Below are 72,089 nucleotides of genomic sequence, written 5' to 3' on the forward strand. Positions count from 1 at the left end.
AACAAAATGTGTCATGCGAGTTTGTAGTGGTGAGATTTTGCTCAGTCACAGGACTCTTGCATGTACTATTTCTTTACCTGCAGGGAAGATGTCTGTTTTCTTCACTGTTATATCCTCAGTCAAAACTTTAAAAACTAGCTCAAGACTCTAGATTCTAGTTTGATTCTACTCGATGTGAGGAACAGGGGGAATAAACACCAGTTAGCTGGCTTAAAACTCAACTTTCAAAAAACTAAGATCATGGCATCTGGTCCCATCACTTTATGACAAATAGATGGGGAAAAAATGGAAATAGTGACAGACCATTTTCTTGGGCTCCAAAATCACTGTAGATGATGACTGCAGTCATGAAATTAAAAGACACTTGCTCATTGGACGAAAAGCTATGACAATCCTAGACAGCATATTAAAAAGCAGAGACATCACTTTGCCAACAAAGATTCATATAGGCAAAGTGATGGTTTTACCAGTAGTCATGTATGGATGTGAGAGTTGGATCATAAAGAAGGCTGAGCATCGAAGAATCGATACTTTGGAACTGTGGTTGTGGAGAAGATTTTTGAGAGTCCCTTGGACAGCAAGGAAATCAAACGAGTCAATCCTAAAAGAAATCAACCCTGAATATTCATTGGAAGGACTGATGCTGAAGCTGAAGCTCCAATACTTTGGCTACCTGATGCAAAGAGCCAACTCATTGGAAAAGACCCTGATGCTGGGAGAGATTGAGGACATGAGAAGGGGGTGACAGAGGATGAGATGGTTGGATGGCATCACTGACTCAATGGACATGAGTTTGAGCAACCTTCAGGAAACAGTGAAGAACAGGGAAGCCTGGCATGCTGCAGTCCATGGGGTCACAAAGAGTTGGACATGACTGAGCAACTGAATAACAACAACAACAAGCAATATTATGCAAATATAAATGGCTAAGAGTAAGACTGCCCATATCTAACCAGTTAGTGGTAAGCATCTTGGAAAAGAATTACTATTATTAAACCCAAAATCAAAATAAAACTTTATCAGGGGGCCAGTGGCGCAATGGATAACACGTCTGACTACGGGTCAGAAGAATGCAAAATAAAACTTTATCAAAGAAGAAATGATTTCATCAAAACTGCAGGTACTCCAAGTCAAACGTTAGAGACAAATGAACCAGACTTCCAATCAAACAAAGTAATTGGATTGGTTTGTGTTTAAGACTTGCGTAAGAGGCATCCCTTTCTTCTAGGACTCAATGAACCTTGCACAGTTAAACATCTCTAGTACATACACTCCAGACTTTGCTGTTTTATAGTTTGACACATTTTATCATGTCAAAAGAGCACAGTTGCCTAGATGGTAAGTTTCAGTTGGTTTTAGTAACTGCTGTTATCTACATGTTGAAGAATAAAAATGGTAGAGACCAGATACATTTTGCCTGTTGTGTGATATAGACATATTTTTTCTAGTTAGATTAAGGAATGGTGTTTGGGAGGATATTTTTGTTTAGCTTTTGTAGAACTTCTTGGCTATAATCAATACCTGGTTAGGTCTTCTGCCTATAGTTACTAGACATTAGACAGAGAGCTAAAGGTGAACAGCTATGTGGAACATATAGAACACACAAGACAGATTTAGCAGAATGGAGTTTTACTATTTTTAAAACTCATAATGCTCTGCTTCTTGTTTAGTTGAACTATTTTTTACATGTACATTTTCTAATGAAAAAGTGTTAGAAAATACTCTGATGAGGAAAAAAATTTGCATTATAATTTCTGAGCAGAAATCATTGATTTCAACGGTATTCACTTTAATTTTACCATTTTAGACAGAGCAAGGTAAAAAGAGTAGAAAAAATTCTTGACAACTCAATTATTGATCTTGTGAAACTGGAGAAGGAATTATGATGTTTAAAATGTTTTTTTTGTTTGTTTTTTACTGAAGTCAGCTTCATTATTCCCCATCCCTTCAGTGTGATGCTTTTGAAATAAATGAAAAAAGAAAAACCCACAATTTAAAAATTCCTAAATAAAAAACAAACACAATATATAAAATATCTTTAAATTTCAGGTTAGTGTACATCTGGAAACTTAACATTAGGGCACAAATTCCCTCTTTTTTGTACAGCAGTTATTTACTACCTTTTTTTTAAGCTGGAAAAGTCCTTAGAGACTTTTTATTAGCAGATCAGGAAATTTGGGTTTGGAGAGCTTAATAAACAAGTTAAAGGTCAAAAAGCTAGGTATAGGCAGACTCTGGATTTGAACCCACGTCTCTTCACTCTCACTTTTGCCTCTTTCAGTAAAGATTCTGTAACAAGAAAGAGTAATAGGTACATATATGTTCTCAAAATATGTAATATGTATTTTTTCTGATTATAAAAGTGATCATAGTAAAAATATTCAAGCAGCAGCCAAGTTCAGAAAGTAGAGTGAATTCTGACCTTCTAATCCAAAGTCCAGGTATTTCATATAGATCTAAAGGAAGATAAATTACCTTACTATAGCTTAGAGTTTAAAGCAGGGAAAAGTCTAATTTTTTGAACTTTTGCTTCTTTCTCATACCATAGGAAGGCATTCATTCAAAGTCTGTCATTACTGCAGACCCAAATTTAGAAAGTTATGGCTGTGATATTGCTACTCTTGTAGGAAGACATCACACAGAGCAGTTTTGCAAAATGTTGTGAAATTGAGTGCTATGGAAACAGGACACCACCCGATTCCCCTTTGGAACACATGAGGTAATCATTTGAATTATACCTTTGCAAAGGCATGTTAGAATGCATTTTTAGATCGCTGTTTGAAACAGTGATTAACATGACCCTTTTTTAGGGAAGCTTGATCTGCTTGTCAGCTGCCTGGAAACACAACAGGCTCTAAGAAAGGGTTTATTATACAAGTAATACAACCCAAAAGGCAAGGTGTATGCAGAAAGGAAAAAGAGATTTTGTTCTGTCCTGGTGTGGTCTCAGATATTTATTAATCGAGATGGCATTTGCAGTGGCAAATCCCATTTCCCTTTTCACACCCCCTCTGGCTGGCATATGATGATAGCATTAGAGCTGATGCCACTTGGCTGATCATGCATTGCTGATCACCAGTCAAGGCAACAGGAAGAGACAAAAGAGAAGCCCAAGCAGTCCCCAGAGCACAAATGTGGGGGCGAAATTGCTCATTTGAAATGTTTAAAAATTTCATCCCATTTCTAAACAATACCAAAATGTATTAGTTTCCTTTATTCTTATATGTTATTAGATGGCATGCAGTCCATTATTCATGAACCACTTGCAAGGCTGCTCCTCCCATCTCTCCATCCCCTCCCACCTCTCTCTTCCAGTCCCCATCCTAAGTACTGCGCTGTCTTATTTAGTAATCTTCCCTTTGTTCTACCCTATGCTTCTAGTTTACATATGTTAGGGTTCTATGAGATTGGTCATGTTAGTGTATCAGGTGCCAGAAAAAAGAGAAAAGAGCTAAAATCCTTATTTATAAATAATATTTGCATTCTGTGGGTTTCTCATAGTTTGACTAAACATTCATTGCTTCATGTTTAGAATTCATTTGACTTCATTTAGAATTCATTTAGGATTCACTGCTTGACATAATAAGGCGCTATATAAAAGAAACGATTAGACATTTTTCCTAATTACCAGTTTTACTCTTTAAAGAGACAGATAAAATATTTATAGGCAAAAGCGTGAGTTTATAGACAGTCAGGTTCTAGACCCACTTCCTAACTGACTGGAGTTTCTGCTAAAGGGTGGTAAAAGTACTAAGTCTCAAGAAAGTTCTGCAAAGATCTCTATAACTGCTATGAGGAATCAAGAAGTTCATGAGAAGAGAAAATCTCTAGTATATAGTACCATCTTGGATACCCTGCTAGTTTTTATGCAACAATTACATTATGGCCTCTTTTCAACATTGAATTAAATCATAATAAGAAGTAAATCTAAATATAAAAACTGGGACTCAGAAAATACCACCTGCTTTTCTCTTCCTAAAAGCTAGGCATTGTTCTAGGCAATGCAGCAGCAAACAAACTGGACAAAAACCTCTGCTCTCAGGCAGCTTGCATTCCAGTGAAAGAATGTTAATTGAATGGACTAAATAGCGTAAATATAGGTATGTGACTGGTATTTCTGATATAATGATGAGAAAACTGGAGGCTGCCTCCATACTAGAACAGTTTACATATAATCCTCTAAAGACATTTGACTCATCACTCTCATGTAGATTGGACAGCTGATATAAATGATTTGGGATAAGTTTTTGACAAAGCTTGCACATCAGGTTACATAATTCAGATGAGAAAGATGTGGGAGGAATAATTCAGTTGCAAATAGTACGCATTGATACCAGTTTATTTCCTTCCTGTGAATTTTCTCCAATGGCTGACTGCTCTTGAGCAAATGGGATCTGGCTAAAGAATTGGGATTTTCTGGATATGTTAAAGATCAAGTTACACAGTCAAATAATTTGTTTCTAAATCTCTTCCCTTATTTACAGGCTTGAAGAAAAAAAAATTGTATCTTTTGCAGTAAAAGATAGATTACTAGAAAAAAGATAGTTTTAATAATCAGGAGATGGAGGTTCTGACTAGAGCCAGTGGTACTTTTCACAAACTGAGTAACTTCATGCTGTTTGTCTTTTCTGTGCCACAATTTTTCCATCTGTAAAATGAGGAGTTTGGCTGATCATCCCTAATAGCCCTTCCAACTGATACATTCCATGCTTCTATGACTTGATGAGTTAGAGTCATATAGATGATCCTTCCCAGACTACAGAGTTTAATTTCTTCCTTTAAATTATATTCTTTCTTGGAATCAATTTAAACACTTACTTTAAAGTTAAAAGATGTATAAGCAATCCAGAAGAGCTATTTTATTGGATTCTCAAAGTTCCAAGTAAAATAGAAATAATCTTTAAAAATAACAATCAAGGGTTTTATGTATAAAGATGGAGTTCATTTCTGATCACTGTTCCAATCTTATAAATTCTTACATATTTTAACATAGAAGATGTCTTTTGAATGTAATAGAAATAAGTCAGTGATCCAGGGTGCTCAGAATAGTCATATGCTTCCATATCAAATAATTTTGTGAATATTAATACTGAATAATAATCACATTCATAATACCCATCACCTACTGAGTGACATCAGTATCTCTGGCAATGTGCTAAGCTCCTCACGTACCTCAAGTCTATATACCTCCTACTTTAAGTTGGTATAACACTGATATTTATTTATTTTTTCTGTGCTAGGTCTTTGTTGCTACATGCAGGCTTTCTCTAGTTGCAGGAAGCAGGGGCTACTCTCTAGTTCTGGTGCATGGGCTTCTCACTGCAGTGACTTCTCTTGTTGCAGAGCATGGGCTCTAGGTGCTCAGGCTTTAGTACTTGTAGCATGTGAGCTCTAGAGCACAGGCTCAGTAGTTGTGGAGCATGAGCTTAGTTGCCCTGCAGCATGTGGAATCTTCCCAACCCAGGGGTTGAACCATGTCCCCTGCATTGGCAGGTGGATTCTTTACCACTGAGCCATCAGGGAAGTCCAACACTAAGATTTAGATATCATTGTACCATTATTTGCAAATGAGGAAACAGATATAAAAAAGCTAAGTAATTTGATAAAAGTAATATACCTACTAGGTCTTCCCAGGTGGCTCAGATGGTAAGTGTCTGCCTGTAATGCAGGAGTCCTGGTTTCGATCCCTGGGTCGGGAAGATCCCCTGGAGAAGGAAATGGAAACCCACTCTAGTACCCTTGCCTGGAAAATCCAATGGACAGAGGAGCCCTGTAGGCTACAGTCCATGGGGTCGCAGAGGGTCGGACACAACTGAGTGACTTCAATTTTCAATATACCTACTAAGTGGCGGCGCCTGGATTCAAACCTAGGACTCTGTGATTATAAAAGTCTAATGCTTTGATGCATATGCTATACTACCTCATTTGATCCCCACAAGAATAATGTGACATAGGTAAGGCATGATAAGCCTTACTTTGTAGATGAGAAAACCAAGTCTAAGAGTTTAAATGATTTGCCTCAAATTACGAAACTACTAAGGAGTGGAGCAAGGTCCACAACCTGATGTCAAGTATACAATCATATGTAAGCTTCCATTTTGTTCTTTTACATTAGGCCAACAAACATTTGTGAGAAAAATTAAAATATTGTGCCTAGTCATAGTATCAACTATGAGAGTGTTTTAGGTTTTGGAGCAGTGTTGAAAATTGATTTAGGTCATAAAATTAATTTACAGAGGATATTGTGTGTTACAATTATTCTATCAATCAAGACATTTTGAGGGCATCTCTGTGTCCAGCATTCTTCTGGCATCCATGGGAGTACAGAGTAAGGTATAACATGGTGTCTACTTGTCTACTTCGAGGAGTTCATAATTTAGGTAGTATCTTACTCTGCTTGGGCTGCTATAACAAAATACCATAGACTGGGTGGCTTTTGAACTGTGGTGTTGGAGAATACTCTTGAGAGTCCCTTGGACTGCAAGGAGATCCAATCAGTCAATCCTAAAGGAAATCAGTCCTGAATATTCATTGGAAGGACTGATGCTGAGGCTGAAACTCCAATACTTTGGCCACCTGATGTGAAGAGCTGACTCACTGGAAAAAACCCTGATGCTGGGCAAGATTGAAGGCAGGAGGAGAAGGGGACAACAGAAGATGAGATGGTTGGATGGTATCACTGACTCAATGGACATGAGTTTGAACAAGCTCTGGAAGTTGGTGATGGACAGGGAAGCCTGGCATGCTGCAGTCCATGGGGACGCAAAGAGTCAGACACGACTGAGCGACTGAACTGGGTGGCTTAAACAACAGAAATTTATTATTTCTCATGGTTCTCTAGGCTGGGAAGTCTAAGATCAAGGTGCTGGCAGATTCGGCATCTGATGAGGGCCTCTCACTGTGTGCTCAAATTGCCTTTATCTGGTGGGTGTTCCTGAAGCGAGAATTGTCTCTCTTCCTCTTCTTAAAAGGGTCTGACTCCCAGGACCTAATCTAAATCTAATTACCTACCAACCGACCCACTTCTAAATATCATCAAATTGGGAGCTAAGGCTTAAACATGAATTTCGGGGGGGTAGGCACAAACATGTAGCCCAAACCATTCTGTCCCTCCCTCCCAAATTCATGTCCTTCCTACATGTAAAATATGTTCATTTCATCTCAACAGTCCCCAGAATTTTAACTCATTCCAGCATAAACCCTAACATCAAAAGTCCAAAATCTCACCTAAATATCCTTCTGGTTAGATTCACCCAGAGACAAAATTCTTCTCCAGTTATGAAACTGTGAAAGAAGACAAGTTACATGCTTCTAAAACACAGTGATGGGACAGGCACAGATAGACATTCACATTCCAAAAGGAAGGAAAAAAGGGATGCTAGGTCCCAAGCAAGTCCCAAACCTTGTAAGGGAAATTCTATGAGACCTTAACATTTGTAAATTATTTCCTTTAGTCTAACGCTCTGCCCTCTAAGACCTCTAGGGTGGCCATGTCACCCCCATGGCTCAACACTGCCCATACTGAAGGTCCCTGCAGGGACCTTGCTGCTGAGGTACTTGGGAAGGGTGACTATAGCCTGCCAGTCTGGAGAGGTGGCCCCACCCTTTGAAACCTAGGAGGAACTGGCCTTGTTCCCCAGCCTCTGGTGGGAATGGCAGCCCTGGTGATATCTGGATCACCTTCAGGGTCATTCTTCCCTTTTCATAAAGGGAACAGGCTCCAGAAGGAGCTGGGGCTGTCTTGGATTATATCCTTCCTTCCCATCTCCACAGCTATGGCCTTAGCCCAGAACTGAGTCACCTCCCTCCCAGACTCACACCTGTGCTGTCAGCTAGAATGGTTTTCCCTCCAGGCCATCCTGTAGGCCACAGAAAGACTCTGCTCCCCAAAGACCAATCTCAGATACCTGTTCAAGGACCTACAGTGGCTCCCTAGGCACTTCACAATTTATCGTTCCTTGAAGTCCAACTCCCCCTTTCCTCTGTTAAAATGGTGTATAATTCCCAGTGTCCAGCCACTTCTTTGAGTCTCATTTTTTCTCTGTGAATGCCCATACATGTAAAATATTAGTAAAAACTGTATGCCATTTCTCTTGTTAATTTGCCTTTTCTTAGTTTAATTCATAGACCCCCAAGGAGTTAGCTTAAGAGACTATAGGAAAACTCCTTCCACCTTGACATTGTCTTGTCTTCTTAGTCTCCAATCTGGGACAGACAAATTAACTTCTGAGTTAACTAAGGTAATGCAACTTGGGGCTTAGAGGTAATTATAGATAAAACCCTAGAGTGCAGGTAAGAGGAAAGAATTCACATTAATAGCCTATAGAATTTGGCACAGTCTACGTGAGTAAAAACTAGTTAAATTTGATACTAATATTGACTTTTTGGACATCTGTAGTACGTTTTAAGATGACTTGTGTATGTAAATTGGGAATTGAATTCAACACTAATAAAATCAGATTTTTTTCTTGAAATAATCATTTGAATGTGTATGTAAATTGGGAATTGAATTCAACACTAATAAAATCAGATTTTTTTCTTGAAATAATAATTTGAAATACTTGAGAGTAATGACCAGATTTATGGTTACAAATAACATTTTCTCCTCCTTTTCTCTCTTTCCTGCTTTTGCATTTTCTTCATTTTTCTTGCCTGCTGAATCCTCATTCTTTCTTCTTTATGTTGACTGTTTGGCCACTTGTTCAAATTTTACTGAGCATCTCCTATTTAGTTTCTACTTTGTCCTTTAGGGGCTTCCCAGGTGGCTCAGTGGTAAAGAATACACCTGCCAGTGCAGGAGATGCTGGTTCGATCCCTGGGTCGGGAAGATGCTCTGGAGGAGGGCATGGCAACCTACTCCAGTATTCTTGCCTGGGAAATCCCATGGACAGAGGAGCCTAATGGGCTGTGGTCCATGTGGTTGCAGAGTCGAACAAAACTGAGTGACTGAGCACTGAACTTGTCCTTTAGAAATAAATATCTTAATTCTCCCATTATATTCTTAGGGAAATAATTACTAGGAAATTAAATCAACATTATGGATATTTGGTTTGGGCAAGCTCACAAAAGGTGTTGCTGTCGTTTTGATTTTCTATTGTATCACAAACATTTATAGAAAATACTGTTCAGATTCTGGAATACCCATATCTATCTTCCTGAATTATACATATCTGCGGGTGTATTAAAATACCTCAAGCACTAGAATGAATTTAAATGGCAGGTCCTAATTGACAGGAATGATTTAGTGAAATTTCTTTAAACTGCCATTTTTTTTCAGGGGAAAAAGCTTGACTTTACTCTGAACTTTACCCTTGTCTCTTTGAAAAAAAGTTTAGTGAGAAAGACTTGGTGTCAGTTAACAAAAAATGACTGAAGATTTGCATACTTTTACCAATGGAATAAATGAACAAAGTTTGCAATTGAAAAGGCAGTTTACACCTTTTGTTGTTTTGGCCTGTAGAAATCCTATTATACTTCAAGCACCGCTCTAAGGAATGTGCAAACAAGTATTAATTAGATCAATGACATGTCTTTGTAGTTTCTTTTATCAGGATATTTAAAACTGAATATTTGAGCTTTCATTCATATCACACACTCATCTCACCAGTATATTTATACCCTAGTATGTTTAATTGCTCAAGCTTGTTTTCCAGGTGAAAGTCCTAAACGCATTGAAACCTAGGCTACAGAGTCAGCAGTGTCCTCCAAGGTGTTTGCGATTTAAGGGGCCACTGACTTTAAGCCCTTTAGTATTTGAAATCATTGTATGTTATCTACCACAAATGGTGACTGCATTCAAAGGAATTCATGGAAAGATACTCCACAAAAGCAGTTGATTTTAGTCAGCAGAGTGAAGATGCACAAAAGAGCTTCATAAAATGGGATCAGACCTTGTAAAAATGTAACAGTTGGGTTTCCAAAAACATCCACAATCTAAATGGGGGTTTTTCATAGGCGTTGGCAACATATACCTACTTTCTGTCTAACTTGTGTTAGTCTTTTTGATCCAGAGGAAATGTCCTGCATATGTATTGACAGTTCAGCCCTGATCATTTTAAATTGTATTTTTACAGGCAAAGCTGAGACAATCAATCTGGTTACACGCTTGATCCCAGTTCATACAGATAAGGCATTTTAGGCAAAACTACAGAATATTTTAGTAAGAACTATATGACAAATTATATACTTCAGGGAAATTAATCTCTACCTATCCATCTACCATTCTAATTTTTCCTACTTCATAGGCTTCTTGACAACAAATACAAGTTTTTTCTAGTATGAAACTGTATGCATTATGCATGAAATAGACCAAAGTTGGGTATTTCTCATGTTTTAGTAGTGCTTTTGGATTTCAAATTAACACTTTCCTTTCTGAAGTAGAAAGGAAAATTGTAAGAACTTTTCTAATGGTGATTTCTATTTTTCTCTTCTGTAAAAATCTAGAGTAATAAACCCTACCAATAACTGTAGCATATTTTCTTGTGCAAAATGAAATGGAAAACTGTGATGTAAAAAAGTAAAGCAACAGAGAACGTATTACATCTTTGAAAGAATTTAAAGATAGATCTCACTGGTTAATATCGCATGCTTAAATGTTACATTGAAAAGCTTTCTCAGGAGTAAATACCAAAATAAAATATTGTGCTGCTTGATGAATAAGCTGAACTGAAAAAAAAAGGAAAGATAAAGCATACAAATATATATGTTCAAGTATTGCCTATAGGGTTATTTTCATTAGAATGATTATACACATTCAGTCTGAAATAATAAAATTATATTGCAACACAATTACATTGAACCGCTTTATAGTTTTTTTTTTTTTTAACTCTGGGAAAGAAACTGCATTCCCAGCTGTTTCTCAACTCCTGTTATTTAAAGAAGTAAACCTTTTGTTCTTAAAACTTACTTAGTTCCTTCTAATTCTGTTGATGGACATCCATTTCTACTGCCTTATTTTATGTTAATATCTAACAAAGGAATGCTGTTAGCCTCCTGCCAGTAAAGGCCCCGCCTCCTTTGTTGGGAGGGTGGAGAGGAGGGGGGTTTCTTTTTTAGCCTTTTACTTTACAGAAGACGTTAAACTTCCTCTCTCCACATCTAGTCAAGAAGAGAATTTCTGCATGAGCTAAAAATTCCTAGGAAAAGGCTATAGCCCCCAAGTGTGGAAGGTGGTTCTTAGCTGTCAATTCCCTTTTGTTATTCGCTCAAATGGAATTATGAAATGTTCATGGCTTTGTGGGGCAGAACGCATTTCTCCCGAGCAAATGCAAATGCATTAGGTGTGCCCAGGTAATTTGAAATGCTCATGCTGGCAGCTTTTCTGCTTGAGTAAAGCTGTTTAATTAATGCATTTTCCCCTTCCTTCTGATTAGTTGATTCTGATTTTCTTTGAATAAATTAAACTCTCTGTAATATGCTTCCTATAGCTTCTTGGGCTACCCAAGGCCTGATACCTCCCACCAGGAGGGCAGATGCAAAGAAATGAAATGATTCCTCTGCATATTTCTCACAGAGATTTCTCTCCTATACAAAAGACTCTGATTTTCCTTGTACCATGGCTCGGATGAGTGATGTGTTCAAAGAGGATCTCAGGGTTTCTGTTGATGTTGCTCATTGATACTAGTCCTTCCCACTTGAATCCCGGAAATGGGTGGTGGTTCCGTTTAGTTTTGTTTTATTGAGATTTGGGGAGTAAACATTCAGTGAGGTAGGAAAGAAGTGGCCTAAACACTTTCCCTAATAACAGTGCTCATGTTAACTGTCACTGCTTAGTACTCATGCCAGCTCTATACTTGGCGTGGGGTTAAAATTTTTTCGCAAGTGTCACAGGTTTCTAAAGGAAACCTTTGATTTGTAAAAAATAATTTATTTGCATCAGAAAGGCAGAGTAGCCATAGAAAGAAGGCTAGGCCTGGATTGGGAAGGACTGTGTTTAAAACCCTAACAGCCACTAACCAGTTTTGGTCAAATCAAGGTCTTGTAAAGGCCCTAATCTCTTAAACGGGAACCTCCCAGCCCCTGTATCCTCAATATCCTTACAGGATACACATATCAGGTGTCTTACTAAGAGTTAATATAAGGTCCCAAACTGCTCTCCCATCTTAGGTTTTTGCTTCTATAATCACAAGAGAAGCCCCTTAAGAGAATGTTCTTGTTTTTCTTGCCCCACTTCATTTGGCCACACTTCAGAGGTAATGCAATCATGTTCTTGAGAATATTATTAATAAGTGTAATGACAATATTTTGTAGCTCTTTTCTCCTAGATACTTGAGACTTGTCGGCAGTCTTTTTTAAATCAGTTTTTGTGTATTTATGTCTTTAACAGATCCCTTGACTTCATTTTTAACACTTTTGTCAAGGAACATTGAAAGTGAATGCCAAAGAGACCCAGGTTTGACCCCAGACTCGGGAAGATCCGTTGGAGGAGGGTATGGCAATCCACTCCAGTATTCTTGGCTGAAGAATCCCATGGACAGAGTAACCATTGGGTCGAAAAGATTGGACACAACTGAATTGACTTAGCACGCATGTACTGTTACAATCAGATTCTCAATTTTTTATTAATGCTTTTTACCCACCTCCATTGTTCACTTAATAAATCCAGTAACTCTAGCTCAGGGCTAATTGACATACTTTGCAGAAACAGTTATGGCTCACTTTACACTCCAGAAGTGTTGGAGAAGTTCTGTATGATTAAGAATAGGTCAAGAGGGCAACAATATTTTTATACTGACCCTTGTAATTATGTTAAGATCCTTTATGTTATGAATGGCTTTCCTTAAGGTCTCTTATGACTCAAAGTAGTTAATGAATTAAAAGTAGTAGTGTTTAAAGTAGACTAGTTTGATTAAGTAGACAACCCACTCCTTTATGTAATACTTTGAAATGTGTATCCAGCTGTTTTTTTTCTTAAATTTTTATTGTGAAATAATTCCAAACTTACAGGCAAGTTGCAAGTATAGTACCAACAGCTCCATATACTTTTCATTTAGATTCCCTAATTATTTAAATCATTTTATCATTCTCCATTTGTTATTATTACTATTTTTTTGGTTGCACCATGAGCTTACAGGATCTTAGTTCCCCTGACCAGGGATTGAACCTGCATGCATGGCAGTGAAAGCGCTGGGTCCTAACCATTGGATAGCCAGGGAACTCCCTCATTCTCTCTTTTAAAAAAATATGTTTTATTACTTTTTTCCTAACTAATCTTAAGCAAGTTGCAAATATGATATGCCCATTGCTCCCAAACAGTTCAGTGTGTCTTTCATAAAAAAGACATAGATACTTTCCTAATAACACTTTCCTATAAAACCAGAAAATTGACATTTAAAAAATACTTCCATCTAACCCACAGACTCTATTTGTTTTTTGAGTGTTTTTTTTTTTTTTTTTTTTGGTGATTTTGTTTTGTTTTTGTTGGAGTATAGTTGCTTTACAAAGCTGTGTTAGTTTCAGGTGTACCACAAACTCCATTTGAATTTCACCAGTGGTACAATAATGTCTTTTATAGCAATCAGTTAGTTAATAAAATATATTTTTTCTTCTGGTCCAGGATCCTGCTCAATCTAGAACATTTTCTCAGTTTTTCCTTGTCTTTCATGGCCTAGACATTTTAATTTTTTTATTTTTTTTTTATTTTTGGCCTAGACATTTTTAGAGTACAGTTCATTTATTTTGTAGACTGTCCCTCAATTTGGGCTGTCTGATGTTTCCTTATGAGTAGATCCACTTATGAATTTTTGGGCAAAAATATAACAGAAGTAATGTCATGTTTTTCTCAGTTTATCATATCAGGAGGTTCATTAAATTGTCCTATTACTAGTGATGTTACCTTTAATCACTGGTTAAGGTGATAGCTATCAGATTTCTTTACTAAAAAGTTACTATTTTCCCTTTGTTATAAATGAATATTTTGTGGGGAGATACTTTGAGACTATGTAAATATTCTATTCCAATGATGATTTTCTAATTCTACCATTTATTAGTTAGCATTCTACTATAAGGAACAGCTTTCTTTTCTTTCCTATTTATTTAGAAAAATATGGTATAAAAATATGAATTTCTATTTTACAAACAGTTATATGTTGCATCATTATTTTGATGTTCAAATTATCTCAGATTTGGTCAATGAGAACCACTTCAGGGTGGTTCCTATGTCCTTTTGACATGCCCTCGTCATTTTGGGGACACTTTCTTACTTTCTGGCATAATAAGATATCCCAGACTCATCTTGTCTTTTTCCCTTTCCTGGGTCTACAATCAGCCATTTCACTCCATTTATTGGAGAATAATATTTAAAGCACCAAGATCTTGGAACTAGGTATATTCATTGATGCTGAGATGTTAATGTTGCTAGGCTTCCACAGTGGACAGAGATAGGAAATTTTATATATACAATAAGTAGTAGCAGATTTACCATAAAGCAAATTAGAAATAAACACCAGGGCCCATCATATACATGGTCCCCCCCCCAAGGCTATGTGTTCATATGGTCATATACTTTTGCAAAATTTGAAAATAATTAAGACACTGTCTCTCCATTTTGACTTCTCCATCATACCTGCATTTTTGTAGAGTGGCATTTGAGTGGCTCCCTCAATTCTGGGGGTTGAGCTAAGGGGGAGTTACAGTGGGAATGTATTTTTTAAAAGCATTTTACTGAGGTCTGACTTTACTGACACACAAAAAGCTATCCATATTTAATGTGTACAACTAAATGAGTTTACAGGTAAGTATACATCCATGAAACCATGACCACAATCTGTGTCTTAAACATATTCATCACCTCCAAAAGTTCCCTCCTCCTTTCTTTTTTGTTTATGATGATGATGATGACCATAAAAACACCTAATATAAGATCTACCTTAACAAGTTTTTTAGTATACAGTATGGTATTTTTAGCTATAGACACTATGCTGAAGTAGTAGGTATCTAGGACGTACTCATTTTATATGACTGCAACTTTGTGGAAGTGAGGCTACTTTTAGTTGGGGTTAATGTAATATGTTTATGCTGTTTGCAGTCACCTGGGATTATAACTACCTAGAAGGCATAGGAATAGTTTGCATTACTACTCACTATGCCATCTCACCTGGCACCATGGTATGAAAGCGCAGGCTCAGAAGTCATATCATGATTTGAATGTGTAACCCATGATATGAATGATCACTTGGAAGTATGTGATTCATACAGGAGAAATAAGGTTGAAATCTACCCAACTAGAAGCTAATCTGTAGAAAATTCTCCCAGATCTTACAGGTCATGTATGAGAGAAACTTGACAGAATTTTTTTCCTATTTTCATTTTAAAAAACTGTAAATTTACAGTTACATGATATTAATAATGAATATTTGTGTTGATGAACAAAACTTTTCAAAATTATCAATAATAATAAAAACAAAATTTGAACACTCATGCTAGACAGAGGAAAGATTAAATTATCTTTCTATTTTCTTCATGGACATTTATATTATCAATACAAAATCTTTGTCATGTGAAAAGATGGTCAAAGAGTATGCAGCTTTAAAAGTGGGAAATTGTAGCTATGTCATGCAGTTAATATAAACAGCATGTTATTTTTATGGATTTTGTAATGTTAGTGCTATTTTAGCTTTTACAAATTTATGATTTGTTGTGATTTCTAAATTCTAAGTAAATATTTAATTACTCAGTTTTGTATTGACGTTTTTTGGTATTTTTTGTACTGACATTTTTTTTCTTAAAGATAACCCTGCAAGTGCAAGTAAGTGCAAGTGTTAGTTGTTCAGTCATGTCTGACTCTTTGCAAACCCGTGGAATGTAGCCCACCAGGCTCCTTTGTCCATGGGATTCTCCAGGTAAGAATACTGGAGTGGGTTGCCATGCTCTCCTCCAGGGGATCTTCCTGACCCAGGGATCAAACCCAGGTCTCCTGCATTGCAGGCGGATTCTTTACCCTCTGAGCCACCAGGGAACCCCCCAAAATAGCCCTACAAATTGTGTAAACTGTAAGACTCAGGAAACCTAGATGGACATCTGATCACATGGCAGGAGGTAGATATTCAATAGCTATTTCTTGAGGGAGTGAAGGAGTGAATAAAGCATATTTTTAGGCAATCTTCCTGGGTACAGAAGGCATTGAAGGAAATGCCAATCAGTTTGCAGCTGGGTCAGGGTGGTGGCAACTAAAGGGAAAGGGAGTCTTAGCTTGAGATCTCTGGTGGATGGGGAACTGTGCCCATGTAGAAGTTATTGCCTCCTTACCACCTTATTAAGAGGCTGAGGAGATATCTGAATTAGGTGAGAAGTGGGGAATGATTTTGCAGGGGTACACAGTAGGGGGGAATCCATACTCTGGATCCATTCTCTCCTCCTGGCTATTATCTCTACCTTCGGTAATGAGGTTTCTGCCAGGAAAATATGTGTCTGACTCATAGTTTCTTTGTTAATAGGGACATTACCATATGATTTTTTCCAAATAGTGAATTACAATAAAAGGACATCCATTTCTAGTTATTTGCAGTTTCAGTAGAGAAAAATAAAGGCCCCAAATTTTACACTATTCTGAGCTCACAGAGGCAGGAAAGAAACTAGCGATAATATGGAAAATGGACTCATAAATCATTATCTTTTTTTATTTGCAATTAAACCACACCTCTGATAATACTGAGAACAAATAATTTGATTTGGGTTTTGATCTTTTCAAAGTCAGTCATGTTTGCCTCTATTGTTTTCAGGTGGATTGTTTGGAGTATTTAAAGTCCTCCAGGGGAAAACAACAAAAAACTAGGTAAAAGCCTCACATCTTCATTATCAAATCACTTAATTTATTTTTCAAGTATCCATAGATACGAAGTAGTCCACAAACAATCAGCCTTTATCCAGACACAGTGAAGACAAAGAAAATGTTGTTTCCCATAGAAGGTAAAATGGAAGGTTGCAAAGGATGACATGTTTCACTAATTATAATTTTTGGATAAAACGAATCATGAAATCATCATATATGTATTACTTAGCACTAGGTTATCAATCTGGAGAAGGCAATGGCGATCCACTCCAGTACTCTTGCCTGGAAAATCCCATGGACTGTGCCTGGTGGGCTGCAGTCAGTGGGGTCGCTAAGAGTCGGACATGACTGAGTGACTTCACTTTCACTTTTCACTTTCATGCACTGGAGAAGGAAATGGCAACCCACTCCAGTGTTCTTGCCTAGAGAATCTCAGGGACAGGGGAGCCTGCCGTCTATGGGGTTGCACAGAGTCGGACACAACTGAAGCGACTTAGCAGCAGCAGCAGCAGGTTATCAATCACTGTGCATTTTTAAATTATAAAAATGCTTCATTGGGACAATTGGAATAAACACAAGGAACACAGATATCTCCCTTTTACATTTGAAATATGTGTCAATGAAAAGGTGATATAAAAATATCTAGGAGAGTGCTCGCTTCGGCAGCACATATACTAAAATTGGAACAATACAGAGAACATTAGCATGGCCCCTGTGCAAGGATGATACGCAAATTTGTGAAGCGTTCCATATTAAAAAAAAAAGTCTCGGAGAATTTTGATAAAAAAAAAAACCCATCCATAATCCCTGTGACCTATAAGTAATATTTTAATTTTTGTCTATTATTTTTGAAAACTTTTTATTCATATGCATCAGTTTCTAGATCATTGCAATATTATTTTATAGTTTGAAGTTTTCACTTGGTATTCTGTGTTAAATATACATGCTACCATGTTTCCACAGTCTTCAAAATGATCCTATTAATGACTGTGTAACCTCCCAGTGAGTAAATGTATCCTTCTTTATTAAGTCATTCTCCTGTTGTGGTGAGTGGTAGGTAATGTGAGCTCTCAGAATGGTGTGTCCCCTTCTCCTGTGGAAGGAAGAGAGGAGGGTGGGGTAGGAAAAATTAAACATAGTGAGAAAATTATTATATTATGACTCAAATTGATTTATCCCTATTATAAAAGTAATACATGCTAATTATGGAAAAAGTAAGAAATCCCAGTGTATATTAATAGGAAAATAAAAATCACCTATAATGTGGCTGCTTGGTGGTCGTCCTAATTCCAACAGAAAGAATGGCCAAATCTTGATTATTCAGGAGTGGCTACATTTCAGACCATCACTTTTTCAATAAGCCACAGGAGGGAACAAAAACTAATCTTGTCATTTTTTAGACATATTTCATTTACACCCCAAACAGTGCTCCCCACCCTCACCTCCTGGTGTTTGGGATAGGGTTTGAATATTTTCAGAAATTACAACTACTCCCAAAGCATGAATATTTATTAGCCATTAAGATGAATGAAAAAGGAAAGTAGAAAAAAAAAAAAGAAAAGAAAAAGGAAACTAGAAAGCCTTAATAATTCTTGGGAGAGAGGGGCATTAATTCTGAAAAACACTGATTTTTTTAAAAAAGGTTAAAACTACTGGATTTATATTTGGAATAAGAGTGCAACTTCCTAAAGGAACTTCATTGAAGGGAACAATCCTCTTTTATTTAAAAAAAATTTTTTTATTGAAGTATAACTGATTTTAAATGTGTTGGTTTCAGGTGTACAGCAAAGTAATTCAGTTAAATATATATATTTCATATATATAATGCATATATATTCTTTTTTCAGATTCTTTTCCCATACAGGTTATTATATAATATTGAGTAGAGTTCCTTGTGGCATACAGTAGAACCTTGTTGTTTATCTATTTTATATGTAGTAGCATGTATATGTTATTCTCAAATTCCTAACTTATCCCTCCCCCCTCCAAATGCCCACTAGCCCCTTTATATAAATAAGGTAATCATAACTTTATTTTCTATGTCTGTGAGTCTGTTTTATAAAAATGTTCATTTTTATCATCTTTTTTAGATTTCACATGAGTGATATCATATGATATTTGTCTCTCTCTCTGACTTATTTAATATAATAGTCTCTAGGTCCATCCATGTTGCTGGAAATGGCATTATTTAATTCTTTGTTTATGGGTGAATAATACTCCATTGTATATACATATGCCACACCATTTTTTATACATTCCTCTGTCAATAGACAGATACGTTGTTTCTGTGTCTTGGCTATTGTAAATAGTGCTGCAATGAACATTGGGGTGCATGTATATTTTCAAATTATGATTTTCTCTGAATATATACCAAGGAGTGGGATTGCAGGATCATATGGTAGCTCTATATTTAGTTTTTTTTTTGTTTGTTTTTTTATATTTAGTTTTTTGAGGAGCCTCCATACTGTTCTCCATAGTGGTTATACCAATTCTCATTCCTACCAAAAGTGTAGAAGGGTTCCCTCTTCTCCACACCCTCTCCTAATGATGATCATTCTGACTGGTGTGAGGTGATACCTCATTGTGGTTTTAATCTGTATTTCTCTAATAATTAGCAATGTTGAGCATCTTTTCATGTGCCTGTTGTCCACCTGTATTTCTTCTTTGGAGAAAGATTTAGAGCTTCTGCCCATTTTTTGATTGGGGGACAACTCTCTTTAAATGGCTGAGTTGCATATACCTTATGAGCAAAACTTACCTTTCAACTTTTCAGTGCAAGTCTCTCCTTGAGGCTGGGCAGAGAATTCTTAAGAACTGTTGGCATTTGGGTGGAACACTGTAAGCTGCTTACTGCAAGGCATTTAGCACTGGCTTCTATTTATTAAAGCTAGAAGTGTCCCTTGTTCTGACAAAAATGCCCTCTCTCCATTTCTACAGGTCCCCTCAGGATTGGTGGGGTCAACTTTGGTTGCAGGCTACAGCTTTGGTTTTTAAAATACTAGACAAGGTTCACATATCTTGATGGGTAGCTCTAAATTGAGCAAGTTCTAATCTTTCCAACAAATAATCTTGTCTACAGTAGAGAGATCATAGCAAACCACAATCTGATCATGAGCTAAAAATCTAGCATGGATTGGAAAATGTGCAGAGCAAAAACAGATAAATCCATCACTGTGTGAACAAGAAGTGGAAATTTGAAGCTTAATTTAGTGCTGGAAAGACCTGTACCTTACAGTAATACCTTACTATTAACAGTGCTTCGTGCAGAAAGTCCTTCCAACTCTGTTATTTGTTTCAATTCGGGATGCATCCCTGTAAATTAAAGACATTTATTATATCAATTTTGTGGATAGGAAACTGAGCCTCAGAAACCCCAAGGTCATACAGGCAGGAAGAGATAAAGCTGGGACTAGAACCCAGGTCCTCAAATTTCTAGACTGTGCCTGATTTATCACATGACTCTTCATCATACTGGTTCTGGGAAATATGGAGAGAGGGCAGTGGATTGGGCACAATTGCTTCATAAAAGCTATAATATATGGCCAGGAGGATGAGGACTGTTAAGCCAAGACAAGAACAATTTAGGGAGTAAATTCTTTAGGAGCTTTAGCAATGAGAAGTGAATGTTAAGTGAATCTTTCTCATTTTGACTAATGGGGTACTCAATAGCAATGAAACAGAACTGCAAAAATAAAACATATGGCCAAGTTTGATATTCACAAAGTAGTTCCGGATAGGGAAGAATGTTCAACACTGGGTAAGGTATCAAAAGAAATTGGGGAAACTTCTTTAGGTTTCTTCCTTAGGCTTCTTACTGAAACCCAGTTGGATGCGTGTAGCTCAAGATCTCATGTCTCCCATCAGTGAGAGAGGTGTCTATTGAGGTTTTCAGTGTCTCTCACAGAACTGCAGCATATGGGAAGTATGAGTCTCACCTACTGAATTTGACTACTCTTTCCAGTCCTGTGATGAGTAAAGAGCCTGCAAGTGGCAGTGTGCTGCTACAGCCCCAGCTCAACACTAGAGTCCAGAGAGTAGATCTGTGGGGCCGCCATGACACCCTTGGTAAAGAAGGACTTCTAGGCACCTCCACAGAAGTTGGCCTGGGAAGGGAGAAATTGACCCTTTCTCCTGTATTCTCCCCTCCCATCTCACTGTGAGGGAAACTCAACTGGAAAGTGCTGGAAGCTCAGTTTTTTCATTGTATACCTGCCAAGAGAGGCTTCGCCTCAAAATGATGGGAAGAAGCTCATAGCCTATGAATTGCTGTAACCGTGGAGCCAGGTGGAACATTCTTTCCTCTTGCCTCATTGTGTAAATCTTAACCTGCAAAGTGGTGTGTGCATTCTTCTACTGTGAGGCATCAGAAGCTTTGATCAGTTTCTCAAAGAGGTCTCAGACTCAAAAAATGTATTTTCAAAAGCACTTAAAGGTTTGTATATCTAACCACTAAAGAAAAGTAAATAAGAAGTGAGAAAAATAGCAAACACAGGGAAACTACAAAATGGCAGAAATCTCTGGAAGTCCCCACACCTGCTCTTGCCTTTCTTGCAGGATAACCAGAAAGGCTTAAGCCTCTGTCTGTTCACATGCCTTCCCTAGCGCTCCACATTTCTCTAGCAAATTTAGCCTGTCATGTTTAAATTTCATGTTTTTATTTCAAGTTTTGCTGGGGGGTTTCAATATTTTTGCACGAACTTACTCATTAGGTTCTGAAAATGCTATTGTAATTATGAAGCATTTCAAACATTCAAACTATATATAATATACCAGACACTTATGTACTCCCCAGGACAAAATAGACATTAACATTTAAAGACTATGACATTTTGTAAAGAAACAGAATGGCATAAATACATATTTCCCATTCTTGTAACCACCAATTGGGAAATTGGTGAGCATCATTCTCATGTATGTTTCCTGTTATATGCATGTGTCTCCACAAAATAGTAGAGTTCCAAACTGTTTTCCACAGTGGCCACACCAATTTACATTTCTACCAACAGTGTATAAGGGAGAACAGAAAATCTTTTTTTTTAAAAAAAGAGGGATAAAAATGTTTTAATTGTTGAGATACACCGGTAAATTGAATGATTTACATTGCAGTACTAAATAGATACACAAGGCAATTATCAAACACTAACCGTCAATGACAAGTCCTTGAAAATAGTGTAGAATTAGTGTGATGAGATGCTCTGATCACACACAGAACAGGAGACTTGATAGCTGTGAAGTATTTGTAGTTATTAATCCATAAGCCTTTGGCTTATGTATTAATGTATAAAAGAAAACAGGAAGTTAATAAAAATGTACACAAGGCATGCAAACCTCAGCAGCTGAAGTATTGCCGTGTAATACGTTGTTCCCAATAAATAAACTTCTCTGACATTTAAATAAAGCTGAGTGCTCACTTCGGCAGCACATATGCTAAAATTGGAACGATACAGAGAAGATTAGCATGGCCCCTGCGCAAGGATGGCACGCAAATTCATGAAGCATTCCATATTTTTATCTGGGAGACTGCGAGTCTCTGTCTGTGCAGGGTATTAATGTGTCAGAGCTGCCTATTTCAGGATTTCTCTAGAGGCTGGCAAGAGTCCTGAAACAGTTGTCATTTCTGTCTTGGCCGGTCTTAAATGGGGCTGGGAAGGTCCAAGCCTTAGGACCTGCTTTCCTTTCTTACTGAAGATTTCCCACCAGAACACCGTGGGCTGTTACTTGCCTTGAGTTGGAAACAGTTTGCATTCACACCTGTAAATTTATTCATCCTTTTAATTTATGTAAGGTTTTTGTACACAATTCTCAATTCTTTTAAGAGATGACAACAGACTTTGATTTTCTACTGTCATGTGAGAACATTAGGCCCCAGCAACGCGTCATTGTGAGGAAATAAAAAGTGCTGCAGTAAAAAATAAATAAACAAATAAATAAAGCTGAAAGCCAAATAGTAAAAAAGGGAAAGAGACAGTAATATGGGCTTCCCTGATAACTCAGCTGGTAAAGGATCCACCTGCAATGCAGGAGACACCGGTTCAGTTCCTAGGTTGGGAAGATCTGCTGGAGAAGGGATAGGCTACCCACTCTGTTATTGTTGGGCTTCCCCGTGACTCAGCTGATGGGGTCGCAAAGTGTCGGACATGACTGAGTGACTTTCACTTTCAAGAATCAGTTTAACAATCTTACAGCTAAAAATTAACATGAAGTAGAAATAATGAAAGATAACAGACAGATATATTACTTTGGGTAATTCATTAATAGTGCCTTATTATTTTAAATTATATTAAATTATAAATTATTTAAATTATATTGTTATAAATAGACAAAGAATTTTGCTATATAAAAGCTATCAAAAAAGTATCAGTGAAAAGACATGATCTTCATGAGCTCTGGGGATGGTCAGGTGGGGCACAGCATCCAGCTGGGCAAGAACCCTTCATAAGCTTGTCTTCCACAGAAAGTTCCATATATGAGCGTGTTGTTTAGCCAATTCCTTTCTAGAACCACAACATTCAATATGTACCCATGGTTTTAACTATAAACTAAGAATTTGCGGGAGAGGGGGCGGTGACTATTTAGAATTTTGTTGGAAATATCTGTTCTCATTACAAAATCCCACGAAGGAAAAATTCCATCCAGATTTTCATGAGCAGGCTCTTGATGAATATCAGTCAAGATATTATTTTCTTTTATTTTTTTCACACAATCTTTGTTTGATTGGACACCATATTGACAGCTTCAGATGGCAGACCAACATACACCCACCATAGTTTCTCCTCTTGTCCTCTTCTGTTATTGATTCTTCTGTTACATCTTTAGCTGCTCCTGCAGGGCCTTGGCCCTTGCCCACGCTGGTGGCAGTGGAGTTCCTGCAGCCACCAGAAAGTCTTTATCATGAAGATTTTACTGCTGCTTCTGCTGTCTCTTTAACACCCATGAAGCTGATGACTCAGCAGAATGGAATTTCTCAGTCATTATTGTTTCAAGTATTTCTTCTGTTTCTTTCTTTTTTTCTATCATGTGTGTATTACATTTTTTCTTGTATATCTTGTTGTCCCACAGTCCTTGTATATCTTATTCCTTTTTTAAATTTTCAGTGTTTGTTCTGTTTGCTTTTCAGTTTTGGAGGTTTCTACCAAGATACCCTTAAGCTCAGAGAGTCTTTCCTTGGCTGTGTCCAGTCTGTGATTAAACACATCTGAGGTACTCCATTTCCTCTAGTGTTTTTGATTCTTTGAATTTCTTCTTGGTTCTCTCTCTTTTTTTTCCTCTTTTTTAAAATATATATATTTTATTGAAGTATAGTTGACTTACAATGTTTCAGATACACAGCTAGGTGATTCAGTTCCTTGGTTCTCTCTTATGATTTCTATCTCTCTGCTTGCATTCTCTACCTATTCTTGCATGCTGTCTACATTATCCATTGGTGCTCTTAGCATGCTAATCATGTACTTAGTCGCTCAGTTGTGTCTGACTCTTTGTGACTCCATGGACTGTAGCCCGCCAGGCTCCTCTGTCCATGGGGATTCTCCAGGCAAGAATACTGGAGTGAGTTTCCATGCCTTCCTCCAAGGGATCTTCCCAACCCAGGGATCAAACCCAGGTCTCCTGCATTGCAGGTGGATTCTTTACTATCTGAGCCACCAGGGAAGCCTGTTTTAAATTCTTGGTCTGATAATTCCAGCATCCCTGCTGTGTTAGGTTCTTGTGCTTCCTTTGTTTTTTCAAATTGTGTTTTTTGCCTTTTGGTGTGCCTTGTGATTTTTTCTTGATTGCCAAAGAGCTGATATAAACAGACCTTTGGTAATGTGGTGCTAAGGTGTGGGGGAAAAGAGAACCATTCTTTTGTCCTATGATTAGGCCTCAGTCTTTCAGTGAGTCTATGCCTCTGCACTGTGAATTTCACAAGAGATTCTCATATTTTTCTGTCATCTTAGGTGGAACAGAATGGCTAGCATGGGCTAGAGTTGGGTATTTCCCTTCTCCCACCTGGAAGGCTAGAGCCAGCTAGAATGTCTCTTCCCCAGGTCAGTTAGGCTCTGATAATAGCCCACCAGATTAGGTTCTCATTAACTAGCTTCTTTTGACAACAGGCCTTATTAAGAATAGATTACTGTGGAAGCAACTCAAATGCCCATTGAATGATGAATGGATAAATGAAATGTCTATTCTATGGAGTATTATACAGTAATAAAAAGTTATGAAGTACTGATTCATACTACAATATGGACAATTATACTAAGTGAAAGAAAGCAGTCATAGGAGGTCACAGATTGAATAAATCCAATAATAAAAATATTCTGTCCAGAATAAGCAAATTCACAGAAAAGAAAGGAGATTAATGTCAGCCCATTCCTAGGGAATTGCGGGGGGAAATGGGGAGTGACTGTTCATTAGTACTGTGTTTCATTTTAGGGTGATGAATATGTTCTAGACTTGATTGAATTTGATTGCACAACTTTATGAATATTCAACAAAACATTAGATTATAAACTTTAAATATATGAATTATATGGTATGTGAACTATATCTCAGTAAAACTGTTTCCAAAAGTGCAAAATATAAATTGTGATTTTTGGGGATTACTTTGTGACCAGCGTTTTGAGCTGTGGTAAAACCAGACCACTGATGCAATTTGGCCAATTGCATGGACTTCCCTGGTGGCTCAGATGGTAAAGAATATTTCTGCAATGTGGGAGACCTGGATTTGATCCTTGGGTTGGGAAGATCCACTGGAGAAGGGGATGGCTACCCACTCCAGTATTCTTGCCTGGAGAATCCCATGGACAGAGGAACCTGGCAGACTATAGTCCATGGGGTCACAAAGAGTCAGACACTAATGAGCAACTAATGCTTTCACTTTTTTTTTCTCTCTTTCTTTAAATTAAAAAAATTATTTATTTATTTAACTTTACAATATTGTATTGGTTTTACCCTACATTGACTTGAATCCTCCATGGGTGTACATGTGTTCCCCATCCTGAACCCCCCTCCTACCTCCCTCTCCATCCCATCACTCTGGGTCATCCCAGTGCACCAGCCCCAAGCATCCTGTCTCATGCATCAAACCTGGACTGGCGATTCGTTTCACATGTGACAATATACATGTTTCAATGCCATTCTCCCATATCATCCCACCCTTGCCCTCTCCTACAGAGTCCAAAAGACCGTTCAATACATCTGTGTTTCTTTTGCTGTCTTGCATACAGGGTTATCATTTCTAAATTCCTCTTTCTAAATTCCACATATATGCATTAGTATACTGTATTGGTGTTTTCCTTTCTGGCTTACTTCACTCTGTATAATAGGCTCCAGTTTCATCCACCTCATTAGAACTGATTCAAATGTATTCTTTTTAATGGCTGAGTAATATTCCATTGTATATATGTACCACAGCTTTCTTATCCATTCATCTGCTGATGGACATCTAGGTTGCTTCCATGTCCTGGCTATTATAAACAGTGCTGCGATGAACATTGGGGTACACGTGTCTCTTTCAGATCTGGTTTCCTCAGTAACACTTTCACTTTTAACTTCACTTCTTGGCCTTTAAATTAGTTTGGGCATATAAAAGAGTTGGAGAAATACTGGATTTGGTGACCACTCCAGAATTTTGATGTAGAAGAGGCTCTGGGAAGGGATCTTATTGGAAGGGGCTAGGACATTGATTTTGAGGCAATGTTTACATGGCATGCAAATTTTTTCATAAATTTTCTTTTTCTTGTGGTGGCACTGAAGGGATGCTGGCTTTTAGAGATTATATGAAGATTAGACCTCTCTCTGCTCCCGGCTGCTGTTTGATTTCACCATCACCTGACCTCTAACCTGGGAGTTGGAATGTAAACTTTGTCTGACTAGTTCACCACTATATCTCTTGTACTTGCCATGTTAACAGGTTCACAATAAATGCTTATTGAATGAATAAATGATGCTATCATTTCTTAGAAGTGATATGAAATGAATGATGGAGTTGTAGGGGCTCCAATAAATTGTTCATCCTATTTTTGAAAAAAAATTGAGCAAAAAATGAAGCGCCAGTTAAAGACTCTAATGTCACCTTTATTACTGTTAACTAACGGCTGTTAGAGGACATGGCTTGTATCTGAAGGTATGTAGAACTATGAATGCTGAACCACAGAACTAGATATACTTACTGTGCTAGATTGTTGTAGTTATGGCCCCAATTTGTTCATACCTTCCTAAGCTGTCCCTTCTTGCACTTACTCCAGGCTCAACTATGTGACTTTCTTTGGTCAATAGAACATTAGAAAATATGACACAGGCAGATACTTAGAAAAAATTCTTGCATATTGAAGCTTTCCCCTTGTACTTCTGGGAAACCTATCAACATGAGACAATCTCATGTTAGACTCCTGAAGGGTGAGAGTGGACAGAGGCCCCAGCTGTACCAGTTATCTCAGCTGTAGCAGATGAGACCCACACATGCGAATGAAGCTATAGTAGACCAGTTAGCCCCAACTGAGCCAACCTAGGTCAGAAGATCCTGTCCAGCTAACCAATAGAATCATGAAGAATAATCTTTATGGTTTTAAGTACTAGTGTGGGTTGAACTGTGTTTCCTAAAAAGATATATTGAAGTCCAAACTCCTGGTGACCTTATTTGGAAGTAAGATATTGCAAATATAATTAAGATGTAAGATATAATGAGGTCATACTGGACTAGGATGGGCTCTTAGTACAATATGACTGGTGTCTTTATAAGAAGAGAAGAAACACAGAGATAGACACAAACAGAGAATGCGTGTGACTATGGAGACAGAAATTGGAGTGATGTTTCTACAAGACAAAGAATGCTAAGTATTGCTGATTGTCACCAGAAGCTAGGCATGTGACAGATTCTCCCCTAGAGCCTTCAAGACAATGTGTGCTGACACTTGATTTTAGACTTCTAACCACCAGGCCTGTGAGAGGATAAATTTCTGTTGTTTTAAGCTACCCAGTTTGTGATACTGTATTACAACAGCCCTAGAAAACTAGTATAGCCACTAAATTTGGGGTTAGTTTGTTACATGGTAAAAGTTAACAGATACACTTACCTGATCATTTATGGCTGCAAAGGACCAGATCCAATGTTCCTGCCCAAAGAAAGTTTACAGTATAAAAGAGCATTCTGTTAGAAAGTTTGATCTAAAAAAGAAAGAAGAGGCTTCTGGGCCTAGCATACCTTATTTATTCTCCCCAGATTCATTAAAGAGATGTCACTCCATCTATCCTGTAGTTTGGTTTGTGAAGAGGTGGAAGAGTCTAGGAATGCCTCACTAATTGAACCTTTGAAAGGAAACATCAGAAACTGGGAAGAAACATCCCCCTTAGCAGTTATCTTACACTGAACAGATGAAAAACTAGATTTGGTACTTTTAAAACTTATAAAGAAAACCAAGATTTATCTAGGAAAATTGTGATAATGGGTGAATATCATACTTACAGCTTGATATATAATGTTCTACTCAAAATGGCTACAACATTTTACTTTTCCATCAGCTAGTATGGATACACCAAGTATGAGGTCATGAATATTTACCCTCATGTTTTTTCTGAGAGACTTACTTTTAGGTTTCTAATTCAATTTGAGTTAATTTTTGTACATGGTGTGAGGTGGGAGTCTGACTTGATTCTTTTGTATTCATCATCCATAGGGGGGGAAACCCACATAGAGTTCATCATTTGGGTTCTGGTAGAACACTGAAGTGTATAAATTGGGTTATTTCCTATAATTCCTGAATATGTTTTAAAATGGCTGAGGACACATAATATTCTCTATAAAATTCACCTGTTAGGCCAAATCCCCAAATAAACTGTTGCTATTGAAAGTGACTTGAGAGTGTGGGAATCTTAACCAGCCATTTGCACAAATTTGTAAGTAATAAAAAACAATAGAATGCTATAGCTTTTGTGCAAGTTGGAAATGAATTTGCATTATATATTATAGATCTCACTGTAACCTGTTGGAAGATGATTTTTTAAACCCCATGATTAGGGTTTTATTTACCTTAGATCATAGGTCACATCCCCTTTATTTACTACTAAGGGTTCTATGTGGGAGCTCCCAGAAAGACAGGCTCTGTGAGTAGAAGACTAAGGATTTCTGTGGAGATAAATAAATGTCATAATTAATCCAACAGACCTTTCATGGGTATTTACTATATTTGAATCACTGTGCTGGATTCAGGGACATGCAAAGACAGTGGGAAATTATTTTTATATTCAAGGAGCTGGTAGCCTGATTCAAAATGTGAAATGTGTTTATAATACAATGCATATGTGCATGCTCAGTCGCTTCAGTCATGTCCAACTCTGTGACCTCGTGGACAGAGCCCGCCAGGCTTCTCTGTCCATGGGATTATACTGGCAAGATTATGGGAGTTGGTTGCCATTTCCTCCTTCAGAAGATCTTCCCAACCCGGGGATCAAACTCATGTCTCCTGAAGTTTCTGCATTGCAGGCAAATTCTTTACCACTGAGTCACCAGAAAAGCCCATAAACTACTACAGTACTAAGATAAAAGTAGTTAAGTGATGTAGGAGAGTTACAAAAAAATTGAAGCCATCTACATATGTTCAATATGTACAATATGAGTATGTTGCATCCACATTTTCTCTGAAAAATTCAAATTAACACCTATTTCACCTGTATAATAGTGCTCTTTTCTCTTTAGAAAATGTCATTGTTGGTATAATAAGTATATAGTCATAAAAATTGATGAAAAGACAAATGAATTAGAGTGCTGAACAACCACAATATGATTCCCTGGTGAAGTAAATAAAGTAGCAACAAAATGCAATTGTACAATTTTTTTTTTTGCATTTCTATACACTAATAATGACCAATTCAGAAAGGAAATTAAGAAAATAATTTCATTTATAATAGTATCAAAAAGCATAAAATTCTGAGGAATAAATTTAACCAAAGAAAAGACTTGTACACTGTAAACTACAAAACACTGCTGCAAATAACTCAAGAAGACCAAAATAAAGGGAAAGCTACTTCGTATTCTCAGACTGGAAGACATTATTAGGATGGCAGTACTACCCAATGTGATCTACAGATTGCATATAATCCCTACCAAAATTCCAATAGTTTTTTGCAGAAAAAAAAAATCCTAAAATTCTTATGGATTTTCAAGGGACCCTGAATAGCCAGGGTCAAAGAGGAAAAAAACTGGAAAACTAGTACTTTTTGATTTAAAACTTCCTACAAAGCAATAGCAAGCAAAACAGTGTGGAACTGGCATAAGGACAGATATATAGACCAGTGGACTAGAATATAGAGACTAGAAATTAGCCCTCTATGGTCAATAGAATTTTGACAAGAGTACCAAGGCCTTCAATGGGGAAAGGACAGTCTTTTCAACAAATGGTGCTGGGAAAACTGGATAGCCACATGCAAAAGAATTTGTACCCTTACCTTACACCATATACAAAAATTAACTCAAAGTGGATCAAAGACCTAAATATGAGAGCTAACACTGTAAAACACTTAGAAGAAAACTTAGGGTGTAATTCTTCATGTATTTGGATTTGATGATGGATTCTTAATTATGACACCAAAAGCATGAGCAACAGAAAAAAACTTAGATAAATTGGACTTCAGCAAAATTGAGATCTTTTGTTTATCAAAGAACATTATCAACACAGTGAATACATAACCCTCAAAACAGGAGAAGCCATTTGCAAATCATATATCTGATAAAGGAGATGAAAACAACAACAAAAATAAACAACCCAGTTCAAAAATGAGTAAAGAACCTGAATAGATATGCCACCTAATGAAGATACACAAATGGTCAATAAGTACATGAAAAGATGCTCAATACCACTAGTCATTAAGGAAGTGCAAATCAAAACCAAAATGAGATACCACTATCACAAACATTAGGATAACAATTATTAGAAGACTGGAAAATAACACTTGTCAGAGAGATTGTAGAGAAATTAGAACCCTCATGCCCTGCTGGCAGGAGTGTGCAATATTGGCAGCTACTGTAGAAGACTGTTTGGCAGTTCATCAAAATTGTAAGCAGAGAATTTCCATATAATCCAGTAATTCTATTTCTAGATATATATCCAAAGGAATTGAAAGCAGGTACTCAAGCTTGTATACCAATGTTCATAGCAGTGTAACTCACAACAGCCAAAAGGTGGAAGCAACCTATTTCCATCAACAGATGAATGGGTATAATCTGACTGATAATATTTGTTGAATGTGGCAGATCTGCTGCTAAATTTGCTCATTGTTTGTTGTCTCTCAAGTTAGATAATGAAATCCTGGATTGAGCTCATAGCAGAAGTTCAAGAGGTATATATTGGTTGATTCTAACATTAAACTAAAACAATTGAGGATGTTCTGTTGCTTTGTGTTTTCCTCTTCTCTTTGTAATCAGTGTGTAGATAATTAAGAAATTACTGTGAAAGTTAAACTTCTGGTCTGCTCTTCACTTAATGAGAAATATCTTTCCTAAATTTGATCTCAATCATTTGTGTTATTTCTTAAGAGCTCATTTCTGTTGATTCTTGTTTGGGTCAAGCCTGATGAATTTATAGCTTCAAAATGAGGGGTGATTTTAATTAAGATATATACTTTCTGGAAGACCTGATGCGATTTACAGACTTAAACATAAGCAAAAGGAGAGAGTTAAGCATTAAACAGAATAGATGTATTTTATAGAAATTAGGCAGAGTAAATGCTGAGAGGAAGTGAATTGTGCTGTTTCCAAACAGCAAAGGCAAAAAGAGAAAGAGATTGGATTGTACAGTTTTCCTTATCTGAGAAGAGTCATTTTATAAATTTATAGGCACATATACAGTTTTTCCCCCCTGAGATTAAGGCCAAAAAGGAATTTACTTCGTCCAATCTTTTAGAAACCCCTTTGAATAGCAGTCAACAATATCTTCAGTGAGAGTTTTGTAGGAGGTACAGCAACTCTACTTAAATAAATGGATGGCCTATTGATTACAAGACTGAATGTATAATGTTAAATTGTACAGCAGAGTAGACATTTTTCAAAAGGATTCAAATTATATGATCTAGATAATTTGCTTTCTAATGATCAAACTTCATGAGGGCTAGAGATTAGTAATGATTATTCCAAGCCAGCTTACTAAAGGTGCTGGGGAGTGGTCAATTCAGAATTGAGCACCTGCAGTAAGCGTGACTTTTGTGTTTGATTCGTTCCAGAGTGACACTCATGACATTCCAAATGTGATGGGGACAAAGCCATTATTCTATTGGGAAAGTTTCACAGCACGCTTGTGTTCCACTTGGTGAGAAGACCAACTCATTTCCACAGTGGGGTGGGCTGCAGCAGCATTCACAAGTAGAGGCTGGAGCCTTTCCAGGAAGGAGCTTCAGCGCTTCTCAAACATTTCATACCCTGTGCACTGCTTGAGATCCTAATATTCTGTATCCAGTGGGTAGAAAATCTAGGAAGTATATTGAGTACTTTTCAATGATACTTTAACAAGTGGTTAGAATTTGTGTGACACAACCTATAAATTCAGGCTTTTGAAAAACATTTGTGCATAAATGCATATTCCCTCCAATTTAAATTGTGACCCTGAGAGAGATTATAGGGATTTTATGTGTAGTGTGTGTATAATGAAATATGTTATATAATTTTATAATATATGTTATATATTACTATATATTTGATAAGTATACAAAGAAAAGCATACTCAACCATAGGACACACAGGGAAGTCTAGCTTTTACTCTTTCTACCCCTAAAGATATAAGCCCTTAATATCTAATATTTAGGAAAGTTCTCTTTGTCTCTCTCCCTCTCACCTCTTTCTTTTACAGGGCAAGACTCAACTCCTGAGTACTGATTATCTGGTTAAACTAATAGCTGAATGTCCAATGGCTAGTAAGATGATTTTTTTCCTGCCTTGGACTCTTTCCATTTGTTTTTCTCACTTCAGAACAGTCTCCCCACTCCACCCTCTACTGGATTAGCTCCTACTCATCCTCCAGGACCCCACTTAAAATTCTCTTCATCCAGGAAGTCTTCTCTGAGAATTTCCCTGAAACTGAGGTTAACTCTCTCTCTTATACATTCAGACAGCATCCCTTCTTTAAAATGTTTGCTACTGAATTCAGCAATTCCACTTCTGGGTATATACTCAAAGGAAATGAAAACAGGATTGTGAAGTGATATCTGTACTTCCATGATTTTTTGCAGCATTATTCACAGTAGCCAAGAAATAGAAACAATCTAACTATCCACTGATGGATAAGTAGATAAGGAGGATGTGATATTATATTATTATTATATTTAATAGAATGCTAGTTAACCATGAGAAAGAAGGAAATCGTGCCATTTACAACCACATGGATGGAACTTGTGGGCATTATGCTAAGTGAGATAATTCAGAGAAAGACAAATACTGAATGACATCACTTCTATGTAAAATCTAAAAAAGCCAAACTCATAAAAACAATGAGTAGAATAGTGGTTACCAGGGTCTGGGGGGAATTGGGGAGATGTTGTTTCAGGGCACAAACTTGCAACCAGTATATGAGTATGTTCAGGAGATCCACGGCACAGCATACTGATCATAGTCAACAATACTGTATTACCAACTTCAAAGTTGCTAAGAGACTAGATCTTAATTGTTCTTATCACAAAAAAGAAATGATAATTATGGCATGACAGAAGTGCTAGCTACTACTGCAGCAGTAATCAAATTGGAATATATAAGTGTGTCAAATTAACATGCTATACACCTTAAATTACACAGTGTTATATGTTAACTATATCGCAATTTAAAAGTACTTTCACTATTGTGAAAAACTTCAAAATTCCAAACCAAGGAAAATAGTATAATGATGCCTCACTTGTAAATTCTCTTGTCTATTTCTTATTCAAATTTGTCTTTCCAGTAAGACTTTAAATTCCAAAGAGATGAGGAACTGTGACTGACTTGTTTATTGCTTTATCCTTAGTGACTGGAACAGTGCTGTATAGACAGTAGACACTTAATAAAAATGAATCAGCCAAAAAAAATGAATCAGTCAATTAATGAGAGTGATAGGTAACAAGGCTTGTTTTATTTTTGTTGTTAAGATCAGAGTGATATAAGCATCTTTAATCCTTATAAGAAAAAGCAAATAAGGAGGAAGAGGTGAAGACACAACATAGGGGGAAAATGGGGTTCCTAAAGAGATAGACGTGGGTCCAAGGACATTAATTCTAGATTTGCATAGCTAATTTCCTGGGCTGTCTCTGCTTGGATTGTAGAGGCATCCAAATTCAGATAATTCAAAACCTACTTTTCATCTTCCCCTTAAAATTTTTCTCCCCTTTCCTATTAATAATTCTACTATCCCTACAGGTAGGGATCAGGAAAACTTAGTTCTACTCCTGACTCCTCTAATTGCTTCCTGGACAAATCACTTACCTCTTTCAACTTCAGATTTCCTATCTGTAGAGTCAGTGAGCAAGTCTAGATGACATCAAAGGTATCTTCCAACTCTAAGATTAGGAGTCTAAACTTGAGCTATATTTGATTCTTTTCCTCATTAAAAACATATCCAACTCACTGGCAGATCCATTCAAATTTTCTTCAGAATCTTGTTATCTCTCTGTTAGGCTAGTGTAATAGAGTTCTGTGCAAAGGACACATTTTTGCAACATTCATCATCATAAACATAATTCTGATCCCACCCTTCAATATCTCCTATATATTTAATCAATAAAGTCCAAACTGCTTAGTCTAGCATTTCTGATGCTCTAAAATTGCCCTAACCAACTCCTTCCAGACTTGCTTCTTACTTCTCTATCAGCCAGACAATCCTGCTGGACTGAATTGTCCATTCTTCCTGTGAAAAACCAATGTGTACCATCTCTCTGCCTTTGTTCCTGCCAATTCCTCCTCCTAAAGTGAATTTTATTGTATTACTGCATGTGTTAGGCTTATCCATTCTTTTAGATACAGCTCAAGTGCCATTTTCTCCATGAAGGCTCCCTTGATTTTTTTCTAGGCAAAAGTTGTCTAAATACTTTCTAGCCTATTGTCTGAATAGTTTGAATGTATTTTATAATATATTATAAATATTATTATAAATTATATAAATATATACTTATATATAATATAAATATAATTTATATAAATATTATTATAAATTATTATAAATTATAAATATATTATAATTATAAATACTTTGAATGTATTTTATAATATATATGCTTTGAATGTACTTATTATCTATATAAAATATATATTATATATATATATTAGTTTCTTGAGGGACAAAACCAATGTTTTGATTGTTCTTGTTCATCTCATAGTAATTTGCTCAGTGTCTAGCACATAGCAGACATATGGTATATAATGTTAATTGTGTCAATCTATGTCTAAATTTCAGAAATCTTTTCTAGTTCATAAATTTTTTAGGCACACCAAAACTATATTAGTCAGGGTTCTCCAGGAAAATGGAACCAATGGAGAGTGTGAGTGTGTGTGTGTGAGAGAGAGAGAGGGAGGGAGAAGGAGAGAGAGAGATTGGTTTATTATAAGGAATTGTCTCACGTATTTACGGAAGCTCATAAGTCCCAAGGTCTGCAGCCAACAAGCTGGAGACTGAGGAGAGCCGGTGTGTAGTTTCTGTCTGAAAGTTGGCAGGCTTGAAGCCCAGGAAATCTGATGTTTCAGGTCAAGTTCAAATGCAGGAAAACACACACACACACACACACACACACACTCACATACACAATGTCCTTGCTCAATGGCAGTCAGGCAGAAGGAATACTCTCAGCTTTTTTGTTCTAATCAGGCCTTTAACTGATTGGATAAGGATCACCCACATTAGGGAGGGTTAATCTCTTCCAGAAAAATGATTGACTGAATATTTGAGCACCCCTTGGCCCAGTTAACACATAAAATTAACCATCACAAAAGCCCAGCTTAAATTAATCAATTTTACCTCACTTAAGCCATTGACTACTCTAAAGTGATAGAATGTGCCAGGGTCTTAATAAGCTAATAGATACAAATCATGAATGAAATGCTTGGGCATCTCCATGCCAAAGTTCTATGTTTCCATTTTACTTGATGTATGGACCTTCTCAGATTCAATGACAGCAACCAGGGTATTTCCTCTAGTATCAGGGGTAGAATCTAGGCTTTTGTGCTCAACTTCCAAAAGAAGTGGTATTTGAATTACATATCTGGAGGTTCTGGTGATCTATAGAGGTACACTTTGAGGGTGGCCACCTTAGAGTGGCATATGTGTATATTGACACTGACCATTGCTTATTGTGCCATGGAAAATGCACTATATTATATGGCCCAGGGTTGCAAGGACTGAGAATGACTTCCTGGTTACCTACATCTTGGTTTTTTATCTATTTAAAGGATTTGCATAAACTGATCATTTTAATGTCAGGATGGCCCTGCCAACACTTTCACATGCCTTTGTAATGATTTCTCCCCACTGAAACAAAACCATCCTGGAAAAAAATCAAGGATCAGAGTCATTAATAGGGTAGCACAATAGGGCCAACTTTGAGGTAGATCCCAACCTCATTATGTTCACCAGACCTGTGAAAGAAATGGAAAAGTGACATGGGTTACATTCGCAAGCCAAAGGAACCGGCTGACTTATACAGGCACAGCAATATCGCTAGTTATGACTTCTTTCCCAAGTAAGATAACAGTGGATTATCCTAAATGTGTGGTAGGCAGGCTTGCAAACATCCACTTTCCCTTCCTATAGCCACTCCATGATGGGTGGGGAGAGCACTGACAAAGTCTCTGCTGCATTGCAAGCAAGATCGTGGCAGGATGACCAGCCTTGGGTTGCAGAACATTGTATAGTTATCCAGTTTGTTTATTCAGCTATGGCCAGTTCTGAGTCTATAATGTCTGCTTGTAGTGAGGACTTACTAACCTGTTGATTTCGCATCTTTTTTTTTTTTTTTGTTGGGTCCATTCTTAGCTTATTGTTGAATGCCCAGGTCTCACCAACAGTCAAACTTGTGGTAAATCATTGTCTCGTCAAAAAGTATTCTAATGACCAAGCAACAGCAAAGCCTGCTTTCAAGAGCATACAACTTACAGAGTTAACGAGGACAAATTGAGATTCCCTAAGTATCCAAACTGCTGCAATCATTGTAGTCACTGCAGGAGCCTAGTCTGTAATGTGGCACTTAGGATGTGCTCACAGCCTAAGGGTCTAAATTCAAGTGATTTGGGGCTTGTTATTTGCTTATATGCTACAAAGAGAAGAAAAGGAAGGCAGATTGAGCATATAGCCATCTCATATTTCTAGCATGAAAGTTTCCAAAATCACATTCTACACATTTGACAGGAAACTTGGTTTTAAGCCAGGATCTCAAAGGCCTGTGGGGACCAGGCCAAGAACATAAATGAGAAAAGTGGGCTGAGGGGAGACTAGGGTGAAATGGAAATAATGTGTTCTGTCCTCAGAGGCTAGAAATTCCTCAGCTGCAGCCACATGACTGACCTTTGGGAATGCAGGCACAGTGTGGCTACTATCTTACCATTTTTCAAATGATCTAGATTTTTTTTTATGACTTTTAGATGTCAGTCACACATGTTTGGATGCTGGATTGGCCCCAAGATTGTCAGTCTTTGGTTTAGTAGAAAGGGCAATAAACTAGAAATCAGAAGCAACAACAACAAAGTCACTTCAGTCATGTCTGACTCTTTGTGACCCTATGGACTGTAGCCCAGGAGGCTCCTTTGTCCATGGGATTCTCCAGGCCAGAATACTGGAGTGGGTTGCCAGGCCCTCCTCCAGGGGATCTTCCAAACCCAGGAATCGAACCTGCGTCTCTTATGTCTCCTGCATTGACAGGTGGATTCTTAACCACTAATTTCTGGGGAAGGCCCAGAAATTAGAAGACCTGGGTTCAAACTTGATTATCCTCTATAGCTGTGAGATCTTTGACAAGTCACTTAATCTTTCTGGGTTTCTGCTTTGTCCCCTGTAGTGAAAGTCGCTCAGTCGTGTCCAACTCTTTGTGACCCCATTGACTGTAGCTCACCAGGCTCCTCTGTCCATGGGATTTCCCAGGCAAGAATACTGGAGCAGGTAGCCATTTCCTTCACCAGGAGATATTCCCAACTCAGGGATTGAACACGTGTCTCTTGTCTCCTGCATTGCAGGCTGATTCTTTCCCGTCTGAGCCACCAGGGAAGCCCTTTTTCCTCATCTGTAAGATGGAGGTAAAAATACTTACCACAATTGTGCCACAGAATCGTGTGGGTGAAATGAATAGTGTGTATGAAAGGACTTTAACATAGGTCACTTGTTAGACAATTATTTCAGTTGTTGAATGTTGACTTGATACACATCAGGGATGATGGTAAGGTTAACTGTTTTTCAATCAGCTTCAGGAGCCTAAGGAAAAGACTCAAAAGGATTTTTAAAACTTTAAAGTCAAAGTGTTACCAACCCTTTGAGTCAGGCCCCAACAAAGACCCTTCCTCCAGCCTGTTGTCATTCTAACCAATAGAACGAGATGGAGCTCTGTTTAGAAGAAAAGGAAAGCTTTCTTATTATTCTGGTGATCAAAGAACGGAGAGATGGTAGCTCTGTCTAGAGCACATGCTCTCCCTGAAAGGCTGTGGCCGGGGCTGCTTTGTAGGGTTCTCCGCAGTGGGGAGGTGAGGGGGCTGAATTCTCCTGAGTCCAGTGCAGACATGTTGCTCACAGCTCCAGGTTGTAGTGTTGTGCGCAGCGATTCAGAACACGGCTGACTGCCGCCATCTTGAACGGAGGTACTGGGGTAGCCATTCTGCCTCAAGAACTCTGTTCTGATGTACCTGGTGCCAGGCCTCTGCACGCAGTACTCCTGAGCAAGTGAAACTAGACTGAGCACAAAGGAAAGAAAAAGGTAAGACTTTATTTTATTACCCAGATTCTATTTTTATTTCTTGGGAATTGTTAATGGAGTTTGCCAGTGAGAAAAGGACTTTCACGTGGGGCAAGATGTTAGCGGTCAGGAGCCAAGGCAACACCTAGACTAAAAGCTGCTTTTGCTTTGAAGAGGTTCTGGCAGCAACTAGAATAATTGTTTAACAGGTGACCTATGTTAAAGTCCTTTCACATACAGTATTCATTTCACCCACACAGTTCTATGGCACAATTGTGGTAAGCATTTTCACCTTCATCTTACAGATGAGGAAGCAGAAGCCCAGAAAGATTAAACTCTTCTTAACCTCAAGAGCCATAGGCCAGAAATGGATTCTTGAGCAGAAGTAAGAGTGTGTGGTGGGACAGGGAGAACTGGGCATCTAGCCAGGCCACTCCTCAGCTCTGAGGGAGGGACTTTAGAGTCTCCAGCCATCCGGGAAGGTGGACAATGCGGATTACATGGGATAAGCCTGGGTGTAAATTTTAAAGCATGCTTCCTGCTATATTCACCTGTCATGAAGAAGCTCAGGGAAGCTATAGGTTGCAGATTTCAGTTCAGTGGCTATATGAATAATTCATCAGTCATTTTGTCAGGTTGCAGCAACTATTTTTTCTCTCTCAAATGCTTAGAGCTAACTGTGAAGAATTAACTGGCAAGAAAGGGAGTGTTTGCACGCTTTGCTGTAAGGCTCAGAAGTGGCAGATGGAGAGATGTGTTTTCTTGAACTCATTTTTCTAACTTACCTGCTGTTCCTTGGTTCTGCCCTATTTGACTGCATTTTCTTAGTCATTGATTAAGTAGACTAGATTTGGATGATTTACAGTTAGAATAAGAGGGTCGTGTTGAGTCTCAGAAAATCACATTCCTATCCTTGTAAAACTTGCCTTCTCTTCCTCTATGAAAACACATCTTCTTTAGGGAACTGGTATGATCCTGAAAAGTTGCTTACACTGCTCTATAGTTTCAGCTTGAATGTGTAAAATGTGTACAGATAAAATTATATAAAGTTGAGGATTTAGTTTTAACAAATTTGGTTGTGTGTCTGCTTAAGTGTATGAGGGGGTATGAATGAAACAAGATTGGCCAGGAACTGATAATTATTGAAACTGGATGATGAGTGCATTTGGTTTCATATTTTCTCTTTAATATTATGTAAAAAGGGAAAGAGGTATATATTATTTTGTGTTATATTTAAAATAATAGGCAACAAAGACCTACTATATAGCACAGGGAACTATGCTCAGTACTCTGTAATAACCTAAATGTGAAATGAATTAGAAAAAGAATAGATACATGTATATATAATATTAATATATTGATATATATGTGTACAGAAAAGTGATTAATATAAATTAATTATATAATTAACATATTTATTTATAAATAAATATTTATATATTTATTATATAATTAATATATATAACTAATAATATATATTAATCACTTTGCTGCACACCTGAAACTAACACAGCATTGTTAATAAATTATATTCTAACATAAAATAAAATTTTTTAAAATAAATTATTTTGCCTGGTGTTATAAGTGATATTTTATTAGTTTACCACCACCCATAATCCATGGAACTTCATTTGTCTTTTTTTTCTTTCATTTGTCTTTATTTTTAAGTTATTAACTGTATACTCATTGTAAAAAAACTAAAAGAATACAGAAAATATAAACAGTAAAAATCCCCATTCACATTTCACTCTACCTGTTTCCCAACCCACATGCCTCCCTAGAAGTAACCACAGCAAAAGTTGGTTGTACATTCTTTCAGAACTTTCTATATGCACACACAGATATATGTTGAAATGAGTGTTTTTTTTTTTTTTACAAAAAAAGAATTGCTGTAGTATAAAGGGCAGTTTGATTTTATAGAAGGATCAGTTTCTTCACAAGCAAAACATATCTCCAATCCTATAATGTAAATCAAGTGGAAAAATAGATATCACTTAATAGAATTTTGTGTTCTGGCAAATTTTGCAATAGCTATAAAGAAATTTGTCCTTTTATTAATAGGTAAGCTTTAATGAAAGCAGAGAATACAATGAATGTGTCTGAAATGCTTCCAATGCTCATTACTTTAAAGCATGGCCACCAAAAGCAACTTAAAGCAACTTAAAAAAATGATCAATGACATCTTTTAGTTGAATACATTTTCACATGCACATTTCAGAAGAAAAAGCAAACCCATTTAAGATGAAGAAGTCAGCTTGCACTTTTGGTTAATTTTTAAAGAGTGAAGAGAAAAGGAATCATCTTGTGGCAATGTTTAGTACTATTCACACTGGTGGCAACGTAGGAATTTAGATTCATTAACTCTCACTGAATGATGAGCAGTTGAAACTCTCAATATATTTTGAAAGGATGCTCTGTCTCCTGTTTTATTGTATGTCATCTGTGACTACCTTCCGAGCCTCTCTGTCCTGTTCAGCTTTATGTAAACTTTTTGAATATAGGCTCTGTTTCTCCCAGATGCCTCATATTTACTTTCAGCAATGGCGAGAAACACAGATCTTAAGAGTGACCCTTCTTTGTTTTCTTTCTGATTCACTTTTAAAGCTCATGAAAGGCACTAGGCTGACAGCTCTGGAGGCTCCAGACCTGTTTATCTGTGTGCCATGTGCAGCCTGGCACATCTCTGTTGCATTAACAGTAGTCCTCCTTTTGCACCTGCAGGAGCCAGCATGAGGCAAACGCCAGGCTGCTCTATCCTCGGTGCTTCTCCTGAAAGGAAGCAATTAGCCAGGATTCAGGGACAGGCCCTTTTTGTTTTTTATAACACTTATCTACTACAGCCTTCCCCCCATACACATACACACACACTCATTTATTCACAAAGTCCCTAATTGGCTCATATGAACTGGTGCTTGGATATTGTGCTAAAGAGATGCATTTACTGAGGAAGCACTTAGTAAATATTTGCCATGTATACACCCTTGAATACACTAGAATCTGTGTAAGTGGTCCACAAATCCACATGCAGATTAAATAATAAATATATGTCATATTTATGTGTAAGGCACTAATGAATTCATAGTAATTTTTAATTCACTTAAAAAATTATAGTAACCTATATATAACATAAAATTTATCATTTTAACCATTTTAAATGTACAATTCAGTCTCATTAATTACATTCACTATGTTGTACAACTGTTACCACTATCTGTTTTCAGAATGTTTCTGTCATCCCAAACAGAAACTCTGTACCCATTAAGAAATAGCTCTCCACTCTCTTCTCTCCCAGCCACTGTTAACCTCTTATATATTTGCCTTTATGGATTTGCCTATTCTGGATATTTCATGTAAGTCAAATCATATAATATTTGTCCTTCTGTGCCTGACATTTCAATCAGCATAATGTTTTTAAGATTCATCCGTGTTGTAGCATGTAGAACTTCATTCCTTGTTATAGCTGAATAATATTCCATTGTATATATGTGCCACATTTTGTTTATCCATTCCTCTGTTGATAGACATTTGGGCTGTTTCCATCTTTCGGGTATTGTCAGTAATGCTGCTATGAACATCAGCATATGAATATGAATTCTCTGTTTTCATTTCTCTTGGGTATATACCTCAGAGTGGAACTGCCAGGTCATATGATATTTCCATGTTTTTCAGGTACAACCAGTTTTTCCATGGTGACTATACCATCTTCCATTCCCATCAACAATGTATAATGGTTCCAACTCCTCTACACCCTCACCACCACTTATTCCCCCCCCCCTTTTTTGGTAAGCCATCCTAGTAGATGTGAACTATGTAGTAGCTTTTTGTCCCATATTTTCTTAATCTACTAGTAATGTGTGTCTGTGTGTGTGTGTGTGTGTCTGTGTGTAGGAGGGTCTATGAAATATTTAACATTTAAAAGGTACTCTCAAATTTAAAAATGTGAGGACTGCTAATTTAGATAAAGCATTTTTAGAGATTCTCCACATTGCATATTTTAGAAATATTTCATATAATCCTCACAGTAAAATTGGGAAGTAGGTACTATTGTCCCCATATAGAGAAATTGAAGCTCTGAGAAGTTAAACAATTTGAGAAACAGTTGTCAAACCCAGTTTGACCAGTTGCAATTCCCAATGAAATTTTTCTAGTTTATCCAAATTACCTTTCTGGATATGGACTGCTAGAGCTTGGAGGAAAGTGAGATGAAGGCTTCTTTTTTCAGTTTTCATGTGTCTATTCTCCATGCCATGACCTACTTGTTTACAGTGGCTTTTCACCTCCCTGTATCTCTATACCAAATTCTCTTTTATTTTGATTGAGGATTTCCCATGATAAATAAGAAATAGTCAGAAATATAGAATACTGAAAAACAGAGACAAGAAAAAAATCTGAATCCTAATTCCATGATATAGTTGTATAACATGATGTAGTTGTATGATATATATACATATATATACACACATACACATTTACATGTATACATGTGAGAGTGTAAGAGAAATAGAGAGAAAGAGAGAATTGTAGAAGTCTTTATTTTCTTATTTGAGACTCTGACTGGTAAGGGTAAGCTTAAGTGGCAAATAATACAGATAATTTCCTTGGAAAACTTTGTGGAGTTTGTTTCTTCTCTCCCTAGTATTCTATATGTGTGTGCGCACTCAGGCGCTTCAGTCGTGTCTGACTCTTTGTGACCCTTTGGACTGTAGCCTGCCAGGCCTCTCTGTCCATGGGATTCTCCAGGCAAGAAGAATACTGGAGTGGGTTGCCATGGTCTCCTCAAGGGGATCTTTCTGACCCAGGGATGGAACTCATGTCTGTTTAAGTCTCCTGCATTGGCGGGCGGGTTCTTTACCACTAGCGTCACCTGGGAAGCCCCCTACTACTCCACAGTAGCATGATAATAACGGCTTCATTGGGAGAAGGGCTCAGAAAGAGGCTGCTCATTCTAAGACCCCAGTCTCTGGTTTGCCCAGTGTGGTTTGAGTAGGAGAGGAAGTTTGAAATCTGGGCTCACTGCCCCAGGGGAGCTTGCAATGAAGTAATGAAAAGACAGGAAAACAGACAATACAATGGGGGAGGCCTAAGTGCTGCTGCCCTGGGGCTACAGACAGACAATGGGGAGGGTGGGGTAGGTAGTTTAGTGGGAATTCTCCTTAGGTGATCAGATCTATAGCCCAGCACAGAGGTCTAAAGCAAAAGAAAGCAACCATTGTGGCAACTATTTACCAGTAATTCTGAATACCTACCAGGACCCTGAGTGTAACATAGTAGTCATAGTAATAAAATAATAACTAGCATTTATTGAATGCTTCCTATGCGAAGGTCAGTGCATTGAATATTTTTTAATAGACTTTAGTTTTTAGAGAAACAATGTTCACAGTAAATTGAGGGGAATGGACAGACTTTCCATCTACTCCCTGTCCCCACATAGGCACATCATCCCCCATTATCAACATCTTCCCCTAGACTAGGACATTTGTTACATTGATGAACATGTACCGACACATTACAACCATCCAAAGTCCATAGTTTACATTATTGTTCAAGCTTGGTGCTGTACATTCTATGAGTTTTGACAAGAGTATAATCACATGTATCCATCATTATAGTATCATGTAGAATACTTTTATTGCCCCAAAAGTTCTTTGTGCTCTGCCTAACCATTTAATATATATTAACTCATTTAATTGTCACAAAAACCTTATAAGGCAGGGACAATTATTTTTTATTTTTTTCATTTATTTTTATTAGTTGGAGGCTAATAGCTTTACAATATTGTAGTGGTTTTTGTCATACATTGACATGAATCAGCCATGGATTTACATGTATTCTCCATCCCGATCCCCACTCCCACCTCCTCTGGGTCTTCCCAGTGCACCAGGCCCAAGCACTTGTCTCATGCATCCAACCTGGGCTGGTGATCTGTTTCACACTAGATAATATACATGTTTCGATGCTGTTCTCTCGAAACATCCCACCCTCGCCTTCTCCCACAGAGTCCAAAAGTCTGTTCTGTACATCTGTGTCTCTTTTTCTGTTTAAGGCAGGGACAATTATTATGACCATTTTACAGCTGGGAAAACAGAGGTACAGAGGCACAGAGATTTCAAGAAACTTGCTCAACCAAGTATTCTGACTCCAAAACCCAGCCTAGCTACTTTCATTTCTGCTTATCAATCCACAAATCTTTGTCTATCCTCTTATAGCTTATGTTATCGCAATCATGCTAGGTTTATAACCTGCTTATTTCACTTAACAATATTAATAACATTTTTACCTTTTCTCCTTGGAGTGTTTAATACAGCTAAGCTTTTCAAACTTAAGGAAAAAAAATGTTAGAAAATATGTAAAACCAATAAAATTGAAATTCTGTAATCTTGACTTTTAAGCACAACTTCAAGTACTGTTTTACTGTATTTCATTTTAAGGTATTTTCCTTTGATCGCTTATCAAAAATTTTTGCTTGGTGGACATTATGTTGTTGTTGTTTAGTTAAAATCCATGTAAGTCATGTTTTCATGTAACCTCTGAACCAAACCGCATGTTGTAAAATTTTTTGAGAACTTGTCTACAATAACAGTCACAGATTTTCAAGAGAGTGTGGAATTTGTGATTTGGTTCACTTGTTATGCTGGGTTCTGAATAAATTAGAGCCTGTTTGAGCCTTGAAAGTCCCATTCACTTTGCACCTTCACTTCTCTGTTCAACTGCAAGCTCCATAAGACATTGGCCATGCTGGCTTTGCTTGCCACTTTATCCCCTCCAAACAGTGTGTGTGTGTGTGTGTGTGTGTGTGTGTGTGTGTGTGTGTGTGTGTGTTAGTTGCTCAGTCATGTTCGACTCTTGCGACTCCATGGACTGTAGCCTGCCAGGTTCCTCTGTCCATGGAATTCTCCACACAAGAATACTGGAGAGGGTAGCCATTTCCTTTTCCAGGGGATCTTCCTGACCCAGGGATCAAACTGGTGTTTCCTGCGTTGCAGACAGATTCTGTACCATCTAAGCCACCAGGGAAACCCTCACCAAACAGTACCTGGTACTTAATAAATATCTGGTCTCCCAGCTTTCCGTCTTATGCCTCCCCAAATCCAGATTTATGCACACCAGTAAGGGTGTTGTCTGCGAAATTTAAATCAGATCATGTGTTATCCTTGTGAGCCACAGCAGAGTTTTAATTTTATTCTGATTATAAGACCTTGGGAAAAGTAGGTGAGAAAGGAACCCAGAAGCATGAGTGGCAGAGTTGGCTTTGGTCGGGAAAGGCATTTCCTCAGTCATACCTAGAGGAAGAAATGTTTGCTTTGTAGGTTAGTAAAGAGGAGAAGGGGTCGTTTTTGTTTGATGGCTTCTATTTTCTCAATGAACTAAGTGGCAAGGTTGTAGCTAACGAGGGTAGAAGGTAGAAATAGACTTGAAATAGTTGTCTTAGAAAATAGGAGAGATTTCTAAAGAAATATAGTAGGATTTCTGTGCAAGGATTCATTCACGAATTCTTTGAGGATTCATTTGAGGTATGAAATCAGGAATTTAAAAGGAATCTAGCGTGCCCACATGTAGGATTCTCTGTCCTTAGCTGCATATAGTTGTTTTTCCTTACTGACCTCCCTCAAAAGGATTTTCTCTTTGTGTGAAGCCCAAGGCAAGGATCACCTGGTGTCCAGGAACCCACTTCAGGGGGCCCAAGAATTCCCTGAACTTATATGCAAAATTTGTGCATATGTGCATTTTCTAGAGAATAGGTCCTTAGCTCTCATTAGATTTTCAAAGGAGTCTTTGAACCCCAAAAGATTAAGAACCACTGTTGAAATACCCTAATAGTACAGCCCTTCAGGACTGCCTCACAGGCGCCCTCATTGTCTCACTAATTGCCTTATAAGGAGGCCCATTAGGTAACTCACAGCTAAACCCCTAATATGAACTTCAACTCCCCACCTCTCAACTGCAGCCACTCACCACAGTGACTCATAGGGAGAGGGGACACTGCGTTTCCTTAAAAATGTGACATCCATCATCACCAGAAATATTCCTACCTTCATTTAAGCAGTCTCCCCTATCAACAGACATTGATGTCGCTTTCCAGTGTTGGATATACTAGGTCAAAGAGTGTGTGCATTTAAAAAACTCCGAAGAGTTGTCACCAATCTTATGCTTCCATCAGTGGTTATGTGAACTTTCTTCTTTAACCACACTAGGAATTGTTGAGCCTTTTACTTATTGCCAATCTGATAGCTGAAATTAGTGCATTGGTACCTTAACTTGTTTTAAATATGTCACCATAACTTCAGGATCTTGGATAGGCAGCGGACTCTTAAGAAATTTTATGCAAATTGTTTATGTTTCTGTGCATTTTTCACTTACCAGGGGAGGGATGGGATGATGTTTCATAACCGTCTTCAGATTCTCCAAGGGAGTCTAGGTCTCAAAAATGTACAAACAAAGCTGGGAGGTTTTTATAGCAAATCATTAAAGAAAAGTAGACAAAAGAAACAAAAAGGTAAAAAATGACCAACAGGAAAATTACAAAATAACAGCAATTTGAACGAGATGTCCACAGTCCCCATCTATAGCTCTTAACAACCTTTCTTACCTGGCATCCCAAATTCTTGAGCCTGTCCCATTTTCCTTCTCTTGGGATGCTCCTGCTCTCTGGCACACAGAGACTATTTCTGTGTTTTAAATAATGCCTTAAAAATTTTTAAAAAATGCATTTCTTACTAAAATCTTGGTTTAAAGATGGACTTTCTGGGAAGTTACCCCATGTTTGCCAGTGGCTCAAAAGATTAGAAGGTTGCATTCAAATCCACTTGATTTTCTCTGTGTTCACTTTAAAACTAAGTACATATGAAGTTTAAATAAAGCATGTTTACAGGGTAGACTTTTCAATTTCTTCCATTTTGTAGGATTTTCTTTCTCCATAGATTCTATTTCAGTTCAAAAGAAGCAATTGAATTATGTTTCCCAGAATTTTTCTAGTTTGTGGAAAAGTCTTTTAACCTTAAGAAACGTCATTAAAGAATGCTGCCATACTGATTCATCTCAGTGTATGGCGAAAACCACCACAATATTGTAAAGTAATTAGCCTCCAATTAAAATTAATTAATTAATTAAAAAATAAAAAATAAAACAGTGCTCAAAAAAAAAGAGAATGCTGCCATAATTGAAGTTATTTTTTCAGTATCCCAGTTCTACCACCAAATGCTGTTCTGTGTTCAGAAAGGGTAGTTCCATGTCCTTGTCACCTGCAAGGACAATGTCTCCTGTCATTGTGGAGGAAGTACTTGGTTTGCCTTTTGTTTACTATTGCCTTTCTGATTTTGTCTCTGTACATAATGAGGTAGGTGATAGGATTCTGGACTTACAACGCCTATATGGGCTAAGGAAATTGAGGTAGAGGATTTGTCAGGAAATCAGTGATAAACTGGGGCTAGAAACTTAATCTTCTGATACCCATTATCTTTCTGTGAGGGAGTGTTGTGTAATAATGAGAATGCCTATCTAATGATAGGTCTTGGTTCTACAACTTCCTAGCTATAGGGCTTGTTGTAAGGTATGTAGCCTCCATGGGCCTCTGTTTTCTCATCTATAAAATGGAGATAATAATGCTTACTTTGCAGGGTGGTTGTAAGGATTAAAGGAGATAATATCTGCAAAATGCCTGGCACATAGTAGATAAAAAGATTGTTCCATTCACCCATCTCTCCACACTACAGGGAAAATTTCAATAAGCAAAGAAAGAAAGAGGCATGAACATGTTTTCATTTTGGTAGGGAAATGATAGAATCTGAGATTCTTTGGAGCTGGAAGAGCACTTAGAGATCAAATAGTTTACTAACTTGTTTACAAAAAGAGGAAATAGGCCCAGAGATGGCTATGACATGCCCTGGCTCTCAAGCTAACACAGAAGACCTGGTAAAGACACTTGCACTTAAGAAAGGAATACGATTTTTAAGGAACGTTTGTTTCAAAGGTTGTCTTAAACATTAACTCTTTCAAAGTAAAAGTGCATTTTGTGCTAAAATAAGAATCCCCATGCTTAAAACTCATGGGATAATGAATGTAAAAACCAGCTACATTTAAGATAGTACCAAAGTAAAATACAACAAGGTGGGCTTCTTTTTTAATTAAAGGGTAATATATATTTTGAAAATACAATGGAGCACAGATAATGAATAAATACATTAGTATATGTAGTGATTACAATGGATACCACACTGCTAACTTCCCTCACAACTGATGAAATAAACGGACTATCAAAATATTTGGGGTAATGTCAGATAAAATTTCACTTAAATTATTTCTTCTAGAATTTTTCCATATTCTAGATTAGTTTTGTTTGTCTACCATAAGAACAAAAATAAACTTAATACATAGATAAATGCTTGTCTTCCTAACACTACAAAAGAAACATTTGTTCCCCCAGATAACTCTTAAGTAAACTGCTGTCAAAACAATTAGTGTTATTTTTCTATTATCCTCCTATTTGAGAGTAAATAACCAGTTCATGAATATGTTAATTATCTAGTAGGTGGAGAAGATAAGGAGGGCCCAATATCTCCAGAAGCAACTGATAAATCATCAATTGCATACAAAAACACAAGAGAACTGGCTCTAAGCTGGTTAGAGTATGTCCGCATTTCACCTAGCCGGACTGTGATACTTTAAAGAGAACCAGAAGAGAAGTGACAGTGTTTTGACCGAATTAACCACAAATAAACCTTCATTTCTGCAAGGCTGCTGCAATGAGAGTCTCCCAGTTAACCAAACATTATACAGCTTTATTTTACTGCCAACAAAGTTCTTTTATTTTCACACTGTTTAGAATATGCATTTTACAATTTTGTAATGGTCATTTTAAAGAATTGGGGCAGTGAAGCTAAACCATAGAATATGTTCCATTAAAAAAAAAAAGGCAGTTTATGGTATTAGTGCTGCACAGATATTTTTTCTATAACATCATGTTTTAAAAATAAATGATTGTGCTTCTTTTAAGCTTAATTTACCTTTAGTAATCATACTCAACTTTTGGCAGCTTTGAATGTGCCTTTTGAAATCTCCGGCACAGAATTCTTCACCATCCACAGTGGTTAAATGTTCTGCTGAAAGGGAACACATTTTGAGGGGGGAGCAAAGCTGGGGGTGGGGAGGAAACACAGAAAAGTGCTTTCCCTTCCTATTTTGAAGTGGCAAGATGTATTTTTCCATATTAAATATTTTGAAAAAGTTGAATGCAGCATTGTGCCAGATAATTAAAATGTAAATTTCAGTATCTATGCTTGCTTTGTGATTTTTTAAAAATACATTTAAGTTAGTTGTCTTTTAAAACATGTGGTCAGCTGTTGTATTCACATATGGTCAAATGATCAAAGTCTGAACTCCTCTCTAATTGTCCCCCCGCTGCTCGTCTGCTCTGTCCGTGATCAAGGCCTCAGCAGGTGATGAGAAAGGCATGAGAACAGGCTGGAAGGAGAATGAGGCACCGAGAGGCCCAAGCTGAAAGAAATAAAGACTTCCAGTACATCACCCTGACAGTAAAGAGCGAAGGAAAAGTGACGTCTGGTTAGTAGTGCTTATATATTTTTTTGTTCGCCAATCTGCATACATTTTTTCCCTAGCTGAATGCAAATAGAGTCTAGCCCGCTCCCAGAGACGGAGCCCCACACATCAGCGCCTCCACCGAAGTGTTGCATTTGTTTACTTGCCTCGGGAGGAAGCTGCTAAATCCCACAGTTTATAGTATTTCACATGTTTGTGGAAATCATTGCGATTCTTTTCACTTCTGCTTGTCATTGTTTGCCTAGAGTTCACTTTGCCAGATGGCGCTTTATTGTCACTAGTGGTTACACCTCGCTATTGGATCAGTTCAAGACCAAATGGTGTGAAGAGCTTTCATACTTAGAGGATTTAGTCAAACATTCATTCTCTGCTATTCAGGCCGCTTGAGCACTAATTCATAAACGAGCCGGCTGACCTAGGAATGAAGGGAGGAGAAAAGGGCCCAAGTCTTTTTTCCCTCTAAATTATTAATTTGCCTTCTATTTACAGTCCAAATTGGAATGAATCATAATTAAGCAGGAGTGTCTTGCATAAACACACGTAAGATGCTAAGGCAGGGGTTGCTGGGGGGGAGGGGTGCTGGAAAACAAGATACTGCGTTATGTGAATTCTACCAGAGCTTAAGAGGGTTTGCCACACAAAAATACAACCCATTCTTTCCCAAGTCCCGATTCCTGATATTCCGTGGTCCCTTATCTACTAGCCAGTGCTATCAGCACAGGCCCTAAATGATCAAGTTTTTTTCCTTGAAAGTTTCAGGATATGAAATATTTTCAAAAGCGAATACCTTTCAAATGTGAATAGGTTTTTCAGGGTTGGGGAGGGCCCTTTAAAATTCAAGAGATTCCATTCATCTTATGTAATTTCTAAAGGAGCTTTGGAGAGCCTGGACAAATTCTGGGTGGGTGCAGTTTTCGGCTTTAGGATTTGGGGAGCTTAGGGCCCTGAGATAGGTGGCATCATACCGTTTGTGTGTGTTTTTAACAAATTGATGTGCTGGTTGCCTTTGTGAAGGCAAATTTTGTTACTGAATCTCTTGGCGGCTGCTCCAAGCTCTGGAACTTGTCTTCCTTTCTTCATCAAACCTTTTTAAACAGCCGAGAAGATGGTGTGTGATGCGGTGAAACTAAGATAAGGGCAGCAGGAAAAGGGTTACGCAAACAATGACTCAATAGCTTTGCCTAATTTTGTTTCCTATTAAATATGAGGCCCTGTAGTTGTTGCCCTAGTTTTCTTTTTCCGCGGGACGGGAGTATCGCTTTACCTAACTATTCAAAGTGATCTTGAAAGGACAAAGAAAAGCACCAATGTGAAGAGGGAGGTTCTTCGGCAGAAGGCAGGTGCTGAGGGATTTGGAGGTTATTATAGAAAAACTCCTTGAAGCCCTTGGTGCAATGCCTTGGTGTAGTAAGAAAGGCAAACAGGATAATGGATTGTATCAACAGAGGGAGCGAACCCAAATCAAAAGACGTGATCTTGTTACTGTATGGCCTGATATTGTCCCTCTACAAAGAGCTGGTTGGTGCTAATCAAACACGCTGCACTGCCGGCCTAATCACCTTGTCCTCAGAAGCCTATTGTCCTGGGCAAGGCCCAGTTCACAGAGCAGCCTGGAGGATGATAGCCACTTTTCCAAGGAACGAAATGGAATGAGAGGTGTAGGCTTTTCCCTTCATTCCTTTTTTTTTTTTTTTTGCCTTGAGATACAATGCAAAATTATGTAATAATAATCCTCGAGGCCAGACCCAAACCTGGAGGAAGGCACAGCGGTGGGGATTGCAGTTCTGCTTGGGAAGGAAGCACAGCTGGGAGGAACAAAGCGTCAACTGGGGGCCCTCTGGGTTTTCCACACAACACTCGTTTCTGGACTGCGGCTCTTTGCTATGCTAAGTGGGCTCCCGAGTAATTGGGCCTCTACCCTTATGGAGGGGAGGAGACAGAAAGCTGGAAGGAGGACAGAGTGAGAAAACAGGAACTGTTAAGCTGGGGATTCTGGTGGGGGTGGGGGTGAGCAGGCGAGGACTTTGTTTTCGCAGAGCTCCTGGAGACAAAACTATGAAGGAAGGACAGAGTTAATTTTAAGCTTTAATTTTAATATTAAACCAAAAGTCTTGACATTTTCCCTTTGAAAGTGGGACAGAACACTGACTAAATAGTAAAAGCCTGGAGTTAGAAGGAAGCTTTTGCGCACTCTGGCAACTCACCTTCGGGGGCTTTGGTTTCCTCATCTGAAAAACTGAGAGGAGGATTTTGACTTGAAATCTAAGTCCCCTTTTTCCATTTCTGACATTTTGCAAGATATCGAATGCACTCTTAGGTTGTTCTGATTTCCATCTTTCTGTAAGAGTCTGTGGGTGGGGTGGATGGAGCTAACTGATCCAGCTATAGTGAGGCTCAGGTACAGAATTAGGTGAAACTGTTTCATTCTCTTGTACACAGGAGCCGTCTTTTGGTCAACAGACTTAGGAAGAATGAGTGACTGGCTAAAAAGTGCTTGCTCGTTTAGCCATCAGCTTTAAGGGTGGAATCGCTGGGGGCTTCGGGCTGCTACATTTTACAGCTGTTTCAGAGGCTGTCCCCCACTGTTCCTCTCTCCTTGCAAGGTTCAGAAATTCCTGCCTTTGGGTTCATATGGCTGAGACCAATCAGATGCTTTCATCAGCTCACCATTGGATGTTGAGTGATATATTGCCACCAGTTAAAATTTGACCTACTCAATGACCCTCTTGCAAACATTAATTGTGCAGAACATCTTTCTCCTCCAACAAGAGTATCTTCTTGAAAAGGCCACTCATTTACCTAAGAGTTAGTCCAAACCATCCAACTTTGTTACAAAGCTTATCTTATGCTTCTTAGTGCAGGGATTCCTAGAGAAAAGAATCACATAGGTCTAAAATAAGGGTTAGGAAGAGACTGTTTTTCTCAGAGCTTTTGCAAACGATTACTAGAAAGGACCTTCTGAACTTCTATGAGATACTTATTTACCATAACAAAAACACAGCCCTAATCATCAGAGAATAGAAAGATGTATAACTAAGGCTTTACTTTAGCCGTGAAGGATTTTGTATAAAACCTTTGATTTGCCATGGGAAAGGAATGGCAAAATTTAAAGTGAAGAGAAATATCAAAACAGAATAAGCAATGACGGTCCGTTTTTCAAACTGGTTGATGGCTAAAGATAGGTTCTTTTTATTTAAGAAGAAAACATACTGCATTAAACAAGCATTTCTTATCATGGAACCAACTGTATGCGGTTTTACTCAGATTTTCTACTTGATCTTGTTGTGTGACTTTGGAGGTACTAGGAGGGCATCATCCCGAGGAGATGTGCAAATATCTAAAAGGAGACTTTTTCTTTTTAATGGAAGTACAGAAGCTGCAAAACAAGGGGAAGAAGTGGGTATTGTCTTTGAAATTACCTAAATGAATCCAGCTAACTACGGAGAACATTCTTTCTACTTTATTTGATCCACTTCACCCACCATTTTAGTAATACTATGCTTTTTAGGAAAATGTGTTAAATTGATCTGGAAATCATGACATTGCCTGCTGCATCTGTGCTGTGTTGGTGTGCATATGCCAATACAGCCAGCACAGGTGTTGTTAAAAATTAGCTTTTCCTTCCTGGACATAGAAGGTAGAAAAGCTTCTTTTTCAGGCTCATTTCTTACACCTAGATGGTGGGGAGGAAAGAGCACTGAACTTGGAGTCAGATGGATTTTGGGTTGAATTCCAACTCTACCACTTTGTAACTTCTTGACTGTGGTCAAGTCACTTAATCCTAGAACTTTGTCTATCAAATGAAATGGTCAGAATTCCCTCCTGCTTTCAGAATCTGTGAAAGAAAATGTTACAAACTTGTCTTGGTAATTACATCAACAGTACTTCCTTCCCTGTTCCACCTTTGCTTTTCCAAGTTGGGAGAAGGCCTGGAAACAACCCTGTAGGGGAGGTTTTAATTATCCTTATTTCATGAGGAAACTGAGGCCCAGGGAACTGGTTCTCTTAATGTCTCACAGCCGGCAAGTGACCAAGCAAAGACTGAACCTCAAGTTTTCTAACTCCTCATCTAGCCTTTCCACCATGCTTCTAAACAAATTGGGCCTTCACACAGCTAGCTTTCAGTGAGAAATTAGCTTTGTTTTGAAACGCGTTTGCTAAAGAGAATTCTTCAAATCCTCTCCTAAAGGACATTTAGTGATTAATATAAAATCTCCAACTAGGCAACTTTTACACATTCATCCAAGTCAGAGAAATACAGAACCAAGGTTCCTATGGCAACCTTTAGCCTTCTCCTTTGAGGAAGTGCATTACTACAGGGCCCTTCCTCAACCAATCCCCTAACAAGGAAGCTTGACTATAAAGATCCTGGTAACCTGGGCCTCTCCTACTCTGAGAACAAGGCAAATACTTTTGTCTCTTCCATTCTCTCCTTCCCTTTCTCCAAGCTTCCTTTATGGACCACCCCCTCCCCCACCACCCAGCCACAAGCAGTTTTGAATTTTTGTGACAATTTTCTTCTTTTTCAGGGGGAATTATTTCTAAGTTTTTTTTTTTTTTCCAATGTGGGAAAATAGACTAGGACTAAAGGGAGAGTTTCAGTCTCTTCTTTCAAATTTCGGTGATGGTGAACAAGGTAATCATTCTGGGTACCAGGTTTATTTCTCCTTTGGTATGGAGGCTTACAATTAGGGAGATAGCGTGGACTGAAATCACGGGTAAAAGATACCAATGTCTTTCCTCAGAGGTGGATTTGGGTCTTGTCTGGCCTCAGGCATGGATGGAAGAACTGGGAGGGGGATGCTGTAGCTCTAGCAAGACTCAGTGATCTCCCAGCTAAAGTGGACCCTCAAAAGCAAACTTACTTCATGATAACTATAAGTCACTTTAGCCCTCAGATATTTTAAGTATGAATCCTATTTTCACTTGCCCTTCTCTCCTTCTCTTCCAATCTAACAACTCTGGAAAAAAATCATGACCCACATTTGTTGTTCATTGTTCAGTTGCTCAGTCGTGTCTGATCTTTGCGATCCCATGGACTGCAGCACGCCAGGCTTCCCTGTCCGTCACCATCTCCTGGAGCTTGCTCAAACTCATGTCCATTGAGTCGGTGATGCCATCTAACCATCTCATCCTCTGTCGTCCCCTTCCTCCTACCTTCAATCTTTCCCAGCATCAGGGTCTTTTCTAATGAGTCTGCTCTTTGCATCAGGTGGCCAAAGTATTGGAGCTTCAGCTTCAGCATCAGTCCTTCTAACAAATGTTGAGGATTAATCTCCTTTAGGATTGACTGGTTTGATCTCCTTGCAATCCAAGAGACTCTCAAGAGTCTTCTCTGACACCACAGTTCAAAAGCATCAATTCTTTGCATTCAGCCTTCTTTACACCCAACTCTCTACTGGAAAAACCATAGCTTTGACTATACGGACCTTTGTGACTCACATTAATTCCTTCCAACTGGTATACTGGTCACTTGGATGTGAAATAAATCACCAGGACTACTACACGTCTGCAAGGAAGTCAGCAGTGACCAAGAGACCTTTCTGCAAACTCTGGAGAACAGTTTTTGGTTAACACAAGCTTATGTTGGTACTATGGAGAAATGAGGGTTTTCTTTGCTATCTATCACCATTGACTCAATCTTCCAACAGTAGCAAAGTGAAATTTAAGGAATCACTTTTTTCTGGTTGACGTACAATTATTTTTTCAGATTTACATAGATATTCTTCAGTTCTGGAAAGGATCTTACTATACTTGCTATTTTCAAAGTGGTCTTTAGCAGTGGGAATTTTAAATCTTTCTATTTAAAAAATTGTGATAAAATACATATAAAATAAAATTTACCATCTTAACCATTTTTAAGTAACATTAAGTACATTAAAATTGCATGCAACCATTACCATCAGTCATGTCCAGAACTCTTTTCATCTTGCAAAACTGAATCTTAGTCCTCATTACAAAATGACTTCCATTTCCCCAGTGCCTGTCAACCACTATTCAACTTTCTATCTGTATGAATTTGTCAATTTTAGATATTTAATATAAATGAAATCATATAATATTTGTTTTGTGTCTGGCTTATTCCACTCAGGGCTTCCCTGGTAGCTCAGATGAGAAAGTATATGCCTGCAATGCAGGAGACCCCGGTTTGTAATGTATGCAAGGTTCATCCATGTGGTTATATGTGTTAGAACTTTGGTCCTGTTTAAGGCTGAATAATATTCTATTGTTATCCAGATGTTATCTAGATGGCCAAGCTGGGTTTAGAAAAGGAAGAGATCAAATAGCCAACCTTCAGTGATTTATAGAGAAAAACATTTATCTCTGTTTCATCGACTATGCTAAAGTCTTTGACTGTGTGGATCACGACAAACTGTGGAAAGCTCTTAGAGAGATGGGAATACCAGACCATCTTATCTGCCTCCTGAGAAATCTGTATGTGGGTCAAGAAGCAACAGTTAGAGTCCTGCATGGAAGGATTCTCATCTGTTGGTAGAAAGTATTTTGTTGTGAAGACAGTATAAAAGGCACTGGTTCATTCAACCCTCTCTTTGAGAAAAGAAAAAGTTTAGTCCAGAGAGAAAAAGAGCACATAGTAGGGCATCCAGTAAATTAAAGACAGAGCCTCCACAAGAACTGGGCCTCCTGACCTCAGTCGGCTGCTATTTTCACTCTATTTGGCATTACCAGTTTAGAACAATGATCGCATTCTTTCCTAATAGGTATATTGGGAACATAAAAAAAAAATTAGTCTATTCCTGGGAAAGTACTTTGATAGAGAGCATGATTTGTATTAGGACTTGCACATTGAGATGGTTGTGAGTTTTTTCCCCTTGATCTACACCACTAACCAGCCACATCATGATATTCTAGCTTAGGAATGCATTATTTGATTAATGAGATAATAATTTCACAGCCCTTTGAGCTGCTCAGAACAAAGGCACTGGATAAATTTAAAGCATTATCCTTATGGCATTATCTAAGGATAGACATTTTGCTAAATATTTTCATTTCAGTATTAATCTTCAGATGTCTGCAAACATTCAGTTGCCTTTGCAGTACGATGCTCTTAAATAAACCTGGGAAAACACTTGGATATCATAGCATATACTTGACCCTACTGAGTATTTCAAGATAACTGATAATAGTTGGAAATGATGGTATCATGGCAACAAAATGAAACTTTAAACATTTTGAAACATATCTTTCATAGAAAACATTCTGTATTGGGTTTAATCTTTTTTCCATCTTGAATTGACATGACTTGCTTTTTACAATATTAATTTTTATTAGCTAGTCTCATCTAGGATCTGCACAACTGAGATCTGAATGGTCATTTGTCACTCATCAAACAGAAGGAAAACATTAAGCATTCTTCATTACAACATAATATATTTCTGGATCGTCCTCATTTTTAAGAAAAGTCTGATTTTTTTTAGGTCACTTCCACACCTTGAAATTCCGTACTGTCATATAAGAGCCATCAAAGTGACAGGAAAGCAAATGAATAAAAGGGAAAAGCAAATCTTTTTGCTCTACCTTGGAGATAGAGAAGTTCTCTACCTCTGTGGCTTACGCACCAGTGTCCTGGAGATTGGAAGTAACTACAGAACAGAGGATACTCATACTTGAGGTTTGAAAGGCAGGAAAGAAATCAGCATTTACTTAGCTGCTATTAGGTTCCAGGTTAGTGGGCTTGCATGCAGGCTTGCTCAGTCATGTCCGACCCTTTTGCAACCCCATGGACTGTAGCCCGCCAGGCTCCTCTGTCCATGGGACATCCCAGGCAAGAACACTGGAGTGGGTAGCCATTTCCTTCTCCAGGGGATCTTCCTAACTCAGGGATTGAACCCATGTCTCTTGCATTGGCAGGCGGATTCTTTGTCACTGAACTCCCTGGGAATCCCTGTACTGGGCTTGGTCCATTCGTAAATATTATTTCACTTTCAGCCTCATGACAATGCTGTGAAGTTGGTAACAGCCTTCTTTGTTACACTTGAGGAATCAGGGGCTCAGATTATGTAATTTGCTGCAGTAAATTGACTGAGTCAGAATTTGAACACAGGTTTTTTTTTTTCTGTTCAACTTTACTTCATTTGCACCAACTTCATGAATTCTGTTCATGGAGAGAAATGGACTCTTTGCAATTGTCAATATATCCTCATCATTGTGGTCACGTATACATATTTTAATCCCCGAACACAAATGCCCAGGCTTGGGCGTGGGGAGAGGACTTTCAAGGACAGGAAGGAGACAGACAATGGGAGATAAGAGAAAAGAAGGATAGAGCTTAATGTTTAAGACCCAGATTTAAAGCCCCACCTTATCACTTTTAGCTGTGTGCACTTGGTCAAGACACAACCTTGTTGAGGCTCAGTTTCCTCATCTGAAAAAGAGGGCTAAATAGTGCTCATCTCATAGGGTGGTTGTGAGCCTTGCTGATAGTGCCAGAAATATGTTCAAGCACAGAGCCTGGCATGCAGGAAACATTCTCTGTGGTCACTTTTATTTCCAGAGGACTCTCTCTTCTGATATATCACTGGATATTTCCAGACAGAAGGATAGATTACAGATTGGGAAGGCAGTTGACAGGATTAGCCAATCCAAGTCAGAATACACAATATAAAGAGAGAGCATTTATACCCAGGGCTCCAAACGCCCCTCCTGGGGATCATTGGAGTTTCCAGAGCTGGACTGAAGTACCAGCTGCTCGTTGACAATAATGAAAGCATTTCCCACATGGCAAATTGTTGATATATTTTCTCAGTTATAATTTTTTCTCCCATAAATATTTATTCAACACTTGGTTCCTGCTACTATTTATTCCTTCATCCAAAACATAGTTTTTGAGTGCCGTCTCTATACTTGGTACTATTCTTGGCACTAGGGAAACAGCAGTGAAACAAAAAGGCAGACAAAGATCCCTACCCTCATGGAGGTTATATTTTAGTGGAGGGTGGGGCGGGGAGAGATGAAAAAATAAATGGTATATCAGTGATGAGAACTAATGAGAAAAAAGTTGGGCAAGTGGGCAAAGGGCATAGAAAGCGTAGATGGGGTTGGGATATTTGGTGGGGAAGCCAAGGAAAGCCTTGAGAAGGTGACATTTGACCTGAAGTAAGTAAGAGGGAGGATAATTCTAGGCAGAGAAAACAGTTAAGACCAGAGGCTCTGAGGAGGGAGCAATGTTCTAGGAAGCCAAAAAGCCAGAGCAGCTGGCAGAATGAGTAAGAGATTGGTGGATGGGGTGGGAGGGGAGGTGGGAATAGAGAAAGGAGAAGGTAAGACCTTGTAGAGATGATTTTTTATAGATGAAAAAATGAGCAAGGAACTAGCAAATGAATAGAAAAGAGAAATAATATATTAATATTTCTTAAAAATGTTTCAGGCACTGATATTACTGTTGCTATTAATATTTTGATACATATAATAAAGCTGAAAGTTTTTGCTGGCAAAGTGGTTATCACTATTTTATGGTGCGCCTCAGAGGTCCCCACGACTTCCAACTCTTTTGCCATCTTGACAAGTTGAACACCCACAGCTAGTAAGTGGTGAAGTTAGAACTAGAATGTGGGCCTCCTGACTTCTAGGCCAGGTTTGATATGTTCTTCCTTCATGCGTGAGGCATGTCCTGCAGAATCACTTAATACCAGAAATGGAAGTGGTTTTGGAGGTCATCTAATCCAACTCTCTCCTTGCAGAGATGGGAAAACTGAATCACAGAGAGCAAAAGTAACCCCACCAAAGGTTAGCCGTCGTATTAGTGATATAGCTCAAATTAAATGTCAGATCTTTGCTCCTTATAGGCAGGCTCTACACCCAGCTATTGTTTTAGAGGCAGGTATGGCTAGGAGAAAATTCCTACCCTGGCCTGTGGCCAAGGATAATCTAGGGCCTAGGGGGTAGAGATGAGCTGATTTTAGGGTATGAGGTGACTGAGGACTCTGGGCTGATGGATTGTGGCAATTAAGGCAGGGCCTGGTGTTAAAGGGATCCTGTGTCTTTCAAGGGGTGGGAGTAGGGATAGACCTGGTGAGTTTATATTCTAGAACATCTTTGAGCATCTTAAGAAGACCACCCATGAAGTTCATATGTTTCCTTGTTGATTTGTGTCTTAGGTGCTGTGCAGATGTGTCTGAAAGCTGTTTAGCTGAGAAAATACCATGTGGTGGCAAATGTTCTTGCTGTGTGGGCTGAGCTTGTTGCTTCTTGCTGCCACCAACCTATTGTTGAGTCTTTTCTTATAGCAAGTTGGTCCAAAGTGGGCACGGGGCAGAAAGGGAGAGAACCTTCTGATAACCATCTGGGGCAGCCTAGCTGTAAAACCAGTGTGTGCAATACAGACTCACTCAATATCAGAACTGGAAGTGGCCTTGGAGGTCTCTAATCCTACTTCCTTCTTGTAGCAACAGGAACACTGAATCACAGAGAGCAAAAATGACCTGCCAAAGGATAGACAGTATATTGAACTTGTCCTGTTTACTGAAAAGTGTAGTTACCATCCAGCTTGCAGATGCTACCATGACATTTCAGATAAGCAGCAAGCTCCATTCATTATTATTATTAGAAACTTCCAATTGATTATATTGAAACTTCCAATTGATTATATATATCTCAGGCTCAGGAACTTTCCTAAGCTTTGAGGGAGGTGGGCAGTGATTAGTTCCAGGGTCAACTTGCTTCGGCCCACAGCTTGGAGGCTGAACTGGCTTTTGGAAGTGTGCAAGTGAGACCAACAGTGGTCAGTCAGAGGCTGCTACTCCGGAAAACCTGTCTAATGTCTAGCAGTGTGGGGGTTAGCCTGGCTTGGTTCCTGGATGTCTTTCCACTTGTGAGTGGGCACTTGTTGGAGCTGACATCCACTCCTTTCTTTTCCTAGCCCTCTCTCTCACGGAAGCTTGAGAAGCAGATATCACACACCCTGAAAAGCCCACATCTGCGCTGGAGCCTACCAGTGAGGCAGCTGTGAGTCCTTAGACATGTGCTAGTGCTGATGGCTTGGGGCCAAGTGAAATCCCAGGCTCCAATCATGTGGCTGCCCTCTGTAAAATTTGGCTGTTTGAAAGAATGCAACAGGAAAATCAGAAACGCCTGCACACTTTTCCCTGTTGCTGTTGGTACCAAGCTGGAGTTCAATCCGACTCAAGTCCTAGTGATGTTAGGGAGATCCTTTAATATCATTTGGAAACCCAGACACCTGGTTTTGCCATTTGTAAGCTCTCATGACTCATCGCTGTACACCACTCACCTCTGAGAGGAGAGTGGCTTTCCCAGCTGGAGGTTGCCTTTATGTGGATTGGTGGTTGGCTGCATTTCCAGAAAAGAGTAAAAGGTTCATGGCTTAGGTGTTATCTTGGACATCAGGACAAAAAAAAAGACAAAGTAACATTACATTGCTCTGTGAAAACTGGAGTATAGTTATCTTGCTTCTGGGAAAATGTCATATCTTGGTCCTCCATGGATAAAGTGAAGAGTCAGTGGTGTAGGAAATATGTCTGAGGCACTCTGCAAACCCGTGTTGCATAGGCTGAAAACTCGCTATGAATACATGCATTCCGTTCTATTGCAGCTCCTTTATGAAAAGGAACAGCACCAGAAACCGTGGGGGTTAGAAACGGGGAGGTGCTTGGAACTGACACTATTGCATTATTTTCAGAGAACTGCAATGTGTTCTGCTTGAACAAAAGGAAGTTGGGTTGTGATAATATAATTCTGGATTCCATGGAATGTTGTGGCTCAGAGAGGCAAGAGATAAAAGACAGAGAAACAATATAGTGGTAAGTTTCAGGGGTTTTATTTTATATTAAAACATGATTTTGTCACAGATATAGACTGAATGTGAGTAAAAGAGGAGTATTATATTTCTGTGCATCGAAATGGAAACATGCTTACTAAGCTGTGCTTTGTATTATCTGAAAAATACTAAGTGCTCCTCATCATAGCCTTTGTCCTAAAAGACTTACAAAATTTTTCCAGAAAAGGTGCGCTGGCAATCAACTGCTGGTTACCCAGAGGGAAATAAATAGGCTTCTTGATGAAACTACCTGAGAAGCCTCTTTACTGGCAGAACATGTGTCCATACCCCATCTCTCTGTGTCCAAGCATCTTTCTTCAATTATGGACCAGGGTGTGTTGAGTTAGAGAGCCAGAGATCCATAGGCCAGACATAATTTATGCAGATTTGCCCAAGTTTATATAGTAGTTTGTTATTCAACACAAAAGCAGCCACCATAGCAACCGCAGGATCACAAAATGCTTATGATACCTCTGAGAGACACATCGTCGTCTCACAAAGATGTTGAAGTGTGTGAATCTTCCAGTCTCATAGTTCATCTTTGCGCTGGGTGAACTGGAGAGCTGCGTGCCTGAAGGGCTCCTTTCTGGTGTGATCTAAATGTCCCATTAAAGCACCGTGCGTGTTAAGTAACCTGGCTAGCAGGCGGATTTGCTCCTCTCTCACAGTTTGTTTTTCATGTTCATTTCCTTAATGATTTGAAAAATTGTTTTCAAAGGTTCCTCCGACAGGGCCCAGTGGCACTGTGCTTGGCCTGGCTTCTTTTGCTGCCAAAATGCAGACCCTCTGCAGTGTGACAGAACAAGGCTTTTGAGCTGCTAACTGGTGAGGGATACGGTAATGAGCTCCAGCTGTGGAGTGCAGGCTCCAAGGAATTGGAGGGGAGCCCAAACGGAGAGGCTCTGGTTGATTCTGGGAAGCCTGTCTTTTGGTGCCCTTATCTTCCCAGTTTGGGGATCCAGAAATAGGGCCAAACTCCAGCTGGTGCCTCTGCTTCTGAAAATCCACTGGGACCTGCAAATCATGTGCTGGACATGGCAGACCTGCAGCCCGCAGGTCTTGGCTTTCACCTGTTTAAAGCCCATAGTGGAGTGCAGGTAACTCAGATTTCTGAAAAACAAATGACAATCCCTTATGTGTGGGGTATTGCAGATTTGTAGGGTCTGCAGATGCTCCCACCATAGCCGGATTTCAAACTACCAACAGCTTAACAACTGGTTCCCCAAACTGCTGGAAATTTAACAAATGGCTCCAGCACACTGTTGCTCCAGGTTATCTCATTTGCTATGCACATGATCCACATGATCTCATGGATGGGTTGGTGTCCTCAACCCCATTTAACAGGAAAGAAAACAGGCCTAGAGGATTTAATGCAGAGATTCTCAAACTTTACTGTGCATAGGAATCACCTGGGGATCTTATTAATGGGGGAACCTGTGATTCTGCATTTTTAACAAGCTCCCAAGTGACAAGTTTCCACAGTTAATTAAAAGTGTAGTCAACTTTCTGGAAAAGAAGGGGAGGAGGCTAAAAGATGGTCTGTCCCAACTGACAAGTCACACTGTGGCCCCTCTTCCAAGTCATACCCATTGATTCCTCAATCAATTCCCCTCCTGGAATGTTCAGGGGTTCTACTAGACCCTCCCAGGAGCCACTGCAAGACACACCATAGTTCGCCATTTCAGGCAGAAAGGGAGCTGGTTTCCTCTCCAGGGTTCACAGGTTAGTAACAAGGCAGAACTGATTGACGGAGGGCTGCAGGAAGGCCTTTTGCAATACCCAGTCCTAATCATATAAAGCAACCCCACTCTCTCCTTGAGTTGGGCCACAGTATGTGACTTGAGGGCACTGCACTCCTAGGAATCTTCAAATCTCACATTTTTACTCCTCTGCGTATTATGGAGGAGCCAAAAGTTGATGCTATTTTCTACTCACCTGACAGTTATAAACTTAGGGGCCCAAACCAGCAACCCAGAAAACAGTTACAAATGAGCTAACATGGGTCCTGTTTTCACTCAAATTTATCACCTAATAATGAAGATTTAGATGACTGAGTGGAGAAACTCAAGCAAGGGAGGCCCTGTGCCTAGGATGGTGCTGGATTCTGAGAAGGGCAGATGACAGTGCTCCTGACCTGAGTGTGAAATCCAGTCAGGCAACGGACATTTACGGAACAGTTAGGGTGTGAGCCATTATATAGTGCGTGCTAAGTCACTTCAGTTGTTTCTGACTCTGTGTGACCCCATGGACTGTAGCCCGCTAGGCTCCTCTGTTCATGGAATTCTCCAGGCAAGGATACTGGAGTGGGTTGCCACGCCCTCCTCCAGGGATCTTCCCCACCCAGGATTCAAACCCGCTTCTGTCTCCTGCATTGGCAGGCGGGTTCTTTACCACTAGTACCACCTGGGAAGCCCTATTACATAGTACCAAGTCCAATTGTGCCATAAGATTTAGATCATGTTTGTTGTACAGAATGCTGAAATGTGTGTAGGCAGGGCTACCGTCTAGACTGCCAGAGCACAATTTCCAAAGGAATGTTCTCCATCCCTGTTTTAAGACTTTTCATTCAGTCGGGCAATCAAAAGATTCAAACGTATCCAAGCTATTTTCTGGTTAATGGAATGCACGAGGAAGGATTCTTTTCTTTTCCTTTGGAGATTGTCTCACAATCAAAACCATCTTTCTAGTAAAATGATTTTATCCTGATACTCAGCTCCAAGTCTTTTTTGATTTTATTCTCCTGAGTCTGGATAAAGCAAGTGATTCATGATGATCCGCTGCCAAAATGTATGTTTGCTGTTACAGAGACATAAACTTAACTGTGTCTCTCTCCTTTTCTTTATCACCTTACCAATTCCATTCTGTGTCTGGTATAGGAATACCTTTGTGTTTATAGGGCAAGATAGTGCCAGGCACATATCTTGCCCTTCCTACCTGTGGAAATTCTCCTCATCTTCTCAGGCCCAATTTGAAATGCTATGTTCTCTGAGAACCCTTCCCCCATCCCCACAGTGACTTGGAAATTATTATATTCTCCTCTAGCCTGCAACCCTTGTGACCCTCTTCTCAATGGTAGGTTATATTTCACTCTGCTTTGCATTAGAGTTAATTATCTCAATATCTTTCTCCCTTTCCAACCCAGCTAGGATGTCAGATTTTTAGGCTGTTAGGTCCATAGTAATTATAATTATTGGTTATTTAACACTCACTAAGTACCAGGCATTTTACAAGAGAGTATTTTAAAACTTCAAAATAACACTCTTATCAGAGGCATTGTTGTCCCATTTCACTGAGGCTCAGTGAGGTCAGGCAACTGGTCTGGGATCTGCCAGCAGTACTTTTAACCTGACTCAAAGCCCACGTTCCTTCCATTATACTCTCCAGCCATATCCTCCCTTTGAGGGCAGAGACTAAGGCTTCCAGCCAGAGTAAGTGTTCAGTGAGTTGTCGAATGAATATGTACATGAAGGAGTATGAGTTACTTGGCTCATGGTAGCAATAATGCTAGAAAAAGGACCTGCCTCCAGGCTGGTGAACCTCCTCTTGTGGCCTCCCTGGTGCATCACTCAGGTGTCCTTTCCCTCAAACCCTGTGTCCTGTGCTATATACCCAGTTCTCTGTTCCTTTCCCATCAGTCATCTAGATAACTTTATAAATGAACACACTCTAATGCTATTCTGTTAATGGATACTAGTAAGATATCTAAAAATTCATTCATTCAATATTTTCATAAGAAAATTCAATGCATAGTGCCAAGCACATAGGAGGTCCTTATAAATAGCCATTGAATAAATGTGCTAGAGATAGAACAGACTGTGGCAATAAATGAAGGAGACAAAGACATAGTTATTGTTGTTGTTTAGCTACTAAGTTGTGTCCAGATCTTTGCTACCCCATGGACTGTAGCCCTCCAGGCTCCTCTGTCCATGGGATTTTCCAGCAGGAATACTGGAGTGGGTTGCCATTTCCTTCTCCAGGGAATCTTCCCGACCCAGGGATCGAACCCAAGTCTCCTGCATTGGCAGCCGGATTCTTTACCTCTGAGCCATCAGGGAAGGCCACAGACGTAGTTAGGTTAAAGCTATTTTCAGGCAAACACATCTAGGTACCAAGGTCTGTGCTAACTTGGAGATACCAAGATAACTAAGACAGACATGGTCTTTGCCCTCATGGGGCTTACGTTCTAGTAGGTGACGTATTTTCTTCTTACACCAGGGTCTATTTGAATCAATATTCTAATCTAAAAGAGGAGGGTAGAAAAAGGTATTCTAGGGCAGGGGTAGGGATTCTTGCCATTGTAATTCATTATGAAGAAGATTCTAGGTTTGAAGTGTCCACAGGGGCTTCCCCTTCCTTTTCCTTTAATTATTCTCAACTGGAGAAAGAAGTAGAGACATACCTCCTTAGAGACAACCCTCCTTAGAGGGTTGTAGTATCATTTTCAGTGAGTGCTTTTATCATTAAACAATTGTATAACCACCAAATAAAAATATTCTCACCATAAAAAGCATCTGATAATACCAATGCTACCTTCAGACTTTACCTCAAACCCATTCTCCAGAAGTAATCACAATTAAGTTTTCTTCTGTCTCTATCCAAACATTTTTCTCTGCATTTACAAAATCATATGTACATACATACATGTATGGTGATTATGTTTTTACTATAAAAGCAACTGTTTTCTATATATTCTTTTTTTTTTGTTCTACCAGTTTATTGCTCCCAACCCATCTCCCTTCACCCTCGCGCACACATGCTCAGTCATGTAACCCCATGAACTGCAGCCTGCCATGCTCCTCTGTCCATGGACTTTTCCAGGCAAGAATACTGGAGTGTGTTGCCATTTCCTTCTCCATCTATATATTCTTAAGTAATAACTTTTGATTTAACAGTATATCTTTGATATTTTTCCATATTGCTATGTATAGATCTGCATTCTTCTTCCTTAAAAAAAATGAACTTGTTCCATTTAAACTGCTGTATAGTATTCTATTGTGTGGATGAATGTACCACAGTTTATTTAACTGTTTCTATACTGATGGGCATTTATTTAGATTGTTTCCAATTTCTTTACTCTTATTAACTGTGTCACAATGAATGTCCTGGGCAATGTCCCTTCTGCACATGTGTATCAATATTTCCCTAGGGTAACTATGTGGAAGTAGAATTATTGGGTCATGGGGTATGTGTGCCTAAAATATTGTCATATTTGCCTTCAAAGTGGCTGAGTCAATTTATATTATCACCAACAGTGTATGCATGCCCTTTTCTTATATCCTTGTCCAATGGATATTATAATTTTTAAATTGTTCCCAATTTGATGATAAATTAGATATAAAAATTAGTTTCTCACTCTATTTAAATGTGTTCTGGGGACTTTTCTGGTGGTCCAGTGGTTAAGACTCTGAGCTTCCACTGCAGGGGGCACAGGTTTGATCCCTGTTGGGGAGCTAGGATCCCACATGCTGTGCAGTGTGGCCAAAAAAATAAAAAAGGTTCTGATTGCTTATTTTTTGTTATTGTTCCTTACTGGAACTCTATATCCTCCATATATCAATTATTTGTTATGTTGCAATTATTTTTGATGGTCTGTCACTTTTTAACTTTGCTTACTGTTTTTTATGTGTAAAACTTTTAACATTTTATGTAATCAGCTTTGCTTATTTTGTGTTTTATGACAGTAATTTTTGTCTTACTTTGCCTTATCCACCTCAGGAATATAAAGACATCCTCCTATATCTTCATATAATATTTATACTTTTTAATGTTTATATTTAGTTCTTTAAAACATCTGGAATTTATTTTTGCATATGGTATGAAACAGGGATCTAGCTATTTTATTTTCTGAAATGAATAGCCAATTGTCCTTCTACCATTTCCTGAAAAGCCCACTTCTATCCACTGATTTTAAGTACTACTTTCGCTATGTGCTAATATTTCCACATATACTCAGGTCTATTTTTTCACTCCATTCTGTTTCATGGAGAGGACTTTATCAAACTATCCATTGCCAAACCACTGAATGGAGTTTTCTCATGAATACTGTTGATCCTTTACTATTTATTCTTTCAAAGAAAATTCTTAATTCCAGTCAGAAAAAAACTTTCTAACTAGGTACTATATTAATAAAAATATTTTGTTTGAGAAAACTATATCCTTAAGCAATGACCTGAGTTACTTTAGCCAATAAGAAATTAATCATTATAACAAAAAACAGTGAAAAAGATAAGATTACATATTGGTTCATGTAGCCACATTCTGATTTTCCCCATTAATATGAAAGGATATGCTGAGCACATTTTTACATTAGAAGATGCTGAGCTTTATACTTAATAGATTGACCTAAAGGACCCACGACTATACTATGTTATTCACATCTTGAAGGCAAATGTCACCCCAGATATTAATTTTGATAGAGGTCCTTTTAGAGATAGTTAAGAGAAAAAATCTGAAGAATGCCACATAATACAAATAGGGGAAAATAATATTTTGAGCACCATTTTTTGTAAACATGGAAAAAATGTAGAAATATTTTATAGTGATGATGGAATTTGATTCTGCAAAACGATGATCCATCTACTAGGCAGAAAAGTTACATTTTGCATCTCAAATGTTTGTGGCTTTCCTACAGGAATATGTTAGTTTTGCTTTTGCTTTACGTGGTTGTTCCTTATGGAAGCTGATGAACATGATCGTGGGAAAAATAATGGTGGTGGTGTAGCTTTCAGTGGTGGCCTTTTGGTTTTTGATGCGCAGTGGGTGACTTACTGTCATCTTTTAAATACAGGAGCATATAGAGGCAGACGCTCATGGTTCTACTTCCAGTTCTGCTGTTTACTTGCTGTCTGACTTGGGGTAAGTCGTGTAACTTTTTGATTTTCAGTTTTCTTATCTGTTCAATAGTGGATCAAACCACTAGTCTGCCTATTTCACCTCATTGTGTCAAATTATTATGAGAATCAAATGAGGAAACGAACAGAAAAAAGCTTTAATCACTGTAAAGATGAAATTAAAAAAAGAGATTATTATTAAAGGGCGCCTGAAGAATATGCTCTGACCATCTTCAAACGCTACAAAGCATCAGCAAAGGGGCCAAATGAAGACAGGGGAAAACAGCCATGAGAGAAAAATGGGAAGAAATAGTAGAGGAAGAAGGTCTGTAGCAGAAAGCATAAACTCTGAGGAGTGTTTTAACCTCTTCTCCCTCCCCCACTTGTTACAAACCTAACAGTAGGGAGCCTCTAAGAGGTGCATAATAATATTTTAGTGTAGTAGTTAAGAGCTTTTTAAAAATAGGTGTGATTCTACTGTACTGGGAGTATCAAGGTATTGAGGGGTGGGGAGAGGGAAGTAAAACTTGTTGAGTGTCTACCACAACCCGAGGTCAGATGTCACATGCTTTACATATGTGATTTCCTCTAGTCCTATAAAGAAACTTGGAAGTCTGGATCTTAACCCCATTTTACAGATGAGGAAATTGATTTATGAATGTTCTGTGCCCCCTACTGGCTAGCACAAAGAACTGACCTGTCTCTTCCCCACCAACTCCTTTCTTCCACCTAAGGAGCCTGCATCTCTACATTTGTCTATCTATCGTCTCATCTTTAATTGCTTAATTACACCTCAGGTCATCTCCCCTTCATACATATACTTATCTCTATGCTTCTTTACACACCTTTTTTCTTCACCTCTTTCTTCTAAATGTTGTGCAATCGCCTCAAGAAAAATTGTCCTCAATTTCTTTGAGCCTTGGTTTATTCATCTATAAAATGGGACAACTGACAGACTAGATTCGAGGTTTAAATTTGATTATTAATGTGTGAATATGTTATCTATAAAGCTATAATCTCTAAATCTAAATGTAAGATATTAGATACCTGTCTCTAGAGAATGTTCATTATTGGAGAAAGATATTTAGTGGTCTGCACAGGGTTTTGTTCTTGACCATATTCTATTCAAATATATATCAATAATTGGAAATTGTCATAAAAGCATGCCTAGTAAATTTATATATGTAACAAATCTATAGAAAATTGGAAAAGAATTATAGAAAGGAAATTATAGAAGTTAGAATTGTAGAAAAGAATTAGAGAAAATTCGACAGATTGGAAAAATTGGTTGAAAGTAGCGAGATTATGTTTTATCAAAGTAAGTGCAAAGTTTTCACTTAAGTTCAGAGGATTGTAAAGTACATATTGGGGGAGGACTGAACCCATTAGCATTAATAGGAAAACACTGTTTTGGTTGTGTTAGTACTGTAGTGCAGCTGTTAAAAAACCTAAGAAGCATGTCGGCCACATAAACAGGAGTGGTGGTGGTTACAGTAACTCTTCAGAGACAGGCTGAACAAGTGTGTTATGCTAGTTATGGACATTACAGTTTAAAAGACATTCATATTATAGAAACTTTCAAACCTACACAAAAGTAGAGAGAATAATACCATGAACATACTGCTCTCTTAAATAATACCATGAACATACTGCTCTCTTAAATTCAGCAGTTATTAACGTTTTACTACTGCTTCATCCATCCTCCTTTAGCTGTCTTGCTGGAGTATTTTAAAGCAAATCCCAGAACCTCTTGTCATCTCACTCCTGAATACATCAGTATGCCCCTCTAAGAAAACATGGGCATTTTCTTATATAACCATAAGGCATTACTACATCTACTGAATTAATAATAATTCCTTATAGTCATCTAATATCCGGTCTGTATTTAAATTTTGCAGGTTGCCTTGGAGACATATGGTTTGTTCAAAATAGGATCTAATCAAGGTTCATTACATTTATCAGTACTGTCTCAAACCTCTTTTAAAGGAGAGCAGTCTCCCTTTTACTACTTCCTCTCATTGTCTTATTTTAAGAACAATCAGTTGTCTTATCTTATATTATAGACTTTCTGATTGCTTTTTTTTGTGGTGCCATTTACCTTGTTCCTCTTTCCCTCAGATTTCCTGTTCTTCTGGCACTAGCTCTACAGATGTGATTAATGCAGGATATAAACATTTTTTACAAGGCTATCTCATGGGCCCTGCAGTGTACTTCCTGTTGCATCACTTCAGGAGTTACACAATGTCTGGTTTATCCTACTCTTAAGTGATGCTAAAATTAATCTATGCACTCAGGTGGCAACAGTTGACATTGCATTTTCCAAAGAGTCATAAACAAATTGGAGTTTGATCCAATGAAGCAGACTGATGGTGACAAGATGGAAACTTTGTGGTGTCAGGACTACTTGAAGAAACTGGAACTTAATAATTGTATTAGTTTTCTATTGCTGCCATGATAAATTGCCATAAATTAAGCAGCTTAAAACAACAGCCATCTATTATCTCAGAGTTCTGTAGGTCAGAAGTATGGGTAGACTTGATTGGGTTCTTAGATCAAGGTCTCCCAAGACCAAAAATTAAGGTGTTAGCAGGGCTGTGTTACTTACTAGAGGCTCCAGGGAGGAATCAGCTTCCAAGTTTATTCAGGTGTTACCTAAATTCGGTTCCTTCTGGTTGTAGGGCCCAGTTTCTTTGCTGGCTGCCAAGTGGGACCAATCTTTGATACTAAATGTTGCCCTATTCCTTTTCATGCTTTCCATGTGGCCCCCCTTTAGCAAGAGCAGGTTGAGCTCCTCTCAGATCTTAATTCTTTCTGACTTCTCCTGCTGCTGCGTCTCTCTTGCCTTCAGTTGGAGAAAGCTCTCTGCTTTTTTGAGGGCTCATGTGATTAGATTGGCCCCACCTGGTTAATCCAGGTTAATTTCCCTAATTTTAAGGTCCTTGCGGCTGCTGCTGCTGCTGTTACTTCAGTCGTGTCCAACTCTGTGCGACCCCTTAGACGGCAGCCCACCAGGCTCTGCCATCTCTGGGATTCTCCAGGCTAGAACACTGGAGCGGGTTGCCACTTCCTTCTCCAATGCATGAAAGTGAAAAGTGAAAGTGAAGTTGCTCAGTTGTGTCTGACTCTTCATGACCCCATGGACTGCAGCCTACCAGGCTCCTCTGTCCATGGGATTTTCCAGGCAAGAGTATTGGAGTGGGGTGCCATTGCTTCTCCGTCTAAGGTCCTTAACCTTACTTTTATCTGCAAAATCCCTTTTGCTGTATAATGTAACATTCACATTCCCAGG

At 38.4% G+C, this 72,089-nt stretch overlaps 2 non-coding genes across 2 annotated transcripts; both read left to right on the forward strand.

The window, feature by feature from the left end:
* Positions 1 to 17,418: 17,418 nt before the first annotated feature.
* On the forward strand, positions 17,419 to 17,525 carry LOC133053241 (U6 spliceosomal RNA). Its single transcript, XR_009692174.1, has one exon. It is a non-coding gene; the product is annotated as a U6 spliceosomal RNA (small nuclear RNA).
* Positions 17,526 to 22,171: 4,646 nt separating this feature from the next.
* LOC133053183 (U6 spliceosomal RNA) lies at positions 22,172 to 22,278 on the forward strand. The gene has a single exon (XR_009692118.1). It is a non-coding gene; the product is annotated as a U6 spliceosomal RNA (small nuclear RNA).
* The last annotated feature ends 49,811 nt before the right edge of the window (positions 22,279 to 72,089 follow it).

The sequence above is a fragment of the Dama dama genome, chromosome X, assembly GCF_033118175.1.
Source record: "Dama dama isolate Ldn47 chromosome X, ASM3311817v1, whole genome shotgun sequence".
In the NCBI taxonomy this organism is placed as follows: Eukaryota; Metazoa; Chordata; class Mammalia; order Artiodactyla; family Cervidae; genus Dama; species Dama dama.